Source organism: Gorilla gorilla, chromosome 1, assembly GCF_029281585.2.
Source record: "Gorilla gorilla gorilla isolate KB3781 chromosome 1, NHGRI_mGorGor1-v2.1_pri, whole genome shotgun sequence".
Taxonomy (NCBI): domain Eukaryota; kingdom Metazoa; phylum Chordata; class Mammalia; order Primates; family Hominidae; genus Gorilla; species Gorilla gorilla.
In genome coordinates, this window is record NC_073224.2 from 115,135,480 (window position 1) to 115,196,427 (window position 60,948).

General features: G+C 43.9%; 1 pseudogene; it reads left to right on the top strand.

Moving 5' to 3' along the window:
- The first annotated feature begins 15,943 nt into the window (after positions 1 to 15,943).
- On the top strand, positions 15,944 to 57,478 carry LOC115933241 (neuroblastoma breakpoint family member 15-like; annotated as a pseudogene).
- The last annotated feature ends 3,470 nt before the right edge of the window (positions 57,479 to 60,948 follow it).

A 60,948-nucleotide genomic window follows, 5' to 3' on the forward strand; every position in this document is an offset into this window, starting at 1 on the left:
CCTTGAGATTTTTGTGAGGCTGAATGCAGAGGTGTTTGGCCACTTCTCCCCCTGGGCACCAGTCCTCTCACCTCCTCCTGACAGCGTCTTCCATGGCCCTGTCTCTGATGACCATCTCCCAACAAGATGTCATCCTGCAAACGTGATCTGAGCCATAGCTGGGGCAAGGCCATCCACTCCTTGACTTGTGTGGCCTTGGTGGGCCCCAGGAGCACTTCACTGCTTCTCAGGGTAGTAGATCTTTTGTTTGGAACTCTTCTTCTGAGGAAAACAGCCTGAGGGGTGGAAAGGCAGGGCTGTACCAGGGAGCCTAGGAAAGTTGAGCCTAGGCTCTCAATGCAAAGAACATTTACCACCCGAGAAGTTCTACTCAGTTACTATTGTTAGTTTAGAATCTCATCAGTGAAAATGGTATAGAAATTTGCTTTCTTCCTGGTTATATGTGCACCTACATAATATCCTTAATTTTGCCTCTTGGCTCACAAGCCTAGAATACTTCCTATCTCCCTGGCCCTTTACAGAAAAAGTTTGCTGAACTCTACAGACAACAATGCCCCACACTTTACAGAAAAAGACACCCAGGAATCTCTTTTACTAATTTTCATTTGTTGGACATTTTTCCTGGTCACCAATAAGTTCCCTTTCTTGGCTTGTAATGACTAGTCTGTGGTTGGTTGTCATTTGCAATGACACAATATATACTGGGACCTCAAAGCAGAAAAAGTGTAGAAGAAAACCTAGGAAATATCATTCTCAACATCAGCCGTGGCAAACAATTTATGGCCAAGTCCACAAAAGCAATTGTAGCAAAAACAAAAATTCACAAGTAGGACCTAATTCAATGAAAGAGCTTCTGCACAGTAAAAGAAACCATCAACAGGGTCAACAGACCACCTACAGAATGGGAGAATATGTTCACAAACTGTGAATCTGACAAAGGTCTAATGTCCAAAACCTATTAGGAACTTTAAAAAATCAACAAGAAAAAAAATAATCCCATTACAAAGTGGGCAAGGTGACATGAACAGGCACTTCTTAAAAGAAGACATACAAGCAGCCAGCAAACACAGGGATAAATGCTCATCATCACTAATAATCAGAGAAATGCAAGTCAAAGCTACAATGAGATACCATCTCACACCACTCAGAATGGCCATTATTAAAAAGTCAAAAACCAACAGATGCTGATAAGGCTGTGGAGAGAAAGCATATAAACACTTGGAGTGAAAGTAAATTAGTTCAGTCTCTGTGGAAAGCAATTTGGAGATTTCTCAAAGAACTTACAACAGAGCTGCTATTCAACCAGTAATCTCATTACTGGGTATATACCCAGAGGAATGCAAATCATTAAAACAAAAAGACACATGCGCTCCTATGATCACCACCAGGCTATTCACAATAGCAAAGACATGGAATCAAACTAGGTGCCCATCAATGGTGGATTAAATAAAGAAAATGTGGTACATACACAACATGGAATACTGCACACCCATAAAAAAGAATGAAATCATGTCTTTTGCAATAACATGGATAGAACAGGAGGCCATAATCTGGAGGAAACTAATGCGGAAACAGAAAATGAAATACTGAATGTTCTCACTTAGGAATGGGACCTAAATGTTGAGCTCACACGGACATAAACTTGAGAACTATAGACACTGTGGACTACCATGAGGTAGGGAGGGAGGGAGGGAGAGTGGGTTGAAAAACTAGCTATTGGGTACTATGCGAACTACCTGGACCCAATATACCCATGTAACAATGCTACACTTGTACCCTTGGTACACAACAAAAAACTGAGATTTTAACAAGAACAAAATTATAGTACACTAAAAAAATTACTGCACAGAAAGTAAAATAATCATGGATTTTAAAAATTAAATATTACAAATAAAGATCTAAAATCAATAATCCAAACTTACACTTTAGGAAACTCAAAGAAAACAAGAGCTAATTAAGTCCAAAGTGAGTGGAAGACAAGAAACAATAAACACTAGAGCAGAAATCAAGGAAATTGAAAACCAGAAATCAATAGAAAAAAGTCAAAAAAACCTGAAGAGTGTTCTTTGAAAGGACCGATAAAATTGATAAACCTTTAGCTGGTGAACCAAGAAACAATGAGAAAAGATACAAATTACTAATATGAGAAAGAAAACAATGACCCTCACTTCTGATCTCGTGGACATTAAAAGGATAGTAGAGGACTATTATGCACAATTCTCTGCTCACAAATTTGATAACTTGGATGAATTGGATCAAGTAGTTGAAAGATAAAGTTGACCAAAACTCTACAAGGAGAAATAGATACACTAAATAGGTCTCTATCTATTAACGAAATTGAAGCAACAATTAATAACCTTCCAGAACAAAGCGCCAGGTCTAGATGGTTTCACAACCAAACACTTAAGGAAGAAACTATATCAATTCTCTCTAGAAAACAGAAGCCGAGGGAACACGTCTTAACTCTGGTCTAGGAGGCAAGCTTCACCCTAGTAGCAAAACCAGACAAACGATTTTGAACCAGGATGTTGAGCTAGCCTGGACTGCTGACCAGCTCCTGAAACTCAATCCTGGAAGAACTGTAGAAGCGAGAAGAAAACATGGCTTACGGGAACTGTAAAAAATGGTAAACCTCCTGTAGAGACCAAGGCAGTATTGACCCGGTGTGTGTGGAAGGTTAATGTTCACCGACAGCAGAGAGAACACAAGATGGAGAAAAGTATTTTCGGTTCTGCTCTTGCGTCTCTCTCCGTGGCTCTGGGCCAGCTGCGCTTCTTACCCCTTCCCGAAAGAGATTTGTCAGCGGCTCTTAACCCTCCAGTGCGGTAGCTGCGATGTGACATCGGGAACCCATATAGGCTTCGCTGAGGAAAAGAGTAGATGAAAACAGGGGTGAAACCGGATGATCGCGGGGCTTTCCTCTTCAGAGTGTCCTCCTCAGGCCTCCAGAGCTAATGATTGCCATGGCCTCCCCACCACACTGCTTAAAGAGAAGTATTAAAAAGAATCCTGTGGACGGAAGATTTGCCTGGTGGAGTGTAAAACAAACAGGGGTGATAGAAATGAGTTTTGGGGACGTGCTGCTCTCCACTTGGGGCCCATCCTTCATTTTGCCGAGACCACCAAAGACTGGGCCTTCCTCGACAGGAAGGTCCGAGGCCCCTCTCCGCAGCTCCCCTCATCTGCACTCGGGTTCCTCCTCACATGCCTCCCCTTTCCCTGGGCCCCAGTTCCCCACCACTGTTTGTGTCCACCCCCCCCCCCCCCACAGCTTCTCTCCTTTCGGGGAGTCTCGCTCTGTCACCCAGGCTGGAGTGCAGTGGCGCGACCTCGGCTCACTGCAAGCTCCGCCTCCCGGGTTCACGCCATTCTCCCGCCTCGGCCTCCTGAGTAGCTGGGATTACAGGCGCCCGCCACCACCCCCGGCTAATTTTTTGTATTGTTAGTAGAGACGGGGTTTCACCGTGTTAGCCAGGTTGGTCTCGATCTCCTGACCTCGTGCTCCGCCCGCCTCAGCCTCCCAAAGTGCTGGGATTACAGGCGTGAGCCACCGCGCCCGGCCGGGAATGTCATTTCTTGAGCCGCACTCCATCGCGAGATGTGGTCTAATGGTCTATCCAAGGTCCAAGTAGAGAATCAGTGACCAGGTACCTCTTTGTATTGCAGGGATCCGACAGCAGAGACGATAAAAGTCTCGCCGGTTTTAGGGCCAAATATGTAGAAACGCAGAGACCAACCAGACCCACTGGCTGCTTCAAAGACAGTCTCTGCAAAGTCTCGGCTTAGATAAATTCCTCTCCGGGGCCCGGGCTCACGCCTGTAATCCCAGCACTTTGGGAGGCCGAAGCTGGTGGATCATGTGAGGTCAGTAGTTCAAGATCAGCCTAGCCAACATGGTGAAACCCCGTCTCTACTGAAAATACAAAAATTAGCAGGAAATGGTGACACGTGCCTGTAATCGCAGCTACTTGGGAGGCTGAGGCATGAGAATCTCTTGAGCCTGGAAGGTGGAGGTTGCAGTGAGCCAGGATCGTGCAACTGCACTCCAATCTGGGGGACAGACAGAGACTCTGTCTCAAACGAACAAACAAAAATAAATAAATAAAAGAAAAATAAATTCCGCTACGGAAAGAACCCAAGGACTATACAGTAGTTCCCCCCTTCCCCTCCTGTTTTTTCTTTATTAGCGCGGCACAGTAAGTAAATGTAAAAACCACAGGGCACAAAGACAGGACGCTGCATTTGCCGGAAATGGAATCCAGGTCTCCCAGGTGGGAGGCGAGAATTCTACCACTGAACTGCCAACGCCTCCTGACCCCGAGCTCTGCAGCCTTGGAAAGAGTTAAGACACAGACTTGGGAACAGGAGTCAAGATTTTCACCGTGTTCTCTTTGCAAGATGTGACAAACAAAAAAGACACCTAGAGCAATGGCTCGCAGTGGAGAATTGCCATCAGGCAATACCACAAAGTTACGGCTTCACATTAAAAGAGCTGACTTGAAAAAGCCTTATTCTGAGTAGGCTCTGAAGCAACTGCATAACAAACCTCTGTAGGAAAATATCAGAAACTCACCCAGCTTCTTGTCTCTGGTCCTGTATCCAGTGTGAGCCTGTGGAAAGTTCTTGCCTCGCTTGTTGATGTCTTCTCTTTGCCTCCCTGTTGCTTGGTTCCTCCCAAACCCTTTCTTCCCAACCTTGACACGAACATCAGCACTTTCCCCAAAAAGGCCTTCAGGACCCAGGAACTCGAGTATGAAAAGCTGAACTCTTGGGACTGTGCCTGGGATACTCCAGGAGACCAGGGTGATAATTGAGCTTCTCTTCTCCTACACCTCTTTTGAGTTCCTGGAAAACGCCAGGGATCAGATCTTGCTTTTAACTTCTTATGCCTTACAGAGACCAAAACAAGAGGGAATAAATGGACATTTCACGCCCAGAATTCTTCTCTTCACCTGGCCCTGGTCGGCCACTCAAGGAGGCCAGTTCAGGGAAAAACAGTTCCATTTGATTCTAGGTAGATGCTAGGATATTACTCCTCTAGTTAACATAAAGCGTTCTTTTGCTGTTTACTTTTGTCGGATATTCATGTTTTCACTCTCATTCTTTTGTTTATAATGAGCGTGGTATAGATTTGCACCGTTCTTTTTGTTGTTGTTGTTTATTTTCTTTCCTTTTTACATTTTTTATTTCCAACTTTTATTTTAAGTTCAGGGGTACATGTGCAGGATGTGCGGGTTTGTCTCATAGGTAAACCTGTGTCATGGTGGTTTGATGCACAGATCATCCCATCACCCAGGTACTAAGCCCAGCATCCATTAGCTACTCTTCCTGATGCTCTCCCTCCTCCCAACCCCCACCCTCCAACAGGCTCCAGTGTCTGTTGTCCTTGCCCCCTAACCCCATTTATCCATGTGTTCTCGCATTCAGCTCCCAGTTATAAGTGAGAACACACGGTGTTTGGTTTTCTGTTTCTGTGTTAGCTTGCTAAAGATAATGTGCACTGCTTTTGACCCGGTGTGGTGGTTCACATCTGTAATCTCAGCACTTTGGGAGGTCGAGGTGGGTGGATCACGAGGTCAGGAGTTCGAGACCAGCCTGGCCAATATGGCGAAACCCCATCTCTACTAAAAATACAAAAATTAGCTGGGCATGGTGGCACGTGCCTATAGTCCCAGCTACTCGGGAGGCTGAGGCAGAAGAATCCCTTGAACCTGGGAGGTAGAGGTTGCAGTGAGCTGAGATCTGGCCACTGAACCCCAGCCTGGTGACAGAGCGAGACTCTGTTTCAAAATAATGATAATAATAATAATAGGCTGGGTGCAGTGGCTCATGCCTGTAATCCCAGCACTTCGGGAGGCCGAGGCGGGCAGATCACCTGAGGTCAGGAGTTCGAGACCAGCCTGACCAACATGGAGAAACCCCGTTTCTACTAAAAATACAAAATTAGCTGGGTATGGTCGCACATGCCTGTAATCCCAGCTACTAGGGAGGCTGAGGCAGGAGAATTGCTTGAACCTGGGAGGCGGAGGTTGTGGTGAGCTGAGATCACACCATTGCACTCCAGCCTGGGCAACAAGAGTGAAACTCTGTCTTAAATAATAATAATAATAATAATAATAATAATAATAATAATAATGTGCACTGCTTTGAATATTTAACCCTTTTCTGCCATTGAACCATTAGAGTCCGCATTTCCTTTTCTATCCAATATGAGAGACTTAGATCCATTATAATTAGCAGTAATTAGTGTTATGTTGGAGATGATGGGCATAGTTAGTCTCATTCCCACCACCTCATTGTATGATTTCTGTGTTTTTGCTTTGTTTATAAAATCTCTTCCTGCCTCTTTTTTCTTTTCTTTCTTTTTTTTTTTTTTTTTGAGACGGAGTCTCGCTTTGTTGCCCAGGCTGGAGTGCAGTGGCATGATCTCGGCTCACTGCAAGCTCTGCCTCCCAGGTTCATGCCATTCTCCTGCCTCAATCTCAGGAGTAGCTGGGACTAAAGGCGCCCGCCACCACGCCTGGCTATTTTTTTTGTATTTTTAGTAGAGATGGGGTTTCACCATGTTAGCCAGGATGGTCTCGATCTCCTGACCTCGTGATCCGCCCGCCTTGGCCTCCCAGAGTGCTGGGATTACAGGCATGACCCACCGCGCCCGGCCTCTTCCTGCCTTTCTTAACTAGACTGTTCTGTTTGGGTAAATTTGTTGTTTTCCCGTAGTGTTTTTAAAATTCCATATCCCTGATTTGTTAATATATTCTCTCAGATCTCAGGTGCACAGGAAGAAGGTAATCATGTACCTTAGCTCAGGGCACATTATGGTGGCTGCTCTCAGCAAGGCCCTTACTGTCTTTCCTTCTTTTCTCTGTTCATCCCACTCCCATTCCCCTGTCCACTTCCAGACATACATTCTGAGGAGTTTAGCATATGCTCTTCTATCCTACACTTTCTCTGCATATTTTAATAAAGGGATGTCTGGGGAGAACACACATTGTTCTTTGGGGGTGAGGGGCGTTAACTTTATTTTATTTTATTTTATTTATTTATTTATTTTGAGACGGAGTCTCGCTCTGTCACCCAGGCTAGAGTGCAGTGGCCCGATCTTGGCTCACTGCCAGCTCCACTTCCCAGGTTCACACCATTCTCATGCCTCAGCCTCCTGAGTAGCTGGGACTACAGGTGCCCGCCACCGCGCCTGGCTAATTTTTTGTTTGTATTTTTAGTAGAGACGGGGTTTCACCATGTTAGCCAGGATGGTCTCGATCTCCTGACCTCGTGATCCACCCACCTCGGCCTCCCAAAGTGCTGGGATTACAGGCATGAACCACCGCGCCTGGCCTAAAACAACTTTAAAATGTGAATGGTTTCCAAAAACCCATTTCATCCTCTTTACTCCATTCTGTGAACTATCTTCTCAACTTTTCTATTCTAATTCAAAAGTTTGTGTATAGGCCGGGCGCGATGGCTCACGCCTGTAATCCCAGCACTTCGGGAGGCTGAGGGGGGCAGATCACGAGGTCAGGAGATTGAGACCATCCTGGCTAATACGGTGAAACCCCTGTCTCTACTAAAAATACAAAAAATTAGCTGGGTGTCCTGGCACACACCTGTAGTCCCAGCTACTCTGGAGGCTGAAGCAGGAGAATCGCTTGAACCCAGGAGGCGGAGGGTGCAGTGAGCCAATATCACGCCACTGCACTCCAGCCTGGGTGACAGAGTGAGACTCCATCTAAAAAAAGAAAAAGAAAAAGAAAGATAGAAAGATAGAAAGCAAGCAAGCAAGCAAGCAAGCAAGACAAAACCAAAATATCAGAGAAGATAAATTCGCTGGATGGGATTAACAGCAGATTAGACGTTGGAGAAGAAATGATCAGGGAATATGGAACCATGAATAATTGAAAATATGCAAAATGAAACTCACAGACAAAAGATTTTTTTTAAAATGAAAAGATTATCAGTGAACTGTAGGGCAGATTTAAGAGGCCTAATTTATGAGTAATGTGAGTCCCTGAAAAGGAGCGGGGAGGAAAGGAAGCATTTATTTTCTTTCTTTGTTATTTTTATTACGAGTGGGGTTTCAGTATGTTGCTCAGGCTGGTCTCCAATTCCCGGCCTCACTCAACACCTCCTGACTCCTGAAGGTGTGAGCCACTGTTCCCAGCCAATTTTTGAAGAAACAATAGCTGAAAAGTTCCGAACCATAATGAAAATTATAAATCCAGTGACCCAAGGAGCTGAGGAAACCAAAGCACAAGAAACATGAAGAAAACCACTGCTAGATACCTCATAATAACATTGCTGAAATCCAGCCAGAAGAAAAAGACATTGTACATACACAGGAACAAAGATGAGAATTGCCATCAACTTTCTTTCTGCTCTCGCCGACCCCCACTGGGAGCAGCAATGCAATGGGAGCAGACAGAGAAGCAACATCTTTAAGGTACTGAGGGCAGAGGAAGTTAGCCTAGAATACTCTGCCAGAAAAAATAAATTCCCAAAACTGGAAGTGAAGTAAGGACATTTAGAGACTTACATAAGCTGACCGAATTCACTACCAGCTGACCCACACTACAGAAACGTCAAAGGAGTCTTCCGGGCAGAAGGAATCCAATACCAGATGAAAATCCAGATCTACATGAGGAAATGAAGAACACCAGAAATAGGTAACTATACTAGGTATTTTCTTATTTTGTAAATTTCTTTTGTAAAAGTTTGACCATTTAAATAAAAGCAATAACAATGGGTTGTGGGTTTATAACATGCGTAAAAGCAAAGTACATGTCAGCAATAACTTCAAGGCCAGAAGGCGAGGTTTCATATCACTTGAAGGTTGACTGTGATCAGTTAAAAAGGTTTGCTATAAGCCCTAAGGGAATTACTAAAATAACAAAAGAAAGAGTTATAGCTAATAAGCCAACAGATGAGAGAGAATGGAATGATATAAAAACCGTGTGAACACTATGATGGAGTAATTGCTCTTCCTATAGTAATTGCACCTCTATCCTATAGAAATACACCAGTGGCTGAAAACGCCGAAAATGCCCGTACAAGAATGACTAGAACATTATATGTAATCATAAAATCACAGAACCAATTTAACTTCAAAAGCGTATGGAAAGGGCTAAATGAATGACAGTAAACAAACAAACAAACAAACAAACAAAATAGAGAGAAGGCCGGGCGCGGTGGCTCAAGCCTGTAATCCCAACACTTTAGGAGGCAAAGGCGGGCGCATCACGAGGTCAGGAGATTGATACCATCCTGGCCAACATGATGAAACCCCCGTCTCTACTATAAATACAAAAATTAGCTGGGCGTGGTGGCGCGTGCCTATAATTCCAGCTACTCGGGAGGCTGAGGCAGGAGAATCGCTTGAACCAGGGAGTCGGAGGTTGCAATGAGCCGAGATCGCGCCACTGCACTCCAGCCTGGTGACAGAGAAAGACTCCGTCGAGAGAGAGAGAGAGAGAGAGAGAGAGAGAGAGAGAGAGAGAGAGAGAGAGAGATCCTAGAATCCTAGCGGACCTTGATTTACGTCCTCATGTCGTATGGGAGACACGGAGGAGAGGCGGGTAAAGTTGGTCTTGCTCTGCCATTCCATGAGAGAATGTGCTGGGTAGAAGAAAGTTGCCAGCGGTTTAAGCATTTTTAAAATGCAAGAAACGCTCAGTAGAACGAGCTTGAACCAGCCAACTCCAGACTTGGAAGCAAGCACACCACCTGACTGCGACATACGGACAGTCGACCCTCGCTCCGGCATCACCATGCAGAGCAAGCGCCCATCCAATGCTAGGTGGAGCCACCGTCTTTTGCAGAACAATTGTGCAGGTTCCAAAGCCTCGGAAAACCGGAGAGGGGCATCTTGCCGGCTACGGTTGAAACCCGTTCACTGGGTGATTCTGAAGCTAGAAGGGCAGCCGAATGGCCTTTCCCCCGTCCTGCCCCTGGTCCACTGTAAGCTCAGGGGGGAGCGGGACCCAGGGAGGTGAAGTGCACAGACTCGGCAGAGGCGGCGGGCAGAACCGCGGGGGTGAGAGGGTGCGGTGGCTGTGGGGCGGGAGCCGCTGCTGAAAGGAGGCCTGGGTTGTTGGGAGGGTGACTGTCCGTGGAATCTTTGGCGGAGGGTGGTTTGGAAGAATGGCGAGGGGAGAGCAGAGGAGAAGGTGGTGACCCTGAGCGTCGGCCAGGGGAGAGTAGGCTGTGCTGTCCCTCCTCTCCCCTTATGTGGCGGGGGACATACAGTGGTCAGGAAGGGGGTTCTCCCTGGAGGAGGCTAGTCCACCACACTTCGGCTCCGGTCACCCCTGCGATTTCTCCACATGCGGGGCCCTCGTCTGCGGTGGTGTTTGCGCTATCCGGCGGCTGGGTTCGCGCACTCACTCTCCTGACATGCCTTGGCTCACCGCCGACGCGTATATCACCGCCAGGGACCCTTCCCACCCTCCTAGGAATCTTGAGTGTGCTTCCTTGGTGTTCTCACCGAAGCTTACGAACAGACAGATGTGAGCTCTCTGTCTTTTACACGCTGAATTTGGCTATAGCAAAAAAGCGTTGACCAAGAGCTTGGGTCTCCTTCGGACCTGCACACGACTCCCCAACTCCCGCCTGCAACGGCGGCTCTTGGATCCCAGGCAGGCAGCGTCCACCCAGAGTGGAACCGTGGCAGCCGCAGCCCCCGCAGGTTGGAGGGCAGACACTAGCAGGAGAAAGGCCACAAGGCCTGCGTGGTGGGAAAGCATGGGAGACGTCGCTTTCCTACCGGGCGAGAACGTCTCCCTACAGTCTTTGGAGACAAGATGGAGGGAGGCACCCCTTCCAGGAACAAGGCGGCTGCTCCTGAGGCCTGGCTCCGCACCGAGTCTCCTGGGTCCCGCGCGCCCTCTCCCTACCCGCTGTAGCCAGAGCTGCTTCACACATCTCAACCGGCCTCCTCCTCCTCCCCAGCCGTCCTTGGGACAGCAAGGCCCCCAGCCCGTGGGAAAGACCTAGCCTCCTCTCCAGCACTTGGAGAGGGAGTTAGATGCACATCTCTTAACCCCAGGAGGACAGAGACCCTGAGGCAGGAGGGGACCCCTTCCCTTGCTGCTTCTCTTGGCACAGCCGGTCCAGGGGGCTGGCTCAGGGCCCAGGACTCCTCGCTCCTCCTGGAGGGCCTGGGTCGCGTGGCCCAGGAGCTGGCCACATGGACATCTCCCGCACTGCTCCTCAGGGAACGGGAGGCATTATCCTGCAGGGCCCACTCTTACCCATGAAAGACACTCGGGAAATGCTCCTGCGGAAGCTGGAGCTCTGCGCGTTTGACCACTTAGGAGTGAAGTTTCTGTCCGCCCATCCTTCCTTCGGAGGGTCTTGGGGAGAGAAGAAATGCTCGAGGACGATGCGCTTTGCAGCGTCTCTACCAACACCAGAAGAAAGCAGGGCGCGTCTTCCTGGAAGAAGGCGGCCGGAGGCCTCCGGTCGCAGGGAGGCTTGCGGGGCAGGAGCGCCCTATCTCCGCCGTGCTATCCAGCGGCTTGCAGCATCCCACCTGGTGGACTCCTCTTCCTCTCTCTTCTACTGTGGCTCTTCTATCCTGGTGTCCCTTGAATGCCTATCTTCCTTTTGTGCCTCCAAACCTCTCACGCCCACCCCAAGTTACTCATTTCCTTAGTTGTTCTGAACTTTAAATAAGGTAATGCATGTAAGATTGCGTAAATGCTCAATAATTGTCATCTGTTATTATTTTCATCAGTAACATCATCTGAATCATCAGTATTGTCTATTTTTAACAGCTGCATTTTTCATTGTCTGAATATAGTCACATACATTTGAACATTTTATAATTATTGAATAATAAATTCGTTCTGCTATTTTACAATAAAAAATAATGCTGCAGAGTGTATTCTTACACATATATCTTGGCAGATGTAGGCCAGAGGCTCTTCTTTGGCCATTCTGTGGCCAACCTATCAATGTATACACTTTTAATGAGATTTTGCCAGCAATCAAAGCCTTCAGTGAAAATGTCCCTAGCTCTTTACTACATCGGATCAAGGACTCTGGACAGTAGGCTCAACATCCTGGAATATTGTGGAATATCTCCTGAAACGGAGATATTATTCTCTCCTCTCCTCTTTTGTCTTTGTCTTTTCACAACGTCTTAATGACAGTGCTGGCGACAAGAGTGTAACTATATGTCAGTGTTCTGCTGTCCTTGCCTGTGTGGGTCTTCTCCCAAACCCGACTTTCCTCCAGCAGCTTCACTGAAAAAGAGGAGGGGGCTGCGGGGGTGGGAGGAGTGGGGCGGGGAGGGGAGGAGGAAATAAACTGAATAGGGAGGAAGCATCTCACAGGCCAGGAGAGGGTAAGGAAGGGAGTCAAAGACAGAATTTTCTTCAGCAAACAGTAAAAGGGGAAATCTGGGGACGCTAAGAGTTTTTAAACCCTTTGCTCCATCACATAAGTAATCCATGATTTTCTGTTATACAAATCAGGACTCCTACTCCTCCCTCCCTCCCCACCCCCAATCCTGATTCCTGTTTACAAAGAATGTTCAAAAACAAGGAATTATGTATAACAGTTCCCAGTTTACTCAGGAAATTCTCAGATTACAAAGAGACTTTACGAATAACAAGTGAAGAGAAGAACCTTAGTGGTTCCAACATAGTATGGCCATCGTTTTATACTCAAAATATAGAAAGACAACCTCAGAATAGAATTGAATAAATCAAGTTTATCATTAAAACGCAAAGAAAAAAAAAACTCTCCAAACGTTGCTGATCTTCTGTTTTAAACTACTGTTAGACTGGTGAGCTGGAGAGCCGGGGGAATCCACCAAAGATTTTTGGATGAAAATTAATCATCCCTTGTCCACAGTAGTCGCACCCCAATGCCCCTCAGATCCAGTCCTTCGAAGGAGTGTCCAAGAGGTATAAAGCAAAACAGGAAAAACAGTTCCCAAATTCTGGAGTTCGTTTTCTCTCATTAAAAATATAAATATCAGGCTAACACCTATTGACACACAATAACAGGGACACAGAATCCCTCCCGGAAGACCCACAGGCCCACGGATCCCGCGGATGCCACGTGGTTGACGAGGTTAAGTAACTGGGTTCAGGGTGTCTGGGCACACCTGTGCGTGAGACTCTGTCTCCGCTGCTCCCCTCATCTCCACTGCTCCCCTCGTCTCCCCACGATCCTCCCTTTTCCTTGGGCCGCTGATGGTTCTCCGACCAACGAAGAGTCTCCCTGGCCCCTGCAGCTTCTCTCCTTCCCAGACCTTTACTTCTTGATCCTCACTCCATAGTGAGATGTGGCCTAAGGTAGGGGAAAGTCCAGCACGAGAATCCATCTGATGGCCTTTGGGTTACTCAGGGGTGTGCCCAGAGACTAGATGAAAGTAGCAAAGGCTTTATTTAGTTCCCAGTATTCCAAACTGCAGCAAACCACCAGAAACACCCCCACTTTCAAAGACAGGCTTTGAGCAGAGGAAATGTAATTTCAAGATTAGATCCAGCACAGAGAATATTCCAGAGGTGGCAGGTTTAGCTTCCAGCCACCACGACTCAAGGCCCCTAAATGCTGCACAGCCTGTGTAGTACAATAACTTTGTTGGCTAGAAATGTAATAGCCCTTCAAGCATGAACTTGGAGCATGAAGGGTAAGAAGGCCTGCTTTGGCCGGGAGTTGAACCCAGGTCTCCCGCGTAGGTGGGGAGAATGCCACCGCTGAACTACCAATGCTCCACTGAGTGCGGTTTCACTAGATCTAATTTTGAAGGGTCTCTGGAAGGACTTTGAAGCAGTGTTTCTAAAATAGATTTGTATAGGACTCTTGAGTAGACACACAGAGCAAACAGAAAGGACACCCAGAGCAAAGCCTTGCATAGGAGACGTATGTCAGGCAACATTATCAAGTTATTTATAATGGCATTTAAATCAACATACCAGATTTGAAAGAACCTAATTGTGAAACAGGATCTATACAACTAGATAACAGACCTCTATGGAAATACACAGGAAATTCATCCAGGCCTTTGTCTCTGGTCCCAGATCTGGCAAAAACCTCTGGAAATTTCATTTCCTCACTGATGATGTAATCTTTTTGCCAACCCATGCCTTGGTGTTTCCCAAACTCTTTCCTCTCAACCTTGAGAAAATCACAAATTCTTTCCCTAAACAGGCTTTCAAAGACCCAGGAGCTGGAGGTTTAGGGATGTGTCCAGGTTACCCTGGAAGATCTGTGGGATGATGGAGCTTCTCTTCATCTACACCTCTTTTGAGTCATGTGAGAAAGCCAAGTATCTCGCTTCTAAATTCATATGTTTTTAAGAAACCTACAAAGGTGGGAGTGAGTGAAAGTTCACTCCAATATTTCTTTTCTTAACTAGACTCTCTTTGGCCACTCCAGGAGGCATGTTGAGTGGCACGGTCATTCCAGGGACCCAGAGCTTTTCTCCTCAGATGCGTCTTTTGAGTCTCTAGAAAAGTCAAGGATCAAAACGACTGTCTTCCAAACTTTTGTGTCTTACAGAGATCTGCACAAGAGAGAAAGTGAAAATTTCACTCCAAGATTTCTTCCCTTGGCAAACAACAGAAGGTTTAGGACAAGCCTGTTCTCTAAGTGCCTGTTGCTTTGTTAGCTCTGTTTTCCAAAGACATCTGTGTAAGCCTATTATAGAACATTCCCACCCCCATCCCCCCTGCCCCTTCATGCCTGCTTATAACACTAGAGTTTTTTTTTTTTTCTTTTAACCCATGAGAGGTTATACTACATGGAACACTGATGGTTCAGTGTTTACTCAGATGACCTATTTTGCTTTAGGTAAGTTGTGGTAGTTGATACTTAAGATGAATTTGTCCAATTCATCTGGGTTGTCAAATATATGTCAAATATTATTGATCTTTTCAAAGAGACAGCTTTATTTTCACTAGTTTCCCCTTTTGTTGTTTTTTGTTTTCAATGCCATTGATTTCTGCTGTTATCTTTATTATTTCCTTCCATTTGCTTTAGGTTTTTTTTTTTTTTTTTTTTTTTTTTTTTGTAGATTCAGTCTCATTCCCATGGCACAGGCCGGAGTGCAGTGGTGCGATCTCAGCTCACTGCAACCTCCACCTCCCAGGTTCAAGCGATTCTCCTTCCTCAGCCTCCAGAATAGCTGGGATTACAGTCGGGTGCTACTACGCCCAGCTATTTTTTTTGTATTTTTTAGTAGAGACGGGGTTTTGCCTTGTTGGCCAGGCTCGTTTTGAACTCCTCACCTCAGGTGATCCACCCACCTTGGCCTCCCAAAGTGCTTGTATTACCGGCGTGAGCCACCGTGCCTGGCCTGCTTTAGGTTTCTTTTACTTGCCTATTTCTTGTTTCTTGAGGGGGGAGCTTAAGTGTATTCATTTGAGACGTCCCCTCTTTTTTTTTTTATCCCTTTTTAAAACTTTTCTATACAATTATTATTGTAAGAAGTTAGGCTTGGGCCCGCAAACTATGGAAGGACAGAATATACTAGGCCGCTGCTTTAATAGCTGGTGCCTGCTTGTCGCCCACCCCCACTCCCCCACCTTAGTTGCCTATTTCTTGGTATTTCCTAATCTTGTTGAAAAAGAAGAAGTTTTTCTTTTTCTCAAAGGCTTATTTCAGTGGAAGCCCATCTGCAAAATCTGTTATTAATTTAAATTAGAAAATAACTACAAGTGCCATTGACATGCTGGTTATTGTTTTTTCGAGTGACCTAAGGTCACCTCTCAGGGGAGCTGGGGGTTGCCTTCCGATGTCTGCGCGTCTGCACCGCATGCCAGGGCCTGGAAGTCAGACTCGGGGGCGGTGCTGCAGCACCAGCCTGCAGTCCTAAGCCCGGGGTCGCTCCGGGCCCCCGAGGGGGTGTGTCTGCTGCCCCTTTAACTTGGCAGGGGCGGTTCAAGTGGCCCGGGAAATCAGCGATTTGCAGGGTCAAGTGCTGGGGCCTTGAAAGAGAGGCGGAGCGGAGAGAGGGATTTCCCGGTCTCTGCTGCACTCGGTCCATCCGCTCCCTTAATCCTTTTCTTGGCCCGAGCGAACCCGCTGTGCGGCAGAGGCGGCCAGGTACCTTTAAGGCCCCGCTGCGCCTGCGCCTGCGCCTTGGGCTCTCTTGACGCGCCCAGCGTGACCCTGAGGATCCAGCTGGCCGCAGGCTATGGGCTGGGCGGCGATTGAGACAGCGGGGATATTGGGAGGGGTAGGTGAGGGTCCCAAGGCTGCGTGAGCTTCTGAGTGAACGCGGTGCTTTTGGGAACGCGGGACGGGCGACCTGTGGCGCCAGGAGCGGGCCGAGGCGTGGCGGCGCGGCTGCCGTCTGGATGGGAAGTTACGGTTTACAGCGAAGTCCACCCAGCATTTCCGAGGTGAAGGCGCCGAGCCAGGCCGGGCGGGCGGTGAGTCCGGGACCCGCGGGTACACAGCTGGGTCGAGCTGCGGCTGTCGCAAGCTTTGTTGCGAGCGGCAGAGGGCGAGGCGGGGTGGGGGCTTGGGGGGGGCGTGTGTTCCGGCCCGCCGGGGCTTAAGTTCCCTGCGTTGGATTCCTGGCTTGCCCGCTGCCTCCCGCAGCCCTCATCTCTTGGGCGCTGGGGAAGAAACTCGCTGGCAGGTGTTCTGTGGCATCCCAGGGGGTGGAGGGATGAGCAGCTTCCGGGGCACGTCCTCATGTATCCTGTGGAGGACCCTGACCCCGCACCCCACCCTCGAGGCCAGAAATCGGTTGCCTCTGGGGACCTGAGAGGCGAGACCACTCGCGCCCCTGGCTTGCAAAGTTGGGGTCTTTATTGGCCTCCGGGATTCTGCTCCTGGCGGTTTCTCCAGGCTGGTGATGGGCAAGCCAGGTGTACCAAGTCCAGGATGCACATGAGGAGCGTTTGCAGCCATCACTGAATCACCTCATGACTAGCGGGGCAAGCCTCAAATTCACCGCAGGATTTCTGGTAGGTTGGATTGTGGGGTTGGTGTTTGCACTCCAAAGAGTTGCTGTGATTTCCCTGTGTCTGTCTGTCTTTCTGGCTTGTTAGATCATCTCATTTGGCGTCCTTTCTCCGAAGAGTTAACCAAGACATTTGGCATGGTTTCCTTGCTTTCCTCCTATCTTTTGCTGCTAGAGCTGCTTTCGAAAAGAAGTCTTTTCTTGCAGTGATACCTTTTCTTTGGGTTACAGTGTTGTTCATCCTTTCTTTGCCGAAAGAATGAATCCCAGTGCTTCACGAAGTTAGAGAAAAGGTCTGCTGGTAGTGTTTAGTTTTTGTTCTGAGCTGATATGTGTTAGTAGCTTTTTGTTTTTAAATTTTATTAGTAAAATTTCACCAGTGAACCAGAAGCTCTTTTTTTCTATTGTGAAATGCTAGCTTTAAGATTTCTGAGAACTTTGTGTCAAAGAAATCTTTGAAAAGTTACTGAAGTATACAGAGAGGTTCACAATTTTAAATGTGCAGGTGGTCCAGGCGCGGTAGATCACACCTGTAATCCCAGCACTTTGGGACGCCAAGGTGGGCGGATCACTTGAGCCCAGGATTTCCAGACCAGCCTCGGCAACGTGCCAAAACCCTATCTCTACTAAAAATAGAAAAGTTAGCTGTGTGTGGTGGTGTGTGCCTGTAGTCCCAGCTACCCGGTAGGCTGAGGTGGGAGGATCACCAGAGCCCAGGAGGTTGAGATTGCAGTGAGCCGTGATCATGGCATTGCACTCCCGCCTGGGTGGCAGAGTGAGACCCTGTCTCAAAAAAAAAAAAAAGTACAGGTAATGAATTTTTACCAAGTGAACCACCACAGATCAAGAAATAGAACATTACTAGACTGGGGTATATTTGTAGGAGTGGCGTTGTTGGTTTTAGAGGTATATGAATGATAAAACTTAGTATTACATATTGTTGAACGTTTTCCCAAAGTGGTTGTACCATTTAGCAGGGATATTCTGGTTACCCCACATCCTTGCTGATGCCTGTCAGTTAAAAATTATTTTGCCATTCTAGTAGGGGTGCAGTAATGTATCAGTGTGGTTTCATTTTGCATTTTCCTGGTATTGAGATTGAGTATCTTTTATTGGCATTTATATGTCCTCTTTTGTGAAGTGCCTGTTAAATCTTTTTATCCAGTTTTCATTGATATGCTTGTTTTTCTGTTGATTTGTAATACTTTATTCTGGATATGCGTCCTTTCTAGGATATATGTGTATTGCATTTCCCTTTTTTTCAATCTGTAGCTTGCCTTTTCACTCTTTTAATGGTGCTTATTCATGAGTGGAGATTCTCTAACTTTTTTTTTCTTTTTGAGACAAGATCTCACTCTGTTGCCCAGGCTGGAGTGCGGTGGCACAATCCCAGCTGACCGCAACCTTGACCTCCCAAGGCTCAGGTGATCCTCCTGCCTCAGCCCCCAAGTAGCTGGGACCTACAGGGGAGCACCACCACACTCAGCTCTTTTCTGTATTTTTAGTAGAGATAGGGTTTTGCCACATTGCATAGGCTGGTCTGGAATTCCTAGGCTCAGGTGATACACCTGCCTCGGCCTCCCAAAGTGTTGGGATTACAGGCATGAGCCACTGCACCCAGCCTGAGATTCTTAATTTTAATGAAATTATACTTTATCAATCTTTTCCTTTATGGTTACTGCTATTTGTGTCCTGTTTAAAAATCAATGCCTAACCTAGGAGTATGAACACATTTTTCTGTGTTAACCTTATAGCAATTTTATTTTAGTTTTTGCATTTCTTTTTTTTTTTTTTTTTTTTTCAGACAGGGCCTCACTCTGTTGTCCAGGCTAGATTGCCATGGCAGGATCTCAGCTCACTGCAACCTCCACCTCCTGGCTCAAGCGATCCTCCCACCTCAGCCTCCTGAGTAGCTGTGACTTAGGAGTGTGCCACCATGCCTGGCTAATTTTCATATTTTTTGTAGAGATGGGGATTCAACATGTTTCCCAGGTTTGTCTCAAACTCTTGGGCTCAAGTAATCTTCCCACTTAAGCCTCCCAGAGTGCTGGGATTACAGGCGTGAGCCACCCCACCCAGCTATGATTCACTTTTTACTACATGGATGTGTCTGCTTGATCCAGCACCATTTGTTGAAAAGACTATCCTTTTCCTTCTGCACCGTTTGGCACTTTTTTTCATAAATCGGATGACTGTATTGTCATCCGATTTATGAAATTAGTGTGGGTCTGTTTCTGTTTCTGGACCAACCTGGGCAACATAGTGAGATCCCTTCTCTACAAAAAATAAAAATAATAAATAAATGAGTAAAATTTAAAAAATAAGTGCATAGAGCAGATGGAGTCATAGGTGATAATTTATAAATGATTGTCAGTTTCTTGGCTACATACGGTGTTGGTAATTCAGATGTGTTGGGCATTCAGGCAAAATGTATTAAGTGAATTATGTGGTGTTCACAGTGATTGCTAGATGTTCATTGTGACTTGAATTAGATGTTATTTGAGCCTCATAGAGCTACAGTTTTGACTCTTATTTATTTATTTATCTTTTTACAATTTTTACAATCTTCCTGTCAAGGCAGTAACTCTTTTATACTTAATTGTTCTTCGGTATACTTAATTACCAGGAAAACTTTATGGATTGTACCTAAATAAGCGTTAAGCCATTTAAAGGGCTGACGTGATGTGATGTAGACAATAGTATTCTACATAATAGTTTTAGGACTACATCGAATAATTTTTTTTTTTTCCTTGGGACAGTGTCTCGCTCTGTTGCCCAGGCTGGAGTGGAGTGGTATGATCATGGGTCTCTGCAGCCTTGACCTCTCAGGCTCAAGCAGTCTGCCCACCTGAGCTTCCTTAGTAGCTGGGTCTACAGGCATGCACCACTATGCCCGGCTAATTTTCTATTTTTTGTAGACGGGGTTTTCCTGTAGTGCCCAGCCTGGTTTCAAACTCCTGGGCTCAAATGATCCTCCCACCTTGGCATCCCAAAGTGTTGGGATTACAGGCATGAGCCATCACCCCTGGCCATTTTAGTTTTAATAATTTTTATATTTTTCTAATTTAAAAGATTTACTAAAATCTCTTACAGCTATTATTTATGAATATAGTATTCATTGTTGTTATTATGATTATTTTGTATGTGTTTAATCTCATTTTCAATATAAGCTCCTGGAAATTTGAGATTTTGTCTCTTTTATTCACCACTATATTCTGAGTTCTTGACCTTGCCTGGCATGAAACAGATATTGAATAAATATTTGTCAAATGAATGAATGAATGAACATACTAATACCACATTCAACAATCTCCAAGTGTCACAGTTTTCACCATCTAACAAATAAAATAGCTTGTATACAGCAGAGTCACAGTCAACCTGACATAAAAGGAAATGTCAATGAAAAATAAACCTTTGTATGTGTAGCTGCTAAGATTTTGGGGCTTTTGTTACTGTAGCATAACCTAGCGAAAGCTCAGTGAGACAGCCTGTAGAATATACATGTACAGATAGACCAGATAGACCAGTAGATGAGATCCCAAAGAAGCATTAACTACACCCACACACTCTTAATTACCTAACAGAAAGAATCGAATTCTTGTTCACTAAGATCTTCCTCAAATATTACTTTGTGAAAACTTCCCTGGCTACTCAAGTATTTAGTCAGGACTCTTTATTTTTTTTCCCCTGAGGCTGGAGTTCAGTGGTGCCGTCATATCTCACTAACCTCTAATTCAAGGCTCAAGGAATCCTCCTGCCTCAGCCTTCTGAGTAGCTGAGACTACAAGTGTGTGCCACCATGCTCGGCTAATTTTTCATTTTTTATTTTCAGAGATGGGGTCTTTCTATGTTGCCAAGGCTGGTGAGGACTGTTGATTACATATGACAGGAACCCAACCAATTCTAGTTCCCCACCACCTTTCAACCTGCTCCTCCCTGGGTCTTCCCAGTCTCCGTAAATGGCAGCTTCATCCTTCAAGTTGCCGAAGCCCCAAATCTCAATATTAACCATGATTTCTCTCTTTTATCTCATAGGCAATCTGAAAGCAAATCCTGTTTAGATGCAGGCGAAGGTTCCTGGTGACCCAGGCTCCCACCTTACCATCCTCCTGAGGGTGTCTGGAGCTTCAGTGCTGTGTGCTCTTGGCCTCCACGCTGGGGGTGCCACCAACTCCCACTGTCCAGGGCTTCCAGTGGACTCTCCGAGGCACTGATGTAGAAACTTCCCCATTCGGTGCACCAAGAGAAGCCTCACACGATGTGGGCCGAATAAAGAGCTGCCAGATCCCACAGGTAAAAACCCTGAGGCATTGCCAGCTCGATGCAGTCAGAGAGTCCTTTTTCTATTATGACTCAGGTGTGAAGGGAAGATGCCAAGGGCCCTAAACATCGCAGGGCCTTGCCTGGCATGAAATAGATACTGAATTAATATTTGTTAAGTGAATGAACAAATATTCACAGCGTGTGCCACCCTCGACCTGCAGTGCCGTGGTCAGGTGGAAGTGATTTTACTTCAGGAGAGGACAGTGTTCTCTCCAGGACTTTTCCTTAGTAGCTAGATCTGCATCCCACTCCTTGCTCTTCCCCTCTTACCCCCCATTCTCTGCCCCCATTTCCATCTCTTGTTTCCACCCTGCTGTTCCCTTTCACCTGCTTTCTCCTCTTCAGCTTTCATGGCTCACCCCCTCCCTGTCCACCCGCATCCCCCAGGCTAAGGCCCTGCACTGTCCTGGGTGGGGAGATGTGTGTGGTTTTAGGCAGTGCCCTCTAGATGTGTCCAGGATGGGGAAACATGGCTCAGTTCCCAGTATAATGGGTTAAAAGAGAGGCCACTTTTGAAGGCCGATCCCATCTCCCATTCCAGAATCCTGTGGGACTTAGAATTTATGGGCCACAGTGGAATTCTTGGCTCCCCAGGACCTTGTGGTGGACGCCTTCTTTCACTGAGCATTCATGGGGTGATTATTAGGTACCATGCCCTGCTCTGGGCTAGAGGCCCCATAATGAGTAAATCTCAGGTCACTACCCCATGGAACCCACCACTGCAGGCATTGAGAGGGGGAGAAAGAAAGGGGCATGGCCTGTTTGTATCCTTCTCACGTGGCCGTCCACCAGGTCCTGGGGGAGTGGGAGCCAGTGCAAGGAGGGAAGTCCAGTGAGAATGACAAATGGACGACGTCAGACCCAGGGGCTGAGGCCCCCACCTGCAGCTGGGCAGCTTCTGGAGTGGACAGGGAGAAGCAGGGAAGGTTGCGGCCTGGTGTTCTGGGATCCACTGTCTCATCTCATTCTTTTGGGCACCAGAACTTATCCAAAGACAAGACTCAGTGTCTCTGGCAACAGTGGGCCAGAGGAATAATGTGTTTCAGGAGGAAGAAGGGGTTGTACCCCATGGAAACAGTATATAGTTTTACAGTAGTGCGTCTCTCTCCAATAGCTAGTTAGCATGTTCCTGTTAATGGAAATACTGGTGGTGTAAGTTCCCCTGGGTGTTCTCATCTTCATGTGAATTTGTTCATTTCCTTCCTTCCTTCCTTCCTTCCCTACTTCTCTCCCTTCCCTACTTCCCTCCCACTCTCTTTCTCTCTCTCTTTATTCTTTCCTTCCCTCCTTCCCTTCCACCCTCCCTCCCTTCCTTTCTTCCTCCCTTCCTCCCTCCCTCCCTGCCTTCCTCCCTCCCTCCCTTCTTTTCTTCCTCCCTCCCTTCCTCCCTCCCTCCCTGCCTTCCTTCCTCCCTCCCTTCCTTCCTCCCTCCCTCCCTCCTTCCCTCCCTCCCTCCATTCTTTCCTTTCTCCTTTTCTTTTTCTTTCTCTCTCTCTCATGCTCTCTCTTTTTCTTTCCTTTTTGTTCTACTTTTTTAAATAGACCACACTGCACTGAAATCTACATTACTTACCAAAACCTCTGGAGCTGCTTCTGTCTTGTAGGCAGGGAGCTCGTCCTGTAGCCCTTAGGTCCTCCCAGCCTCCTCCTCCTCTGATTTGTGGGTGCCACTGGGGCAGCTGCTGAGTCTCAGTGGTTCCTAGTCGTCACCAAGTTCTGCCCACCTAGATGGTTTGCACCTGTCCTTACCAGAACCCTGCACTGTCTAGATGACTGAGGCTGCTTCTGCCTAACTGATCTGCTAGCTGTGTTCCAGGGGCACCCCAGGGTTAGAGGTAAATGGCACAGGCATTGAAATCTCCAACTGCTCTGACTCCAGGTTGGTGCACTTCAATGCCAAGTACTAACCACACAATAACAGGATGCCACCAAAACCTTGATATGGGGCTGCTGCATCCTAATTAAAAAAAACTAATAGATGTTATTTTTTAGAACAGTTCTAGGTTTACAGAAAAATGGAGTGGATAGTACAGAGAGTTCTCCTAGGCTCCCCGGTCCTCCAGCACACAGTTTCCCCTATTAGTATGTTGTATTAGTGTGGTCCATTCGTTACAATTGATGAACCACTATTGATACATCATTATCAACTAAAGTCCATAGTTTACATTAGAGTTCATTCTTTGAGTTTCACAGATTATGGGTTTTGGCAATTATGTAATGTCCCAAATCCCCAATGCAGCATCATGCAAAATAGTTTCACTGCTGAAAATTCCCTGTACTTCACCATTTCATGCCTCCTCCTATCCTCCACCCCTGACAACCACTCATTTTACTACTTCTATCTTTTTGACTTTCCAAGAATGTCCTAGAGTTGGAATTACAGTATGTTGGTTTCCAGACTGGCTTCTTTCTAGCATTATGTACTTTAAGTTCCTCCACATCTTTTCATGACTTGATAGCTTGTTTTGTAAAATCACTGAATCAGATTTCATTGTATGGCTACAACACAGTTTGTTTATTCATTCACTTGGTGAAAGACATCTTGGGTACTTCCAAGTTTTGACAATTATGATAAAATTGCTGCAAGTACTTATGTGCAGGATTTTGAATGAACTTAAGTTTTCCAAAGTGACTGTACACTTTTGATTTCCACTAGCTATGGAGAGTTCCGGTTGTTCCTCATCTTTGACAGCATTTGGTGTGTTCACCGTTTTGTGTTTTAGCCATTCTGATAGGTTTACAGTGATATCTCGTTGTTTTAATGTGCAATTCCCTCACAACAAATGATTTTGAGCATCTTTCTCATATGCTTATTTGCCATCTGTATATCTTATTAATGAGGTGTTCAGATCTTTCACCTTTTTTTTTTTTTTTTTTGCTTTGTGTTGTTTAGTTCTCAGAATTCTTCATATATTTTGGACAGCAGTTTTTCCATCAGATTATTTTGTAAATATTTTCTGCCAGTCTGTGACTTGCTTTTTCCATTCTCTTAACAGTGTCTTTCACAGAACAGAAGTTTTTAATTTTAATGAGGCTCAACTTAATTTTTTTTCATTAGTAGATTGTGCTTTTGGTTTTGTATCTAAGAAGCCGTCATTGAACCCAGGATCCCTCAGATTTTCTCCTATGTTGTCTCCTAGGATTCTTATGGTTTTGCACCTTACATTTACATGTAAGATTTATTTTATAAAGGGTATAACATGCATACCTGGATTTATTTATTTTTTTGCATGTGGTTGTCCAGCTGTTCTAGCACCACTAGTTGGAAAGGCTATCTTTGCTGTTTTAAATTGTCTCTAAACCTCCATGGAAGATAAGTGGACTGTATGTAGGCCTGCTTCTGGGCTCCGTATTATTTTCCATGCATCTATATGTGTGTGCTTTCTCATTTCACCAACTTCACACTATTTGGGTTACTGTAGCTTAATGTAAGTCCTGAAGTTGGTAGTACCAAACCTCAGGGAGTTTTTCTGAACTTCATCATGAGAACCTGGTTGAGATCATTGTAGTAAAACTTGGAAATGTGTGAGATTCCCCCTTAGTCTGGTCTTCAAGGAGTTTTTAATGTTCTAGCCAGGCTACCCTCAGCTTCTAGTAATCTGTCAATATCATTTAAGTGCTCCTCCCACTTGCTGTCCCCAGTAGCTTCTCTTCCCTGTGAGCTGTGACTCCTTGTGTGTTAGCCTGTGTTTCTCATTTTTAAGGTGGCAGTTTTCCCTGTGACCTCAATTCTCTGATCCACCCTAGAAGGGTTGACTTTCAGTTTGTTCAGCTTTTTTCTAGCTGTGAGGACAAGTGATGACTGCCTAGCTCTTTCCATGTTGAAATAGAAACCCAAAAGTTTGTTTAAAGAATTACTTGTTATAAAAGTCCCCCATTGTCAATGTACAACTCAATGATGTAAGTTGATTTATCGAATTGTGCAGCCATCAGCAGAGTTCTACTTCAGCATATTTTGTCACTTCCCAAATTCCCTTGAACCTGTTTGTAGTCATTTCCTAATCCCTGGTCCCCATGACTGGGTCTGAATAGAATAAATATTTGGAAAGCAGACTTCATTATATTTACATTTTCCTGTGTTTGGGACTTTATATAGTGGACTGTTGTGTTCGTTTTGTGACAAGTAGAGAAGAGATTGCATTCTAGGGATGGTTTTTGGGGGAACATAATAGTAGTCCTGTTTATGGCTCTCCTTGAATTGGTTCATCTGTGCTGGTGACTGGTATTTGTTACCAAACCTTGTCTGGTGAGCACAAGAAAAGGAATTTTTTAAAATCTGCTATTAAAATTGAGATGATACATTTTCACATAATAATATTTGGAGTTAAGTAGTGAACCGTCTTTATTTTATTTTATCTTTTTTTTTTGGAGATGGAGTTATTTCTCTTTTCCTTGGGCTCGAATGCAATGGCGCCATCTCAGCTCACTGCAACCTCCACCTCCTGAGTTCAAGTGATTCTCCTGCCTCAGCCTCCTGAATAGCTGGGATTACAGGCGCCTGCCACCACACCTGGCTAATTTTTGTATTTTTGGCAGAGACAGGGTTTCTTCATGTTGGCCAGGTTGGTCTCTAACTCTTGACCTGAAGTGATCCACCTGCCTTGGCCTCTCAAAGTGCTAGGATTACAGACATGAGCCATGGCCTGACCTGAACTGTGGGGAAAAGAAAGATCAGATTGTTACTGTGTCTGTGTAGGAAGAAGTAGACATAAGAGACTCCATTTTGTTCTGTACTAAGAAAAATTCTTTTGCCTTGAGACGCTGTTAATCTGTAACCCTACCCCCAATCCTGTGCTCCCTAAGACAAGGGCTGTGTCAACTCAGGGTTAAATGGATTAAGGGCTGTTCAGGGTGTGCTTTGTTAAACAAATGCTTGAAGGCAGCATGCTTGTTAAGAGTCATCACCACTCCCTAATCTCAAGTACCCAGAGACACACTACACTGCGGAAGACTGCAGGGACCTCTGCCTAGGAAAGCCAGGTATTGTCCAAGGTTTCTCCCCATGTGATAGTCTGAAATACAGCCTCGTGGGAAGGGAAAGACCTGACTGTCCCCCAGCCCGACACCCATAAAGGGTCTATGCTGAGGAGGATTAGTAAAAGAGGAAGGAAGGCCTCTTTGCAGTTGAGATAAGAGGAAGGCATCTGTCTCCTGCTTGTCCCTGGGCAATGGAATGTCTCGGTGTAAAGCCGGATTGTATATTCCATCTACTGAGATAGGAGAAAACCGCCTTAGGACTGGAGGTGGGACATGCTGGCAGCAATACTGCTCTTTAAGGCATTGAGATGTTTATGTATATGCACATCAAAAGCACAGCACTTTTTTCTTTAGCTTGTTTATGATGCAGAGACATTTGTTCACGTGTTTACCTGCTGATCTACTCTCCACTGTTATCCTATTGTCTTGCCACATCCCCCTCTCCGGAAACGCCCGATAATGATCAATAAATACTAAGGGAACTCAGAGGCCAGTGCCGGCATGGGTCCTCCATATGCTGAACGCCGGTCCCCTGGGCCCATTTTTCTTTCTCTATACTTTGTCTCTGTGTCTCTTTCTTTTCCAAGTCTCTCCTTCCACCTAACGAGAAACGCCCACAGGTGTGGAGGGGCAACCCATCCCTTCACTGAACCATTTTTATTCTTTCAGAAATGTGATTGATAACAGTAAAGCCACACTCCTCAAGTGCCTGAAATACCCCTCATTGTCTTCTTCAGGTGGCAAGGGCTCTGGAACAGCCACATAAAGGTGAGGGCAATATTTTTACTGTAGTTCTTTCATTGATTGGTTGATTGATTTTTTTCTCTTAGAGGGTTAGCATACATTTATGTGAAATTGAAATTCAAGAGGAGAGACAGGCACCTGTACTAGTTTTGTCTTGCTGCCTATTATCACATTACCACAAACCAGTGGTTTGAAACCACAGAAGTCTGGAATGAAGTGGCCGGGTTCTCTGATAGAGTCATGTGAGGCTAAAATCCGGGAATGGGCTGGCTGTGTTTTTTTCCTAGAGCTCAAGCTATTTTTCCAGGTTCACTACAGATAATGAAAGAGTTCCTATTCTTGTTTGTGGGGGACTGAGGGCCCTTTTTCTGTGCTGGCTGTCAGCGGGGAGACACTCTACTCTGACTCCAGAGGCCACGTGCTTTCCTCCTTACCTGTCTGTTTCATCTTTCAACCAATAACAACTCATGGAGTCCTTCTCAAGCTCCCACCTTCTCTGACTTCATCTTCTCCAACCAGCCACACAAAGCTCTGTCATGTATGGAGTGATGTGATTAGATCCAGTTCATGCGGTAACCTCACCATCTTAAAGTCATATAACTGGCATATAACAACATAATCACAGGAATGGTGTCTCATCACCTTAACAGGCTTTAGAGACAAGGGTGTGGCATGTTTGGGGACCATTTCAGAAATTCCATCTACCACAGTAGGACACTCACATTCCCCCATCTGCAAAGTGCATTTACCCTCTCCCCTGAGGTTTCCAGATTTCATGTCATTAAAGCATTAGTTCAACATGAAAAATGTCATGTAGACCACATCAGATCAAAAGTTTAAAATCCCATCTAAAACATCCACACCAGGTGTGAATGAGGCTTCCGAGAGTGTCCATTAAGTGCAGATCCTTGACATAATTCCCTTACCTCTGTCGACCTGTGAAACTGAACAAACAGCTTATCTGCCCCTAATGTGAAATGATGGGACAGACATAGAATAACAACTACAGTGATTCTAGTTCAAAATGAGGGAACATGGAGGGGATAAAGAAGTCACTAACCCAAAATAGTTTGGAAATGGAGCTGGGCAAAATCCAGCAGGAGTTTCTTAGTTAGGATCCACAGCCTGGGACTGACCCTCTGTCCTGTGGGTCTTTGCCTCTGGGCTCTCTGCTCTGCATTTCTTGAAACCATTATTATTTATCATTTTTCTCACACTCTTTTGTGTATGGCTCCTATTGCACTCAAAATGTTTTTGAGGTTCATCCATGTTGTTTTGTGTGTCAAAAGTTTGTTCCTTTAGCCATTCCATGGAATGAACGTATCACAGTTTATTGATCCATTCTTGTATTGATAGATATTTGAATGTTTCCAGTTTTTCCTATTATGAATAAAACTGCTATGAACATTCTTGTATAAATCATTTTCTGGACATATGTTTTAATTTCTCTTGGATAAATGCTTAGGAATTACTGAGTCATAGAATAGGTAGTTGTTTAGTTCTGTAAGAACATGCCAGACATTTTTTCCCAAAGTGTTTATACTATTGTACATTCCAACCATTAATGTATGAAGGTGAGAAAGCTTTTGCTACTTACAAAGAGGCCTCTCTATATACATGTAATTTTTTCTAACTGGAGACAGGCTGATGACTTCAGGGACATGAGCATGGGATACCTGTCATCACCACCACCATAAAGTTGGGATTCAGGAAGGAGGTTAATCATATAAAGAATCCTGTGACCAGTATGAGCTTCTCTCAGGCCACACAGGGCACTCAAGTGAACAGGGCATGGGGGCCCTGGGGTCATGGTAAGAAAGTGTCTCATTGGTAAAACCTTTTCCTCTGGGGAGGTAAATAAATTATTTGTTTCTTCTTGGTAGCCCTTGAAGATAAGGATGGTCAAACAAAATAATATCATACCTGGAGAAACTCAGATCTTGCTAAGATTTACTGGTTGGGAATCCAAAGTTAATGCCAAGAAGCAGCCGCCAGTTGAGATCAAATGTGAGCCTATGGATCAAGGTGCGTACTCAAACACAGAGAGCTTTCTGAAAGATGCTACCAGTAGTTTTTCCAAGGCAGAGATGGGTCCTTTATTTTTCTCTCTAATCTAGCCCATATGCTTAGCTGAGTTTTCTTCATATCACTTTAAATGATGATGTCCCTTGTTCAACAATTTTCTAAACATTCTTTAGATAATAATTTTATGGGCATTCTTTATTGCATTAGGCTTAAATTTAATGCATCTTAAGGTTTTATTGCAAAATATTGCCTTGTTTCCTTTTTAAGATGATACAATTTATAATATGCAAATTTGCTGTCTGTCCCCTCCCTTTATGTACATAGAAAATGAGCAAACAGGTGGCCATGAAACAGATGGTCATAGAATTGGTTCAGTGCTTGTGAGTGCAGCAACCCAAGAGTGTCTTATCTGAAATACCACCAGGAATGTCTGCACACAGTAGACAAAGGTTTTTCAACTGGACGCCTTAGGATACATGCTTCCAAAAACAAAGTAGCCAAAAAGAAACCAGAGTCACAGAATATCAGAGCCAGAGGAACATTTGGAGGTAATTCAGTACCTCCTCCTTTTCAACCTACAGGGGAGATAGTGGAAGAGAAGCAGGGATGGGTCTGCCTTCTGTGCCCACAATTCATTGGAGATTGTTGTGGTGAAGAATTTCTTTTATGATGAAGGAGAAATAAACTCCCATCAGCTTTAATTCAGGCAGGTTTATTGAAAAGGTGAAGAAGCATCTTGCAGAAGCAAAGCATGGCTGAGGCTTGTGGGCTCTGTCTGGACAAATGAACAGCCGACAGTGGCTGATGCTGCCCCTGACTCTGGGGCCGTGTGGTCTGTGGTTCTCTGTGAGCATCTCTTCTATTCTCTTGCACCTTCCCTCAGCCTGGCAGTCTCTGTGTACTCTTCAACCCATAATTGAGCGAGGCTGTACCAGCCCCAGTGCCATGTAGAACTTTATGTCAAATTAGAAAGGCATGAAATAAACTAGCCCTTTATAATACAACTGTTGGAACAACAGTTGAAAATAACAATATCTTGACTCCTGGTTGAGTGCTTTATGCTGAGCTTTCTTTTTTGAATATGAGCACAGACTTGGGGATATTAGTGTCACCTGGCGTTATTAGCTAGTATTCTCCTTTTGTTTCCCCATAACATCCCCTCCTCCTTCCCACAGATCCACTCTCCACTCATTTCCATCCTGTCTTATGCCACTTGGGGCTTGTCCCTTCTAGAATGCATCCCTGGCTCCCCTGTGTGCACACTTCTAGTTAGGTTTAGCAATGGGGGCACCCGATGGAGCCTGGAAGTGAGAGGAAGGTGAGGTCCATATTTCTTCCCTCTCCCTCCCTGCTCTGGCACTGAGTATCTGGCAATAGCTGCATCTGTCTATTACTTCAGTGGCCACTCTTCCACAGCCCCAATTCTCAGTGGGTCCCATAGCATTATTTACCTTTGTTCCTTTAGCTCCCACCAAGGAAGACCCAGAGGCATTCTCCTCACCAAGGCATTAAGAAATGCATGGGTGAGGGGAACAGCGGTGTGCATGTAAAGGTCCTGTGGCACCTCTCCTCTGCAGGCTGGAGGTCATGGCGGGAGATGCTGCATGGATTTGCCCTCCCTGCTGTCAGAACAACAGGGTTCTGGAAGAGTAGAGGACAGGCCGTGGGACTTGGCTGTCTAGAGACAAGGCGGGAGGGATTTCCTTGAGAGGCAGGGACATGTGGTGGTTACTAATCATTGTGAGGTGTCTGGGATGGAATGGATGGGAAATCTACTAAGAAGTCAACCTATGTAATAATTAGAAAAGCTCTAGTTCTGAGGACAGAGACCTGTTGGAGTCACCATAGTGGGAATTTATGACCTGGCATCCAGTTCGGATACCTGGAGCTTCTTGACTGAGGGGAGATTGGATCCCTTGGGGAAGAGTGAAGCCTTCAATGCTGCCACAAGTGTGATCTGCCCACCTCAGCCTCCCAAAGTGCTGGGATTACAGGCGTGAGCCACCATGCCTGGCCTCTTTTTTATATTTAAACGATTTTGATATATAAAATGATTTTGAGTGAAATAATATTTGTTGTTTTAAAAAGTTAATATTAACCACTCTCCATCATATATTGAAATTAACTTAAGATGTGAAAGTTAAAATTAGAAACCTTGTAAAGGAAAAATAGGAAATAGTTTCATGAAGTTGACACAGGAAAATATTTCTTAGACTAGATACTGTAGCACTCACCACAATAAGAAATCAAGCGAATTGCACTTCATTTTTAAAAAGCTTCTCCTTATTATGTTGTTGTTTAACAACTTAAACGCTATCTCTAGACCAGGAATAATTATTTGCTATATAATACAGCAAAAAATATGTATGTATAAATGGACTCATTCAAAATATATAAAGAACTCCTATTACAAAGAAATTGACAAACAGCCCAGTATATCAATGAATATAAAAATTTGAGAAGATATTTTTCATAAGAAGATATCTAAATGAACATTAGGCATGAGAAAACCAAATTTTAGGATATCACTACACACCTGGCATAGTTTAAAAGACTGAAAATATTAAGTGTGTGGGAATGTAGAGCAACTGGAAATGGCCTACATCTTTCATAGAAATGTAAAACAATACAAATACTTTGCAAAACTCTGTCCAACATTTTCTACCCATTCACCAAGCAACTCCATCCCTAGCTATAGATACCCAGGAAAATAAGTATGTATCTTCACAGAAATAATTGTATGAGAATATTCATAGTTACTTATGCACAGTAGTTATCAAGTAAACCTGTCTCCCATCAGAAAAATGGATATCAAATTGTGTGATAATCATACAATCAATAGGATATTACTTGACCAAAACAAAATGAAACAGGGGAAAAACACAATCAAACAAATTAGTGGCATATATACCCACCTGAGTAAAGAGAAGTTGGCCGGGCGCGGTGGCTCACGCCTGTAATCCCAGCACTTTGGGAGGCCGAGGCGGCAGATCACGAGGTCAGGAGATCGAGACCATCCTGGCTAACACAGTGAAACCCCATCTCTACTAAAAATACAAAAAGAAAAAAGAAAAATTAGCTGGGCGTGGTGGCAGGCGCCTGTATTCCCAGCTACTTGGGAGTCTGAGGCAGGAGAATAGCGTGAACCTGGGAGGCAGAGCTTGCAGTGAGCCTAGATCGCGTCACTGCACTCCAGCCTGGGCGACAGAGCGAGACTCTGTCTCAAAAAAAAAAAAAAAAAAAGTCAAAACAAGAGAACATACTAAATGATTCCATTTTTTTATTTTTTTGAGACGGACTCTCACTCTGTCCCCCAGGCTGGAGTGCAGTGGCACGATCTTGGCTCTGCCTCCCGGGTTCAAGAAATTTTCCCTGCCTCAGCCTCCCAAGTAGCTGGGATTACAGGCACCTGCCACCATGCCTAATTTTTGTATTTTCAGTAGAGACAGGGTTTTGCCATGTTGGCCAGGCTGGTCTTGAACTCCTGACCTCATGTGATCTGCCCGTCTCAGCCTCGCAAAGTCTTGGGATTACAGGCGTGAGCCACCGGGCCCGGCCAAAATGATTCCATTTTTATGAAGCACACGAATAGGCAAAATTAATCTATGGTGGCTGCTATAGTTTAAATATTGGTCCCCTCCAAATCACATGTTTAAATGTGGTCCCCAGTATTTGAGGTGGGATTAATGGGAGGTGTTTGGGTCATGGGAGTGGGTCCCTCATGAATAGATTAATCCCCACCCTGGGAGAAGGTAGTGGATTCTCACTCTCTTACTTCCTGTAGGAGCTAGTTATTAAAAAGTGCCTCTCATCTTTACTCTCTTTTGCTTCCTCTCTCACCATATGATCTCTGCACACACTGGTTCCTTTTCACCTTCTGCTGCAAGTGGAAGCAGTCTCAGGCCCTCTTCAGGAGCAGATGCAGGTGCCATGCTTCTTGTGCAGCCTGCAGAACTCTAAGCAAAATGCACCTCTTTTCTTTATAAATTACCCAGCCTCTGGTATTCCTTTCCAGCAACACAAAGGGACTAAGGCAGTGACAACATTCAGAATATACTCTTCATTTGAGGGATGAGTATTGACTGGCAAGGACCACATCAGAACTTTGTGGCATGGGGGAAAATGTCTCTATCTTTAACTGGGTGTTATTGTACAATGTAGAGTTATATTAAAATTTCTCAAGCTGTACCTTTAGGTTTTTGCAGTATACACTATGTAAATTATACCTCAGTGAAGAACTGTTAGCATACAACAAAGAGAGAGAAAACAAACACTCAAAAATGTGAAAATTGACAGAAAATAGGCAGCAAATATTTAGCATATAAATAAGAGGGATCCGTTGAGAAGAAACCAAAAGCAACGGAATAGAACAAAGACAAAAAAGTATAATAAAGTTTTAAATTTCAAAGTTTGAAATGATATTAAAGTGGCACACAGTTTCCTTGGGAAAATCAAGTGAGAACCACAAACTCTGAGACTAATTCCAGCAAAAGTATGTAAATCAGTTTGATCTAATGGTACACGGTTAGCTTTGAAGGCCAAAAGGAACAGATATCTAATTCTTACTCCTCTCCTCACTAGTTTTGTGACCTAGGGAAATTTTGCAATCTTTCTGAGTTTGTTTTCTCATCAGGAGCAGGATAATACCTAAGTAACAGGATAGTTGATAGATTTTTTTTTTTTTTTTGAGATGGGAGTCTCGCTCTGTCGCCCAGGCTGGAGTGCAGTGGCTCGGTCTCAGCTCACTGCAAGCTCTGCCTCCTGGGTTCACCCCATTCTCCTGCCTCAGCCTCTGGAGTAGCTGGGACTACAGGCGCCCGCCACCACACCCAGCTACTTTTTTGTATTTTTAGTAGAGATGAGGTTTCACCGTGTTAGCCAGGATGGTCTCGATCTCCTGACCTCATGATCCGCCCGCCTCGGCCTCCCAAAGTGCTGGGATTACAGGCGTGAGCCACCGTGTCCGGCCAGTGCATTGATCTAAATATAATTGCATGGCAGTGGACATGAACCATAATTGTTAAGAATATGTTTACATTGAGCTCTCCTTTATCAACATTAAAATTGTAGACAAACAACAATTGACAAAGAATAGACAAAATGTTCTAACATAAATATTCTTCCTTTGTTTCTGGAAAGAAGTCACACATACAGTAAAAATAGAGAGAACCTAGTTCATTTTGAACAATCTTCCCCAAACCCTGAAACAGGTCTACTTTCTAACACCAGAGATGTCTTGAATGAGTCCCACCCCTGCAGTCCCCTCTCTCTGGAATAGACTGGGGAAGTTTGCTCCAGCCTTAGAACAGCATGGGCTGGCAAGCGTGCTCAGAGAGGCTCTCAACTTCAACTCTAAAGGCCCTGAGGAATATGTGCAACTGGGTCGGGTTAAGGCCAAGCTGAACCACATGACCAGGGCTCTCACCGGCGCCAAAGTCAGTGGAAGGATATCAGTCCCCAGAGCTCTGTCACAGGCCATGGGATGCTCCATGGAGGGGTGGTGAGCATATGAATAACAATCAGGAGAAACATCGGTAAAAACAATGTCTGCCCTCCAGTAAAACCCAGGAAAGTTCTCATTCAAAAAACTATGTCTTGAAGAAAACATAGGTACAAATCTTTGTGACTTTGGATTAGACAATTTTTAAGTAGGCACAAACAACCCCAAAATAGATAGATAAATGGACTTCACTAAAATAAAAAACTTATATGCTTCAAAGGATAATGTCAAGGAAGTGAAAAGATAATCCACATAATGGGAGAACTATTTCCAAATTATATATTTGACATGGGTCTAGTACCTAGAGTATATAAGGAATTCATATAACTGAGCAATAAACGACATACAACCAAATTTAACAATGGGAAAAAATCTGTGAGTAGAGGTTTCTCTAAAGCAAACACACAAATGGCCAAGAAGCACATGCAAAGATGTTCGATGTTTTTCATCATTAGGAAAATGTAAATTTAAATCAAAGTGAGATACCACTTCAAACCCACTAGTATGACTTAAGAAAAAATAAAAACACATGTTTGGAAAGTTATGGAGAATATGGAATTCTCATATATTACTAGTGGGAATGTAAAATGGCATAGCCATTGAAGTTGGTAAACAGTGTGTAAGTTCCTCAAAAAGTTAAACATAAAAGAAAGTTAAACATAAAGTGACATGATGCAGCAATTGCACTCCTAGGTTTATAACCAGGAAAATGAAAAACAGATGTTCACTCAAAAAACATGTACAAAGCTGTTCATAGCAGCATTATTCATAATGGTTAAAAAGTGGAAACATCTTAAACCACCATCAGTTGATGAATAAACAAAATGTGGTATAATCATATGGTGGAATAGTATTTGGCCATAAAAAAGTTGAAGTATTGATGCAGGCTAAAAAGGATGAAACTTGAGAACAAAATGCTGAGAAGCAGATGCAAAATGCCACACTTTGTTATCCCATATAGAGGAAGTGCCCAGAACAAGTACATCTATATATAGAGAAAGTAGATTAGTGGTTGTCAGAGACTGCAAGAAGGGGGGAATTGGAGAGTGACTGCCCATAGGTACAGGCATGCTTTTTGGCATTATGAAAATATTCTGGAATTAGGTAGTGGTGATGGTTGCAGAACTTTTGGAATATGGTAAAAGACACTGAAATATATGCTTAAAAATGGTGATTTTTGTGATATATGAATTATACTGTAGAAATAATAATAACAGTAATAAAGCAAGGTGTCTTTCCACATCTCCATGCCTTTTATTTTCATTAAAAAAAAAAAAAAAGCATTTCAGGGCCAGGCTCAGTGGTTTACTCCTGTAATCCCAGCACTTTTGGAGGCCTAGGTGGGAGGATCGCTTGAGGCCAGAAGTTCAAAACCAGCCTGAGCAACATAGCAAGACCTTGTCTCCGTGAAAAATAAAAAATTAGCCAGAAATGGTGATGTGTGCCTAGAGTTCCAACTACTTGGAAAGCTGAGGCAGGAGGATCGCTTGAGCCTAGTTCAAGGTTGCAGTGATCTATAATCACCACTGCACTCCAGCCTGGGTGACAGAACAAGACCCTGTCTCAAAAAAAAAAAAGAAAAAAAGGCATCTCACTTTAATAGTAAGAGGCCAGAATATGATGCTGGCAGCATGTTGTGAGGAAATGTATTAGATGAAAGAAGTTAAATTCCAGTTCTGCTTTTTTCAGAAATGAGGTATAGGGGAGAGAAACACGTACTTGGAAAGAATTGACCCAGCTGAATTGGAAAATGTGGGAAGGGGATGGGGAAGAGGCTGCTCCACCTGAGATCTGGCTCCAGGACTTACAGCAAGGGGAACTTGGGCAAGTTACAGACTCTCTATGCCTCAGTTTCTTCATCAGCAAAACAGAATCATCCCATAAACTATAAGGTCGATGGTATCAGTGGGTCCCCAAACTGACTGCACATCTGAGTCATGTTAACAAACACATTCCAGGCCCCACCTGAGCCCTCTGAATCAGAATCCCTGCAAGGAGGACTATGAACTTGAATTTGTACTGACTTTCCCAGCTGTTTCTTACTCTGATCAACTTGGGGGTAGGACCCATTGAGCTGCATCACATCATTCCAAAGCCAAAACACAACAGCAGGACAAGAATATTTTCAAGGCAGTCTCTAAAGCAGAGGAGAAACTGTTGAGGGAACCTAGAAGTAAAGGAGATCTGGCTTGCTGGGCTCCATTTGAACTTTGAGTACAACAGAGACATGAGCCCTTCGGGACACATGCCTGAGGTAGTGACAGTCCAACTTTGGAAGAGTGGAAGCCCTAGTTTCAAATTCAAGCAGCTTTGAGTAGAAATTAAGTTTACCTCTTTTTTCACAGCAACATGGCCAATCTTTCCTAAGCTGCTCAGCTTACAAGAAAAGGAATCATACTGCTAAGAATTCAAACCTCAGCAGTCATAGGTAAGTAAGGAAGTCTTATAAATCTATTCTAGCCACCTGACCAGAAACCCAAAATTTAGCAGGTTCTTTCAGTTTCAGGACAGTTGTGTTCACTAGATCAGAGGCATTGAGACATGAAGAACAGACCCCTAAAAAGGAAAAGTGTTCCCTTTAGTTTGAGGACATCACTGGAACATTAGGGAAGTGGGAACACAGCTGCTCACTCTACAGTGTGGGTTGACTTTGTGTCTGGAATGTGTCTGATGTCCTGATCCCTGTGCACATTTCAGGGAGCCTTGGGAGGACCCCGAATCACTGATGGAATTGGGCAGTGCATGGAGATGGCTCAGCAGGACGAGGGTAAATGCAGGGGCAAGTCCAGGTCATACTGAGAGACAATGAGTGGCGCTGATGAGGACAAAGATAAAATCAAAAGTTTGTGCTTCGTCTTCAAAAACTCAAGCTGATAACAAACTTGGCCTGATGAGAAATAATAAGTATTTTTCTATTTACATGAGAATTTAATCTCAGAACAGAAATCAGAAAAATATGAAGTCCAGGGCATAAAAACTAAAACTATTGCTCATATTTATTCTTTCTAAATAGAGCAAAGTGTAAAATCTTCTCCGTAAGACATACATTGTGGTTATAAAAAGGCAAAAGTCTTAGTGAGAATCATTGGTATTCCATAGAAGAGTGAATTAAACACTGCCAAGGGAAGACCCACGTCTCATACTTCTCTTGTATATTCCAAAGTTCCAGGGAAATTCCAGGTGATAGAGATTATTTCCCATACTGTTAAAGCAAGGTTTCAGACACTTCTGAATTTTGGTCCCAGTACTCTAGAAGGGCACACCTCTGTCCTGGAAAATAATACAGGAATGAATACTCTTCCCGTGACCCATTCTGGTCATTCTTCCAGCATCACAAAAACCAAAAAATGGAAATATGGCCAAATACATGATTAGCTGTCCCTCATCTTCAGGTTTCTTGTCTGTTACTTATAGATAATAGCATTACCTTAAGGATTATGATGAAGATACAACGTCCAAATATAAACACAGTTTTGAGCAAAATGCCTTGTACGAATTGGTCAATGAATAGTTACTAAATATGTGAATATTTACTGGATTGTATGGATCCTATGAATAATTACTGAATAATTATTGTGATTGCTTTTATTGGCAGTGGTGAAAACTCATCCCTTTGTGACCTCAAGTAACCCATGACACTTTGTGAACCTGCAGTTTTTTCATTTAGAAACTTGACAGATTTTCATTCTGACACAGAATGTCAAGTCTCCCAGACCCTAGAAAATACATTGACTTAAAGCCTTTGATACATCTCAAAGCAGTATCCTTACAGTGTCACTGGAAGATGGTGCGGGCTGCAGAGAGGGATGCTTTCAAATGGGATTAACCAGTCCTCCTTCCTTCCCTTCCACATGAATGCTGGGCAGCCCAGGGTCAACCCACTGCACCCTCAACTCAGGCAAGTCCAGCAGCCAATCTTAGGAGACCTGGGCTACAGAACAGTCTCTCAAGTTCCAGGCTCACAAAACCTAGGTGGGGATGAAAGCTGAGAAAGCGAAGAGGTGGTTCAGGGGATCACTCTTTCCTACTTGTTCCTCTCACCTCAAACTCACCTTCTACTGCACAGCAACACTGAGGATCGCCAACCAACCCTGACCATAACCTTGATCTTGCCATGTTCTGTTAGTGGAATGCAACCCAAAATCAATGGTGTTAGGTCATCTCAACAAAATATATATCAAACCATATTCCATAAGAACTGCTCGTGGCCCAGTTCTTTTCAGTATATGGGGAAACAAAATGGAAACAACAAAATAGCATCAGGTTTACAAAACTTCCCAAGATAGATGGTCACACATTTTTTCAGGACACCTCTATATAAATGACTTTGATCACTTGATACCTTGAAAAGAGGTCTTGTGGCACTAGAATGACATCTATAAGTGACAAGTATAAAATGTAGTGCTCAGTGACATTAAAAAACAAATCAACCCACATAGAGGAAGAGCTTTGGACGTACAGATGTCAAACTGGTCTAGAATGTAATGAAAACCCAAGAAGGTGCCCCAGTAAGAAAGAAGAAATCAACCTAACAATGGGATGCAGTAGCAAAAATACTGAGACAGGAAAGAAAACATTTTAAAAAAATGAATTATTCATTCACTTTCTAGTGGATACAGAAAAAACTGCAGAAGACCCAGAGGATATCAGGGCAGGCTAAAAGTTTGATATCTTACACCTGTGGAAAAGCCTTAAGCTCTGTTTTAACTGAGAGCAGGTGGGGTGACTTCATGACTACCACTAAGAAAATATAACCTGTTGGGAAACTGTTTCTGCCTTGATGATGTTGTACAGACAAGAGATAAACAGCGAGGAATATGGTTACATGTATTGGGAAAGACATGGGTCTGTGGCATTGTCACAAGGGTACATGAATACTGAGAGTGAATGCTGAAGGAATGATCCCCATTGGTGGTGACCCTCAGGTGAGACTAGGGTGCCTGTGTTTCAGCAAAGCCTGGGCAATTGGAATGCAGGGCTCCTAAGATTCCATGACACCCCCACCTTCTAATTCTGTTATTGCAACTGCAGACCGTTGCCTGGCACGCTGGCCACAATCTACCTCACTCTTATCAGAGTCTGAGCTACTGGCAGTGCTTTCAGCTCTGAGTTCAGGCACCTCGAACCTTGTTTTTGTGGTAAAGGATCCTAAAGTGCTGTGGGGAGTGATCACATTTTTCACAACAGTAAGTTAAGAATTTCACTTACTGACATCCCTCAGTCCTGATTAAACCTATTTGATTTCACCAGATTTAACCCATCATATGTTTGGGTTTCTTCTCCCCAGTCCCTGACTCCACCTCTTCTGCCACAAACGTCATCATGGTGGTATCAGCTGACCCTTGGTCCAGCGAGAAGGCAGAGATGAACATTCTAGAAATCAACGAGAAATTGCACCCCCAGCTGGCAGAGAACAAACAGCAGTTCAGAAACCTCAAAGAGAAATGTTTTGTAACTCAACTGGCTGGCTTCCTGGCCAACCGACAGAGGAAATACGGTAAAATCTATAGGCTCACCATCATGAAAGTGATGAATGATGTCCTGTCTTCTCTCTGAGACACTAAATGCTCTCTCCATCAAAAATAATTTCATCCTTCCTGTACTTCTAGGAAAATGGAAATGGGTATTTTAACATTTTGTTAAAGTTGGAAGACAGAGGTACCAAAGTATTAAGCAACTTTCCATGTTTGCAGTCAGATGGGGGTGGGACTAGAGTTAAACTCACAGTTATTGATTTCTAACACAGGCACAGAACGACCTGTTTTCTCCAAGAGGCTCAATCATGTTTTCAAGAATCCTCTCTGTACCATATAAGATCCTGCAGACAAATAACATCTAGTCTGTTGTTCTAAATGTCTAGGACTAGTGAACTTTTATTCAGTTCAAGTTTCTGTTGAGGCCCAACAGGCAAAGCTCTGTTCTAGTGACTCTGAGGGGAACTTGGTGATAGTAGCCAGTACCTGCTCTGAGGGGCTTCAAGAGGAGTCTGCTCCTAATAGAACCTGTGCTATCTATAAGTGACAGCATCAAGAGCAGGGAGTAGGGGCCGTGCAACGTGGCTCACTCCTGTAATCTCAGCACTTTGGGAGGCTGAGGCGGGCAGAGCACGAGGTCAGCAGTTTGAGACTAGCCTGGGCAACATGGAGAAACCCCAACTCCACTAAAAATACAAAAAGTAGATGGGTGTCATGGCGGGCAACTGTAATCACCACTAATCGGGAGGCTGAGGCAGAAGAATCCTTTGAACCCAGCAGGCAGATGTTGCGGTGAGCCAAGATTGCACTATTGCACTCCAGCATGGGTGACAGGGCAAGACTCATCAAAAAACAAACAAAAAGATAAATAAAACAAAAATAAAAATAAAAAGCAGAGAGTAGCTTGGTGAGAGTGAAGTCCTGCTTCCTGGGGCACAGGCTCTTGTTCCTAAAGAGGAAGAAAGATCACACCCGAGAATGTGTGGAAGCAGCAGTGCAGTGTGCAAAGCAGGGACCCTCAGCCTGTCTCCTGGGCTCCATCCAAGTTGCTTGTCTTGTCTGTCCATCAGTTTCCTCATCTGTTCAGAGGGTACTACAATAATACCTACCTCTGTAAATTGCTGCAATGAATTACATGAGGTATTTCCTGTCAATCTCCTTGAACATTAATTGGCACAGTGTAAACACTATCTATTAGTTCTTCATTCTGATGTTTCTAAATTAACACAAACTAATCTTATGCTGTTTCTAAATTAACACAACTAATCTAAATCTTAATGCTTCCTGTCATACTAATAAAGTATTTGGGCATATTTCCTTCATGGCCTGATGGTCTTATGTCTCACACTTTATGCTTCAGATATGATTCTTAAAACCATATCTGAATATTGATTTAAAAATGAAATATTTTTAAAGTCCTTGACATATTTGTCCTTGAAATACCCAGTAAAAGGGAAACCATCAGTCCCATAGTCCTAGGGGCCTTCCCGACTGTACAAGAAATCACTACTTCATGCCCCAGTGCAGTGTTTTAGAGGAGAGGCTGCAAGGCTTGGGAAAGTGGCCCCGCATTCAGAGTCAGACCTCAGGGGCTGTGAGTTCTGACTCCACTTCGTTGTGGTTGAATCATCTTGTCAACTTCCTTGATGCGCCCTTGAGTTTCTCTTTCTTCGTCTTTAAATTTTGGAGGATCAGATGCCAGAAAGTCAGGAGACTGAAGAGTAAAGATGTGGAAATCCCTGCCTAGAGCCTGGTACTGGGGACAGTTTTGTCCTTGGGATGGACCTGGCTCCTGCCCTGTAGGCAGTGACCACAGCAGCATGTCCAGCCTTCCACTGAGGCAGGCGTGTCTGTCTTTTCTCAGAGTATGAAGAGTGTAAAGACCTCATAAAATTTATGCTGAGGAATGAGCGACAGTTCAAGGAGGAGAAGTTTGCAGAGCAGCTCAAGCAAGCTGAGGAGCTCAGGTGAGGGCACCCCGTCGGGGGAGGCAGGCGGGTAGGTGTGTAGATCTCTGAAGTACAGCAGCTCGGCGGGGAGAAGTAAGAACGAAGCTGGGCCAGGGGAAGGGCAGAAATTGCCATGGCAGGCTCATGACACACAAATATTTATCAGAGAACAAGGATAATAATAAGTTATGTGTTGCAGTTGTTTCTTAGAGCCTTGTTTTCTCTTTTTCAAACAAGTAATTGTTGAGGTGAAATTTACATAACACAAAATTCACCAAAGGAGTGGGAACCACCCAGCAGCATTCAGTATACTCAAAATGGTGTGCTATCGCCACCCCACTTACCCTTAGTGAGAATCACCTCCTGACTGACTGCGGCTTCTCATTCTTTCACTCAATCAGTGTTGCCTTCTTGACCCTGTCATTCTTTTTTCTTTCATCTTTTCAATTCGCCCCATCTGCACCTGGCCTCATTTCTGTACATTGCTTTGTATCTAGTGGCCGCAAGATGAACTATGTGTATTTTCACATGGAAATGTCCATGGCCAGAGTGAGGAACTGAAAGGATGTCTTTTTGAAACGGAATTAGGAAGACACCTACTTTTGTTTACAGAAGGGAAAGATGAATGGAACATCATCGAGGATCTTGCAGGAGCCCTCTCTGATACAGGGAAAGCCTGTAGACCATTTTCTGTTCTTTCTCTTGGCCACAGACATTCCTTTCAACATGTGCTGACCTTCTGCTTGGAGGTCTCCTAGAGAACATTGTCTCAGAAATCTCTGTTGCAATATTTGAATGGATAACTCAACGCTTTTCACTGTTAAATTTTCTCTACCATCTCACCTTAGGCAATATAAAGTCCTGGTTCACTCTCAGGAACGAGAGCTGACCCAGTTAAGGGAGAAGTTATGGGAAGGGAGAGATGCCTCCCACTCATTGAATCAGCATCTCCAGGCCCTCCTCACTCCGGATGAGCCAGACAAGTCCCAGGGGCAGGACCTCCAAGAACAGCTGGCTGAGGGGTGTAGACTGGCACAGCACCTTGTCCAAAAGCTCAGCCCAGGTAAGGTGGCCATAGGCCCTGATGACCCAAAACCCCAGGCTTATGAGAGACTCCAGACCTCCACACTTTCACAATGACAGTTGTATCAGTGGGGTTTTTTTCTACTACACATATGTGGCCATGACATGACCAGGACTTCCTGGGTAAGAACAGAAATGGGAAACCCGTAGGTTTGGAGGTCACAGTATTGCAAGTGTCCCTCCTTCCTTGATGGAAGGTGGTCTTTGGAGCAAGAGGCAGCATCTATCTAGTTTTAAAGGACAGGAAGGAGGCTGTGATGGGAGGGCGCTTGTTGGAGTGAAAAGAGCTCTGGGCTAAGAATGAAGGTTCCCAGGCTGTCTTTTTGGCAATGTTCTTAGTAACTGTCGGTGAGTGAATGATTTATCTTTCCAGAGTTTCTCTCTCTCCATCTGCAAAGGCAGACAAATTGTCTCTTGCAAGGGTCTGCAGCATCCAAATATGGGAACACTTACAAATGCTTTTCAAAATGAGATGAAGCCCCTCTCCGTGTGGTGTTGGAGAAGGCACTTGATGTGGGGGCATTTGGTGGTAGGAAGTGCTTCAGACTGGAGCACTCCCCATGGATAGAATGTCCCTGAATAACACAGCAGAAGCCACATGGAGGGCCTGTGCAGTCTCATGACACATAGAGGACTGTGGGACAAGTTTGTCCTCTCCTAAGAGAAAGAATGAGGTTTGAAATGCGAACTGTGACAGGACACCAAGCCTGTTCCTGGGAATCAGATCTGTGGCAGGATGGGGGAGACAGCTGCCAAAGTCCAGAGAGAGGCTGCACAAGCCTCCAGTGATATGGGAAGCAAAAGGTCTTTTCAGTATTTGGCCACATCTTGATGGTGGCCCTCCAGATCAGAAATGCATTGCCCGATGGACCAGGAAACCATGCCAGGGCATTTTGTGAAAGATAAAACATGAGAGTTTTCAGTACAATGCTGAACCATACATAGATGTTCATGTCTCTGTGCACATTGGGCTGACTGTGCTTGCAGAGTGTGAAGTGGGAAATATCTGAACGAACATTTTGTATTTACAGAAAATGACGAAGATGAGGATGAAGATGTTCAAGTTGAGGAGGCTGAGAAAGTACTGGAATCATCTGCCCCCAGGTGACACTGAATACTCAGGAGCAAGTAATGGGTGGTAACATATGAAAATGTCTAGGAGGCACACCCTCTCTGGCATCTATGATGGGCCAAAAGCCCGCATTCCCTTGGCCACAGTATGTGAAATTCAACCCAGCTTAGACACAGGGTGCGGCAGCTATCATGTTTCTCTATGTGTGCCAAGTGTCATGTCTGCACCGTACAGGGATAGCTGAGTCTTCATCCTCCTTAGCTCCTGTCTGTCCAGTGCAATGGACACCAGCTGCTCTCTTCCTCTCTGGTTCCCCTGGCAGCCATGCTCTGTTGCAGAGAGAACAGGATTGCATCTTCCCTCTTAATGGGAACCTCCATTTTGCTTTCCGGGACCACTCTCTTAATACCGCCTGTCAAAACCAGCTAGGACTCCCTGGGGTCCAATCCCTCTGTGTTTAATCTTCTGTCATCTCTGTCCCACCTGGCTCATCAGGGAGATGCAGAAGGCTGAAGAAAAGGAAGTCCCTGAGGACTCACTGGAGGAATGTGCCATCACTTGTTCAAATAGCCATGGCCCTTATGACTCCAACGAGCCACATAGGAAAACCAAAATCACATTTGAGGAAGACAAAGTCGACTCAACTCTCATTGGCTCATCTTCTCATGTTGAATGGGAGGATGCTGTACACATTATCCCAGGTAGCCTCTGTTTTCCTTGTATCTCATACCTCTCTCTAGGCTGAGGAAGATAAACTCTGAAGACAGGCTCTATAAACACAAATTCATTTGAATAAAAAACTATGATGGGTTTCTAAACAGATATCAGGGAGTTTTTTGTCCTTCTCAGCTAATGTCATGCCTTTGTCTGCCAGTCCCCAGTATCAAGTTACTCGACCCCAGGCAAGTGTGACAATCTCATAGTCACCTGAGTGCAGGAGGTGCACAGGCAGTATCTGTCAGGTCTCCTAGCTTCGATTCAGTATCTCTTGTCATCTGTGATTAAGTCATCTGTCCCTGAACAATGTCCATGGAGTTTCTATGCCTGTTTAAGGAAGCTGGCAGCCTTGCCTTTGTATTTGGAAATATTGTTCCCCAGGCTTCACTGCTCTCAGCTTTCATCTGGATCTCCTTTAAGTCAGCTTGCTTAGCTGCACAGTCACCCTGAAATCAGGACGGAAACTTTTCTTCTTTACTTTGCTGATATATTTCCATAAAGCAAGGCTGGACCCTGGTTCTCCACCCTGTCAATGCAATGGCTGATCCAATGTTTCTTTGTAGCATCGTAGATTTTTTTTTTTTCTTTTTGCGATGGAGTCCTGCTCTGTCACCTAGGCTGGAGTGCAGTGGCACCATCTTGGCTTGGTGCAACCTCTGCCTCCCAGATTCAAGTGATTCTCCTGCCTCAGCCTCCTGAGTTGCTGGGACCACAGGTGCACAACATCACATCTGGCTAATTTTTGTATTTTTAGTAGAGACAGGGTTTCCCCGTATTGGCCAGGGTAGTCCTGAACTCATGACCTCAAATGATTCACCTGTCTTGGCCTCCCAAATCACAGATTCTTTTTAAAGCAAGAGTTGTTCAAATTTATCTATCAGTTGTGTTTCATGTATAGATGCCTCTAAACATTTAATGTCCCTGTTACCTGGTGATATAAGTCCGTATTGCAGCAACACTCTTAGAAAATTGTTTGACCAATTTTTGGAGATTTTTTTGGGGAAAAAATTTAGTTTAACTTTGACTCAGGCAGGGAATATGGCATTATGGTCTACACGTAGAGGGAGATTTTGGCCTGTGGGTCTGGAAAGCAGGGTCGTCTAATTCTCACCAAAGTTAATCTAGGGCACCCTAGAATATTCCTGTCAGAATCCTTATTCTTGCACTGAGAATAGTTATGTCCTTGTGCTATGACTGGACAGTGATTTGGTCATATGTGAAGTATGAATTGCTTAATGTGACCTGCTTCTCTGAATTTATTTACAGAAAATGAAAGTGATGATGAGGAAGAGGAAGAAAAAAGGCCAGTGTCTTCCAGGTAATGTTGTGGAATTGTTGGCTGTTAATTCAGTAGTGACATCTGGAGATTGTAGATTTAGGGAAAATGAGGAAGTGATGAATAGAACTATTTCTTCCATTCACCCAGCTACAAATTGCGCTGATTTACAATGTTGTATGTTATTTGTGGCACTTGTATTGGTTTTAATTTCGTAGTCCTCTCAAGATAGGAACTTGCCATCAGATGAGCCAGGTGAACTAGCCAAACAGGGTTTTCTTGTTGATCTTTTCAAAAAACCAGCCCTGGATTCATTGATTTTTTGAAGGGTTTTTTGTGTCTCTATCTCCTTTAGTTCTGCTCTGATCTTAGTTACTTCTTGTCTTCTGCTAGCTTTTGAATTTATTTGCTTTGCTTCTCTAGTTATTTTAATTGTGATGTTAGGGTGTCAATTTTAGATCTTTTCTGCTTTCTCTTGTGGGCATTTAGTGCTATAATTTTCCCTCTACACATTGCTTTAAATGTGTCCCAGAGATTCTGGTATGTTGTATCTTTGTTCTCATTGGTTTCAAAGAACATCTTTATTTCTGCCTTCATTTTGTTATTTTCCCAGTAGTCATTCAGGAGCAGGTTGTCGAGTTTCCATGTAGTTGTGTGGTTTTCAGTGAGTTTCTTAATCCTGAGTTCTAATTTGATTGCACTGTGGTCTGACAGTTTGTTGTGATTTCCATTCTTTTACATTTGCTGACGAGTGCTTTACCTCCAACTATGTGGTGAATTTTGGAATAAGTGTGATGTGGTGCTGAGAAGAATGTATATTCTGTTGATTTGGGGTGGAGAGTTCTGTAGATGTCTTTTAGGTCTGCTTGGTGGAGAGCTGAGTTCAAGTCCTGGATATCCTTGTTAAGCTTCTGTGTCATTGATCTGTCTAATATTGACAGTGGGGTGTTAAAGTCTCCCATTATGATTGTGTGGAGTCTAAATCTCTTTGTAGTCTCTCAGGACTTGCTTTATGAATCTGGGTGCTCCTGTATAGGGTGCATATATATTTAGGATAGTTAACTCTTCTTGTTGAATTGATCCCTTTACCATTATGTAGTGGCCTTCTTTGTCTCTTTTGATCTTTGTTGGTTTAAAGTCTGTTTTATCAGAGACTAGAATTGCAACCCCTGCATTTTTTTGCTTTCCATTTGCTTGGTAGATCTTCCTCCATCCCTTAATTTTGAGCCTATGTGTGTCTCTGCATGTGAGATGGGTTTTCTGAGTACAGCACACTGATGGGTCTTGACTCTTTATCCAATTTGCCATTCTGTGTTTTTTAACTGGGGTATTTATCCCATTTACATTTAAGGTTAATATTGTTATGTGTGAATTTGATCCTATCGTTATGATGTTAGCTGGTTATTTCGCCCGTTAGTTGATGCAGTTTCTTCCTAGCGTCAATGGTCTTTACAGTTTGGCATGTTTTTGCAGTGGCTGGTACCGGTTGTTCCTTTCCATGTTTAGTGCTTCCTTTAGGAGCTCTTGTAAGGCAGGCCTGGTGGTGACAAAATCTCTCAGCATTTGCTTCTCTGTAAAGGATTTATTTCTCCTTCACTTATGAAGCTTTGTTTGGCTGGATATGAAATTCTGGGTTGAAAATTCTTTTCTTTAAGAATGTTGAAGATGCTGGAGAGGATGTGGAGAAATAGGAACACTTTTACACTGTTGGTGGGAGTGTAAACTAGTTCAACGATTGTGGAAGGCAGTGTGGCAATTCCTCAGTGATCTAGAACTAGAAATACCATTTGACCCAGCCATCCCATTACTGGGTGTATACCCAAAGGATTATAAATCATGCTGCTGTAAAGACACATGCACACATATGTTTATTGCGGCACTATTCACAATAGCAAAGACTTGGAACCAAGCCAAATATCCAGCAATGATAGACTGGATTAAGAAAATGTGGCACATATACACCATAGAATACTATGCAGCCATAAAAAAGGATGAGTTCATGTCCTTTGTAGGGGCATGGATGAAGCTGGAAACCATCATTCTCAGCAAACTATTGCAAGGACAAAAAACCAAATACCGCATGTTCTTACTCACAGGTGGGAAATGAACAATGAGAACACATGGACACAGGAAGGGGAACATCACACACTGGGGCCTGTTGTAGGGTGGGGGGAGGGAGGAGGGGTAGCATTAGGAGATATACCTAATGTTAAATGATGAGTTAATGGGTGAAGCACACCAATGTGGACCTGTATACATATGTAACTAACCTGCACATTGTGCACATGTACCCTAAGACTTAAAGTATTAAATATATATATATATATATATATATATATACATACACACAAAAAATAATAAAGGAAAACTATACATATGGAGAAAAAAAAGAATGTTGAATATTGCTCCCACTCTCTTCTGGCTTGTAGGGTTTGTGCCAAGAGATCTGCTGCTAGTGTGATGGGCTTGCCTTTGTGGGTAATCCGACCTTTCTCTCTGGCTGCCCTTAGCATTTTTTCCTTCCTTTCAGCCTTGGTGAATCTGACAATTACGTGTTTTGGGGTTGCTCTTCTCGAGGAGTATCTTTATGGTGTTCTCTGTGTTTCCTGAATTTGAATGTTGGCCTTCCTTGCTAGGTTGGGAAGTCCTCCTGGATAATATCCTGAAGAATGTTTCCCAGCTTGGTTCCATTCTCCCCGTCACTTTCAGTACACCAATCAAACATAGATTTGGTCTTTCCACATAGTCCCATATTTATTGGAGGCTTGTTCATTTCTTTTTACTCTTTTTTCTCTAAACTTCTCTTCTCGCTTCATTTCACTAATTCGATCTTGAATCACTGATACCGTTTCTTGCACTTGATCGAATTGGCTACTGAAGCTTGTGCATGCATCATGTAGTTCTTGTGCCATGGTTTTCAGTTCCATCAGGTCATTTAAGGTCTTCTCTACACTGTTCATTCTGGTTAGCCATTCGTCTAATCTTTTTTCAAGGTTTTTAGCTTCCTTGCGATGAGTTCGCACATCCTCCTTTAGCTCAGAGAAGTTTGTTATTACCGACTTTCTGAAGCCTACTTCTGTCAGCTCGTCAAAGTCATTCTCCATCCTGCTTTGTTCCATTGCTGGCGAGGAGCTGCGATCCTTTGGAGGAGAAGGGATGTCAGGTTTTTGGAATTTTCAGCTTTTGTGCTCTGGTTTCTCCCCACCTTTGTGGTTTTATCTACCCTTGGTCTTTGATGATGGCGACCTACAGATGGGGTTTTGGGGTGGATGTCTTTTTTGTTGATGTTGATGCTATTCCTTTCTGTGTGTTAGTTTTCCTTCTAACAGTCAGGTCCCTCAGCTTCAGGTCTGTTGGAGTTTGCTGGAAGTCCACTCCAGACGCTCAAACAGGGATTTCTTGGTGTCGCCTATTCTCTCCCATGTGTTTAAATCCAGGGAGAGATGTATATATGCTTTCTTCCTATTTGTTGGTAGTATGTTGGCTAGTATTTTTGCAAGAAAAGAAATTGAAAAAGTAAATATATTATATCAAAATATTGGGAAAATGGGGCCCTTAATACACAAGATCTGTGTCTGCACTGCGTCAAGAACTCTCTTCACTTGAATGCTGCGTGTAAAATTCAACCCAATTTATGCAAAGTAGTTGAAACCCTGTGTCAGTTCTCTGTGCTGCAAGTCATGATGGTAGTTTACAGGGAGAGTCTGTGTGCCCTGAGTTGGCTCATCTGTGGCAAATGTACTGAGCACATGCTGCCTATTTTTGCTCTGTCCCCAGAGCAGTCACCCTCCACCCTGTATTTAGAAGGATAGTTTTATTTCTCTTGAAGGAAAAATGCCTTTGGTTTCTGTGACCACTCCATTCTGTCTCCCATCAGATCATCTGGGAGGTTTTGTTGTCTGATGTCTGTTGGTTAAATCTTCTATCATCCCTGTCCTGCCTGGCTCCTCAGGAATCTGCAGGAGTCTGAAGAGGAGGAAGTCCCCCAGGAGTCCTGGGATGAAGGTTATTCGACTCTCTCAATTCCTCCTGAAATGTTGGCCTCGTACCAGTCTTACAGCAGCACATTTCACTCATTAGAGGAACAGCAAGTCTGCATGGCTGTTGACATATGCAGTGAGTACTCCATTGTGAAGGTGATAAAGCTCCAGTTCATGACCCAGGTAGACCCCATAATCTTTGGGCCTTGTGCCCCTTGTTGGGCTGAGATTTGCCATCACTGTGGGCTGAATCTATATATCAATGTAGATTTCAATCACTCTGGAGTCGAGTCTGAAGCACAGGCATGGGGTGGGTCAGTGAGCTTTGCTCTCTTCCTAGTCTCAGGCCATGCCCGTGCCTACCTGGACTGACTGTCACGACATTGAACTCAAGGCAGGTGTGGCAAACTCACACCAAACTATGCAGCACATGCCCAGGAGTTGTCTGTCAGATCAGCTCATCTGAATTAAATGTCTCTTGCCAGCTACAAAATTCCTTATGAGTTTTGTTCCCAAAGCATGTCTGTGTGGTTCTTTACCTGCCCAAGGCCAGTGTCACCCTTGTCTACCTCTCAGTGAAAGATGTGACCCAGGTTTCATCGAATTAATTCCCATTTTCTGTGTCTCCTAAGTTCGCTTCTTTTAGCTCATCTGTCCGTCATGTTCCTGGTATGTTTTCTAGATAAATGGCTGACTTTTCACCCACAAAAGCCATAATAGCTGATGCTTCTGTGTAGAACCAAGTTTCATTTTGACTCAAGAGCTGGTACATTGCACCCCTTCATCAAATCTCTGTGTCCACAATCTCATAAACTATCAAATTCTGGGTATTTGATGAGAGAAAGCTTAATATTGAAGTATCTCTCCTATGAGGTGTTAAAACTATTTGCCTACAATTTATTGGGGAAAAAATTGCTCATTTGTGTACACAAACCTAGGACAGAGCACATAGGGAAGATAACATTCCAAAACAGGGGAATTTTGCCCAAGGCTCATGAAAGAACCCAAGCCAGTTTTCTCAAGACTTGACCTCAGGCCTACTGGAATATTTCTCTCAAAGTTTCCTGTTCTCACACTGACAAGACTGATGTCCCTCTGTTAGGATTGGACAGAGGAATGTTTCTGTGTGCAAGGAAGAACTGCTTAATGTAAGAGGCCCTATCTGAATTTATTTGCAGGACATCGGTGGGATCAAGTGAAAAAGGAGGACCAAGAGGCAACAGGTCCCAGGTGAGTCTGAGAAATTGTGGGCAGTTAATTTGGTGTTGAAACCTGGAGATGCCAAGTCCAGGGAAAACAGTACATGCTGAAAATAATGATTTTGTCTTGTCAGACAAGTCTGAATTATGCCTACTACATTGCTTTTTGGTTCTCATTAGAGTAAATGTTTAGGTTTCCATATCTTCCTACCCTTATCATTTACTAACCTAGTGAAGGTTGACCATACCTCAAAAGCTGTATTCTCATGGTGACTGCAGGGAAACTTGAGCACATTTTATGCAAAATTATTGAGGCCATGCTTTTCATGATCACTTTTCACTGTGTGTCCTCAGAGCACAAATATAGAGCGTCCTTTGACTCCCTCATCAGTGTGTCACCTGGCCAATTCACTGAGCTCTGTGTGTGTGTGTGTGTGTGTGTGTGTGTGTGTGTGTGTGTGTGTGTCTTTCTCTTTCATCCTTTTCTACCTGGCCCTAGTCTATCCCAACATAAAGGCAATAATTTGTTACCTCATTAATGGATCTGTCCTTTTTCTTTTCAAACTCTTCCTTATGTTAGCTATGAAATCTAGCTGGGGCTGTGTGGTTTCTGATTCCCCCTGGCTTATTCTTTACTTTTTCCCACTTTTCCAGGCTCAGCAGGGAGCTGCTGGATGAGAAAGAGCCTGAAGTCTTGCAGGACTCACTGGATAGATGTTATTCGACTCCTTCAGGTTATCTTGGACTGACTGACTCATGCCAGCCCTACAGAAGTGCCTTTTACATATTGGAGCAACAGCGTGTTGGCTTCGCTCTTGACATGGATGGTGAGTACCTTTCTATGAAGGTGATAAGGATCCACTGAGTCTTCTGGTTAGGGACATATTCCTACTGCAAGTGGCCCTTACTGAGCTGAGAGATGTCATTGCCACAGGGAGGACCTATAGGCACATGTAGGTTGAATGAAACTCTAGTTCCACTTGGAAGCCCAGACAAGGGATGGGTCAGTGAGCAAGGCTCTCTTCCTAGTCTCAGGCCATGCCTGTGGCACCCTAATCCTCCTCTCAAGATGTTGGATCTGGGCAGATGTGACAAATTCACACAACTCTGATTTTGTCTCAATTTTGTAGATCTTGTAGATTTCATCCTTCACTCTAATTTCAGCGTCTGAAATCCTCGCTACCGTGAACAATCTGAGTATTTGATGAGACAGAGCTGAATAGTGCAGTTTTTCTCCTAGCAACCATTTGGGGGCATTTGCTTTAAATCGATTGTTAAAATATGGCATAACCATTTGCACAAACTTGGGACAAATGATATTGGGATAATGATCTACCAGAATAGGGAATTTTACCCACAGTTTCTGGGACAAAAACCAAGGAATCTCTATCATGATCAGCCTTCAGGCCTCCTGAAGAATATCTCTCACAGTGTCCTATTCTCATGCTGAGGAGCCTGAAGTCCCTGTGTGAGGATTAGACAGTGGATTGTTATGTGTGTAGGAGAACCAGCTTAATATGTCTGTCCATGTCTGAACTTATTGCAGAAATTGAAAAGTACCAAGAAGTGGAAGAAGACCAAGACCCATCATGCCCCAGGTAACTTTGAGCAATTATGAGTGCTTAATTCTGTGTTGACACCTGGAGATGCCAGGTCCAGGGAAAACAAGAGTGTGTTCAATTTCATGTTTTCAACGAAGGCTGAATTACTCCTACTGTCATTGCTGTTGGTTTTCATTGCAGTAGATGTTTAGGTTTCCATTTCTACCTCCCCTTATCATTTGCTAACTTACTGTAGGTTGACCATACCTCAAAGGCTGTATGGCAACTGCATGGAATCTTGAGCAAGTTTATGGAAAATTATTGAGCCCACTCTTTTCATGATCACTGTTCGCTGTGTGTCCCGAGAGCACTAACTCAGAGTGTCCTTTGACCCCTTCATCAGTGTGTCACCCGGCCAATTCGCTGAGCTCACTTTCTCCTCTCTCTCTCTCTCCCTCTCCCTGTCTTTCTCTTTCATTCTTTTCTACCTGGCCCTGGTCTATCCCAACATAAAGGCAATAATTCATTACCTCATTAATGGATCTGTCCTTTTTCTTTTTAAACAGTTCCTTATGTTAGCCATGAAATCTAGCTGGGGCTGTGTGGTTTCTGATTCCCCCTGGCTTATTCTTTACTTTTTCCTACTTTTCCAGGCTCAGCAGGGAGCTGCTGGATGAGAAAGAGCCTGAAGTCTTGTAGGACTCACTGGATAGATGTTATTCGACTCCTTCAGGTTATCTTGAACTCCCTGACTTAGGTCAGCCCTACAGCAGTGCTGTTTACTCATTGGAGGAACAGTACCTTGGCTTGGCTCTTGACGTGGACAGTGAGTACCTTACTATGAAGGTGATAAGCCTCCACCTGGTCTTCCAGATAGGGGTGATATTCCTGTTCCAAGTGGCCCTTACTGACCCGAGAGATGTCATTGCTGCAGGCAGTACCTATGGGTGCATATAGGTTGTAATGAAACTGTAGTCTCAGCTGGAAGCCTAGACATGAAATGGGTCAGTGAGCAAGGCTCTATTCCTAGTCTCCAGCCATGCCTGTGGCAGCCTGAGCCCACTCTCAGCACATTGGACCCAGGCAGATGTAAAAAATTCACAGAACTATGATTTGGACTCAAGGGTTTGTAGATTTCCTCCTTCATTCTAATTTCAGTGTCTAAAATTCTTGCATCCATGAACGAGCTGGGCATTTGATAAGACAGGGCTGAATACTGCAGTTTTCCTTCTGGAAATCATCTGGAGCATTTTCTTTGAACTGATGGGAACAATAAGGCATAACTCTTTGCACAAACTTGGGATAAATGATTTTGGGATAACAATCTACCAGAATAGGGATATTTCACCCTTGGTTCTGAGATGCAAACCAAAGAATATCATGACCAGCTTTCAGGCTTCCTGAAGTATATCTCTCACATTGTCGTGTTCTTATGCTGAGGAGCCTGAGATCCCTGTGTGGGGATTAGACAGTGGACTGTTATGGGTGTAGGTGAATTGGCTTATTTTGTCTGTCCCTGTCTGAATGTATTGCAGGAATTAAAAAGGACCAAGAAGAGGAAGAAGACCAAGGCCCATCATGCCCCAGGTAACTGAGCAATTGTGAACAGCTACTTCTGTGTTGACATCTGGAGACTCCTGGTTCAGGGAAAACAGAGCGGGCTGACATTATCGATTACATCTTTTCAACCAAGGCTGAATTATTCCTACTAACATTGCTGTTGGTTTTCATTGCAATAGATATTTAGGTTTCCATTTCTTCCTCCCCTTATCATTTACTAACCTACTGTAGGTGGACCAGACTTCAAAAACTGTATTCTCATGGCGACTGCATGGAAACTTGAGCACATTTTATGGAAAATTATTGAGCACAGTCTTTTCATGATCACTGTATGCTGTGTGTCCTGAGGGCACTAACTCAGAGCGTCCTGTTACTCCCTCATCAGTGTGTCACCTGGACAATTCAGTGAGCTCGTTCTCTCTCTCTCTCTCTCTGTGTGTGTATGTGTGTGTGTGTGTGTGTGTGTGTGTGTGTGTGTGTGTGTCTATCTGTCTTTCTCTTTCATTCTTTTCCATTTGGCCCTGTTCTGTCCCAACATGAAGGCAATAATTTGTTACCTCATTAATGGATCTATCCTTTTACTTTTTAAACCACTTCCTTATGCTACCCATGTAACCTAGTTGGGGCTCTGTTGCGTCTGATTTTCCCTGGCTTATTCTTTACTTTTTCCTCCTTTTCCAGGCTCAGCAGGGAGCTGCTGGAGGTAGTAGAGCCTGAAGTCTTGCAGGACTCACTGGATAGATGTTATTCAACTCCTTCCAGTTGTGTTGAACAGCCTGACTCCTGCCAGCCCTATGGAAGTTCCTTTTATGCATTGGAGGAAAAACATGTTGGCTTTTCTCTTGACATGGGAGGTGAGTACCTTTCTATGAAGGTGATAAGGATCCACTGAGTCTTCCATATAAAGATCATATTCCTGCTCCAAGTGGCCATTACTGAGCTGAGAGATGTCATTGCTGCAGTGAGGACCTATAGGCCCATGTAGGTTGAATGAAACTCTAGTTCTAACTGGAAGCCCAGACATGGGATGGGTCAGTAAGCATGGCTCTCTTCCTAGTCTCAGGCCATGCCTGTGGCACTCTGATTCTACTCTCATGACATTGGACCTGGGCAGATGTGACAAATTCAGAGAACTATGATTTTGACTCAAGGGTTTGTAGATTTCCTTTTTCACTCTAATTTCAGTGTCTAAAGTCCTCACAACCATGAACAATCTGAGTATTTGATGAGACAGGGCTAAATATTGCAGTTTTTCTCCTAGAAATCATTTGAGGGTATTTGCTTTAAATTGATTGGAAAAATATGGCATAACTGTTTGCACAAACTTGGGACAAATGATATTGGGATAACGATCTACTAGAATAGGGACATTTTACCCACAGTTTCTGGGAGAAAAACCGAGGAATTTCTATCATGACCAGCCTTCAGGCCTCCTGAAATATATCTCTCACAGTGTCCTATTCTTATGCTGAGGAGCCTGAGGTCCCTGTGTGAGGATTAGACAGTGGATTGTTATGTGTGTAGGGGAATCAGCTTAATGTGTCTGTCCATGTCTGAATTTATTGCAGAAATTGAAAAGAAGGAGAAGGGGAAGAAAAGAAGGGGAAGAAGATCAAAGAAGAAAAGAAGAAGGGGAAGAAAAGAAGGGGAAGAAGATCAAAACCCACCATGTCCCAGGTAACTTTCAGCAATTGTGGATGCTTAATTCTGTGTTAACACCTGGAGGCAACAGATTCAGGGAAACCAGAGTGTGTTTGATGTCATGTTTTCAACGAAGGCTGAATTACTCCTACTGTCATTGCTGTTGGTTTTCATTGCAGTAGATGTTTAGGTTTCCATTTCTTCCTCCCCTTATCATTTACTAACGTACCATAGGTTGACCATACTTCAAAAGCTGTACTCTCATGGCCACTGCATCGAATTTTGAGCATATTTTATGGAAAACTATTGAGCTCACTCTTTTCATGATCACAGTTTGCTGTGTGTCATGAGGGAACTAACTCAGAGTGTCCTTTTACTCCCTTACCAGTATGTCACCTGGCCAATTCACTAGCTCACTTTCTCTGTGTCTCTGTCTCTGTCTCTCTCTCTCTGTCTTTCTCTTTCATTGTTTTCTACCTGGCCCTGTTCTATCCCAACATAAAGGCAATAATTTTGTTTTTTTACCTCATTAATGGATCTATCCTTTTTCTTTTCTAACCACTTCCTTATGTTACTTCTGAAATCTAGTGGGGCTCTGTGGTGTCTGATTTTCCCTGGCTGCTTCTTTAGTTTTGTCTTGTTTACCAGACTCAACGGCGTGCTGATGGAAGTGGAAGAGCCTGAAGTCTTACAGGACTCACTGGGTAGATGTTATTCGACTCCATCAATGTACTTTGAACTACCTGACTCATTCCAGCACTACAGCAGGTGTGTTTTACTCATTTGAGGAACAGCACATCAGCTTCGCCCTTGACGTGGACAATAGGTATTTTACTTTGACAGTGACAAGTCTCCACCTGGTCTTCCGGATGGGAGTCATATTCCCACAATAAGCAGCCCTTACTAGGCCGAGAGATGTCATTCCTGCAGGCAGGACCTATAGGCACGTGAAGATTTGAATGAAAGTATAGTTCCATTTGGAAGCCCAGACATAGGATGGGTCAGTGGGCATGGCTCTATGCCTATTCTCAGACCATGCCAGTGGCAACCTGTGCTCAGTCTGAAGACAATGGACCCACGTTAGGTGTGACACATTCACATAACTGTGCAGCACATGCCGGGAGTGTTCAGTCAGACATTTTAATTTGAACCACGTATCTCTGGGTAGCTACAAAGTTCCTCAGGGATTTCATTTTGCAGGCATGTCTCTGAGCTTCTATACGTGCTCAAGGTCAGTGTCATCTTTGTGTTTAGCTCATCCAAAGGTGTTACCCTGGTTTCAATGAACCTAACCTCATTCTTTGTGTCTTCAGTGTTGGCTTTTTTAGCTGATCCATCTGTAACACAGGAGGGATCCTTGGCTGAGGATTGTATTTCAGAACCACCAACTGCTCTTGACAATTGTTAACCCGCTAGGCTCCTTTGGTTAGAGAAGCCACAGTCCTTCAGCCTCCAATTGGCGTCACTACTTAGGAAGACCACAGCTAGATGGACAAACAGCATTGGGAGGCCTTAGCCCTGCTCCTCTCAATTCCATCCTGTAAAGAACAGGAGTCAGGAGGTCCGCTGGCAGGAGACAGCATGTCCCCCAGGACTCTGCCTGTGCAGAATATGAACAATGCCATGTTCTTGCAGAAAACGCTTAGCCTGAGTTTCATAGGAGGTAATCACCAGACAACTGCAGAATGTAGAACACTGAGCAGGACAACTGACCTGTCTCCTTCACATAGTCCATATCACCACAAATCACACAATAAAAAGGAGAAGAGATATTTTGGGTTCAAAAAAAGTAAAAAGATAATGTAGCTGCATTTCTTTAGTTATTTTGAACCCCAAATATTTCCTCATCTTTTTGTTGTCATTGATGGTGGTGACATGGACTTGTTTATAGAGGACAGGTCAGCTGTCTGGCTCAATGATCTACATTCTGAAGTTGTCTGAAAATGTCTTCATGATTAAATTCAGCCTAAACGTTTTGCCGGGAACACTGCAGAGACAATGCTGTGAGTTTCCAACCTCAGCCCATCTGCGGGCAGAGAAGGTCTAGTTTGTCCATCACCATTATGATATCAGGACTGGTTACTTGGTTAAGGAGGGGTCTAGGAGATCTGTCCCTTTTAGAGACACCTTACTTATAATGAAGTACTTGGGAAAGCGGTTTTCAAGAGTATAAATATCCTGTATTCTAATGATCATCCTCTAAACATTTTATCATTTATTAATCATCCCTGCCTGTGTCTGTTATGATATTCATATCTCTACACTGGAAATTTTGGGTCTCAAGTTTTACTGTGCCTTTGTTTTTACTAGTGTCTGCTGTTGCAAAAAGAAGAAAACATTCTCTGCCTGAGTTTTAATTTTTGTCCGAAGTTAATTTTAATCTATACAATTAAAACCTTTTGCCTATCACTCTGGACTTTTGGATTGTTTTTACATTCAGTGTTATAATATTTGATTATGCTGATTGGTTTTGGTGGGTACTGATGCGAATTAATAAAAACATTTCATTTCCATGTTTATTTTCTAATCTCTTCCACATTGTAGGCTATGTTTACCATACATAGCAGAATGTATTTACATTTCTTGGTTCTAGTCATTTGTATTCTTCGTGAGTGTGTGTGTGTGTGTGTGTGTGTGTGTGTGTGTGTGTGTGTGTATCTGTGTGTGCCTTTGGCATTTAGGAAGGGTTGTATAGCTCATGTTAAATATTGCACTAAAAATGTTTTTGATGGTTTTCCTCCCTTTGAACTAGACACACTACTAATATTTGGTTTATAGTTTTAAATTATAACTTTCAGCATCAAATATTTCCATACAACAGTCAATTACATGATGTGTTTTCTTTTTCCTACCTCCTTTACCTGCCACTTCTCATAATAGTATTTGGACCTAATCATATACCGGTAACGTTCTGTGATTATCATCTTGCCCCTACCTTGGTTTTTGGTTTAGATCCACAATGAAATATATTAATGTTCATGAGCTATTCAAAAGTGAATGTCACAGTCATCACTTGCTGAGTGGTACTGATCCTTAACAGAGTCCTCATGAGGGAATCAGGTCTCGCTGAGTTTAGCATGTTTAATAATCTTTTCTCACGGTCTTGATACATGGATCGCATTACTAGATATAAGGTGCTTGCCCAAAATGATTTTTCTGGAGTTTTTAGGAGATACTGTCTTCCTTGGGGGACATACATGGTGTATGTTCTCATTGTGGGATTCTATTTTGTTCTACCAGGACCTCTAATTTCTGCCAGTTACTTCATTCATTTGTTCTCTTCACCATGAGTCTCCAGAGGATACTTCCATGGTCCATGCCTCCCCATCTCCCAGCAATTCTGCATTTCCAAGATTGGCACCTCTGGTCCTCTGCACGGTGAAGCCCCTTCCTTTCAATTCCCCAGTAGCCAGTGCTCTAATCCACCAGGCCTCAGGCATGATCAATGTTTCTCCACACTCGCTTTCTGAGGATAGTTTTACCTGGGTTCTATCATGAACAGACCCTCCCTGCTGTCCTGGCCTCTATTTGCATAGTGTTTCCTGCTCCCTCTGCCGTCGTGTGGCTCCCAGACCTGGCTAAAGAAAATCACCTGAGGGCCACAGTGTTCCCTAGCCCTGGTGTTTAGGGGCAGGATCATGGGTGAGATTTTTGAGTCTCTAAGTTGACCCCTATGGCTCTGAAGTGTATGTTGAGAAATTCAGCTGTTATCATCCTAGGTGGACTTGCTCCCTCCTATCCTCCTACTTCAAATGCAGAACTTCAGTCGTTTACAAAAGAAGACTGAATCGTATAATAGAACACACCCTTATTCATTGGCTGGCTTCACCAGTCATCTCATGGCTGAACTTGTAAAAATACAATCTTAGCCACATGCCTATGAAATGTATATGTGTGTGTCTATATATACATGAATTTGCTTCTGAGATTATGGAGGCTGAAATTCCCAAGATGGAAGGAAAGCTGGATACCCAGGAAAGCATTTGTTCCCATTAGGCCTCTTAATTCTCTCCTGGCCCTTGATTGATTGCATGAGGCCCACCCCTATTAAGGAGGGCAATCTGCTTCACTTAGTCTGCCCATCCCAATGTTAATCGTATCTGAAAGACTCCCTGGAACACAACCAGAATCATGTTTGGCCAAATGTCCTGGCACCCTGGTGCTCGGTCACAGTGACAAGTACAAGTAACTATCACACATGCCCTTTGTCATACTGGTGATTTCCACTGTTTTTCTCCCAAACTGCAGCTTATATTTGTTCTCTTAATACTGTTGAACAAAAACTTTTAATTTTTATGAAGTCGAATTTATCAATGTTTTCTTTAATGGTTTGTGTTTATTGATAATAAAGAACACTTTGCCTAACTCTGTGTCATGAAGATTTTGTCTTATATTTTCTGCTATACTTTTTCTAGTTTTATAGTTTATATTTAGTTGCATAATCCATTTTGAGTTAGTTTTTGAGTTAGTATTGAGGTTCAGGTGAATTTTTTTCCTTTGGGGATAAAAAAAACAAATTGTGTAAAAAAAGTTGTTTCTACACAATTTGTTGACAAGAGAATGCCTTCTCCACTGAATCATATTTGCACCTTTGTCAATCCATTGGGTGGTTGAGACTGGTGAGAGGACTGTCCTGGTGTTTGGACAGAGAGACAGGGCATGAAGTAGGGTGGTTCTTATGGGAAAAATTAAGGAAGACACATTTTTCCATGAGGAATAGGAAATCCCCAAGCACAATTGGGGGTACCCTCTACCAGCATGTTGTAGCACACTCATCTCTGCTCTACCTGTCCTGCTGCAAAAGCTTGGGTGTGCATAGACACTGAGGTTGAGTGGTGTCTTTGGGTATTTTGAGCATTGACACCAAAGTTCCAGCATCAAATCTTAGAATATCAAGAAGCCAGATGGATCACCTGAGGTCAGGAGTTCACGACCAGCCTGACTAGCATGGTGAAACCCCATC